The 62,925-nt window shown below is 38.8% G+C and overlaps 5 protein-coding genes across 6 annotated transcripts in view; 2 read left to right on the forward strand and 3 right to left on the reverse strand.

Annotated features, from left to right (window-relative positions):
- Nucleotides 1-3,934: 3,934 nt before the first annotated feature.
- Nucleotides 3,935-11,611, reverse strand: tnfrsf1b (tumor necrosis factor receptor superfamily, member 1B). Its single transcript, XM_030776587.1, has 8 exons — nt 11,013-11,611; nt 9,167-9,266; nt 8,664-8,789; nt 8,307-8,465; nt 8,003-8,096; nt 7,672-7,913; nt 7,274-7,357; nt 3,935-6,900 (listed from the first exon to the last, which is right to left on the reverse strand). Exons 1-8 carry the CDS (start codon nt 11,070-11,072, stop codon nt 6,452-6,454), a joined length of 1,314 nt encoding a protein of 437 aa, XP_030632447.1. The 5' UTR covers nt 11,073-11,611; the 3' UTR covers nt 3,935-6,451.
- A 5-nt stretch (nt 11,612-11,616) lies between these two features.
- si:dkeyp-61b2.1 (tumor necrosis factor receptor superfamily member 8) lies at nt 11,617-20,517 on the reverse strand. Its single transcript, XM_030776588.1, has 9 exons — nt 20,416-20,517; nt 18,385-18,424; nt 17,287-17,388; nt 15,614-15,797; nt 14,843-15,129; nt 14,436-14,564; nt 13,646-13,665; nt 13,253-13,469; nt 11,617-12,353 (listed from the first exon to the last, which is right to left on the reverse strand). The coding sequence occupies exons 1-9, from the start codon at nt 20,464-20,466 to the stop codon at nt 12,139-12,141; spliced, it is 1,245 nt and encodes a 414-aa protein (XP_030632448.1). The 5' UTR covers nt 20,467-20,517; the 3' UTR covers nt 11,617-12,138.
- Nucleotides 20,518-34,640: 14,123 nt separating this feature from the next.
- Nucleotides 34,641-47,777, forward strand: mmel1 (membrane metallo-endopeptidase-like 1). Of its 2 annotated transcripts, XM_030777784.1 has the most exons (23): nt 34,641-34,797; nt 36,476-36,505; nt 38,542-38,601; nt 38,812-38,973; nt 39,534-39,614; nt 39,783-39,878; nt 40,726-40,844; nt 41,096-41,161; nt 41,254-41,388; nt 41,584-41,673; nt 41,778-41,914; nt 43,169-43,262; nt 43,433-43,561; nt 43,733-43,831; nt 43,989-44,072; nt 44,273-44,376; nt 44,516-44,574; nt 45,392-45,511; nt 45,859-45,992; nt 46,181-46,246; nt 46,366-46,461; nt 47,487-47,563; nt 47,678-47,777. In XM_030777784.1, exons 1-23 carry the CDS (start codon nt 34,641-34,643, stop codon nt 47,775-47,777), a joined length of 2,295 nt encoding a protein of 764 aa, XP_030633644.1. The 2 variants fall into 2 exon arrangements, with proteins under 2 accessions (XP_030633644.1, XP_030633645.1); XM_030777785.1 differs by lacking the exon at nt 36,476-36,505.
- A 4,810-nt stretch (nt 47,778-52,587) lies between these two features.
- Nucleotides 52,588-60,384, reverse strand: prxl2b (peroxiredoxin like 2B). The gene is made up of 7 exons (XM_030778567.1): nt 60,299-60,384; nt 59,318-59,522; nt 58,962-59,013; nt 58,672-58,735; nt 57,372-57,447; nt 56,179-56,297; nt 52,588-52,661 (listed from the first exon to the last, which is right to left on the reverse strand). The coding sequence occupies exons 1-7, from the start codon at nt 60,359-60,361 to the stop codon at nt 52,635-52,637; spliced, it is 606 nt and encodes a 201-aa protein (XP_030634427.1). The 5' UTR covers nt 60,362-60,384; the 3' UTR covers nt 52,588-52,634.
- Nucleotides 60,385-62,052: 1,668 nt separating this feature from the next.
- The window catches only part of slc45a1 (solute carrier family 45 member 1), a 4,940-nt gene continuing 4,067 nt past the window's right edge, over nt 62,053-62,925 (forward strand). The window contains exons 1-2 of the mRNA XM_030778584.1: nt 62,053-62,470; nt 62,691-62,783. Coding sequence (XP_030634444.1) covers nt 62,053-62,470; nt 62,691-62,783 — 511 coding nt within the window. The remainder of the gene's footprint in view (nt 62,471-62,690; nt 62,784-62,925) is intronic.

Raw genomic sequence — 62,925 nt, forward strand, 5'->3', positions numbered from 1 at the left:
TTGGTGCGGACTTCCTCGTTTTTCTGCAAGGATTATCTTGTTCTGGAATATGATTGGTGAATCAGAGGAGTACTGAATTCTGTAATAAACTCTTCGCCAAAAAACACTAAATTAATATTTCACAGCTTCATGACGAGAAGCAGTCCGAGAATGCACAACGCTTAGTACCATTTTCGCGCACATTGTAACACACGTTATAATTTTGATTTGCACGTTTTAAATCCATTCGAGTTTAAATAAATTCACCCGCTAGGTTTATTCTTATTATCTCCCCTCTTCTTGTCCCAGTTTGGACTTTCACAAGTCTTTCTGATTGGGAAGGTTAATATAATCCTATTCTTCATATCACGTTGTGTTGTCCAATTCTGGAACAAAACATATATCATAATTGTGGATTAAAAGTTTAATGCTGGTTTAATAGTGTTTTTTCGTAAATGGGAATCTGTTGCTGCTCCGGGAAAACCACTCTCAGGCAGACTCACACAGATAAGCAGGTAAATGACAAAATAAATAAAACATCAATAGAAAATATCATAGGACGTTGCATCCCCAGAACAGCTTCAATACCCTTTGTCAGAATTGTAAGAACCCACCACCCGAGGGGAAAAAAGCAAATGGACCTATGTGTTTCGTTTGGCATGTGTCACACAAACAGGTTAGAGAAGACTCTTTAGGGAAGACTTTTTTTTCAAAAAGACTACATTTGCTTGTGTTCCTACCATTTTACTTGTAAATGTGTATTTTTTCAGTGCAGGGAAGGGTGTACACATTGTGACCCAAGTATAGTTTTTTTCCTTGTTAAGTTCTCAATTGACTGCTCTTGATCAAACGGCCTGTCTTTGATTAATATTTACAGCCAGCTAACTGTTGCTCATTTGCTTAGCCTTGTCTCTTGGACCAGTGCATGGACATCATAGTCAAGAAGTATGCCCTTTTGACCAATGTAGAACCTGATTGTCTCAACCTCAAATTTTCTTGCCACGATTGCCTTATTCACAATTCATTCTGAAATCAGATCATCAGCAAAGTCAGAAATCTTTGTAACTGAGGCTTCTACCAAACATGTCTCCAACAGTCACCCCCTTTTCAAAGTTTGGTAGGTTTGCTCAACTTCTTTCTACACGATCGTTAGCATGGTGGGGTGTTAACTGCTAAATTAAATTAGGGGCCATACTTATGTGGGAACAGCTGCTTTCAATATACTTTGTACTTCTCATTTACTGAAGGTTACATTTACTGAGACTCTGAGATATCCTGTTGACTGGTCCTTGAACACAACTGCCCTCTACTGAAAGGGGCAGAGCTGGCTCTTTTTTCTAAGGAGGGTTAGGTCTTTTGACTCCTGCAGTGAAATACTGCACATGTTTTACCAGTCAGTGGTGGCAGGTGTCCACTTTTATGCTGGGGTTTGCTGGGGAAGCAGCATGAAAAACAAGGACACTAGGCGACTGGACAAGCTGGTAAAAAAGGCTGGCTCAGTGCTTGGCAGGAGGCTGGAATCATTGGGGATTGTGGTGGAGAGATGCGGAGTAAGGTGCAGGCCATCATGGACAGTAACAATCATCCCCTCCACAACATCCTGGCCAGCCAGAGAAGCAGCTACAGCCAATGGCTGACCTTGCTGTGCTGCAGGATTGAATGGTTCAGGAGGTCCTTTGTCCCCACTGCCATGAGGCTGTACAACACCTTAGCCAATGGACAACAGCCAATAGCCAATGTCTCTCTCTCTCCTCTCTCTCTGTCTCCCTCTCCCTCCCTCCATATCCACCACCCTCACTCACTGGACTATGTGCAATAATGATTCAAGCATTTTTTTCAATGGTGCTTTATTTTGTTTCTTTATTATTTTTATAGTTATTTAATATTTTTATTTATTATTATTATTGAGTACCCTATTTAAACTGTACATAAACATACTGTATATATTTTGTCTATTATGTCTATTCAACCTATACATATACACTCCTCTGTCTACTCTGTCAGCTTCACCTCTGTGTATAACATTATTAATATATATACATGTACATATCTGTATATGCTGTATCACCACTGTCTATAATGCTGTATATACTGTAAGATATAACATCACTACTGCAGTACTCACTACCTGCACTTACCTGTAAATAATACTATGCTTTTCACTTCTGGTTAGATGCTACTGCATTTCATTGGCTTTGTACCTGTACTCTGCACAATGACAATAAAGTTGAATCTAATCTAATCTAATTGTATTGTGTGTTGTCTCTAATCTCTGTGCAATAACTTAACCACTGGAATCTGTGCAACATGTGAATGCTGGACTCTGGACTCCAATGCTCCAAGGACTACTGTGCTTTTAAGCAATCGCATTACTTATTTTGTTGTGTATTGTCACTGCACTACCTATTTTGTTTGTTTTCTGTGGTTGTTGTGTATTGTTGTGTACTTTCTGTTGTTTGGTGCATACTTTCCTCTAACTTAAATTTTTCGATCTACTGGACACTTGAATTTCCCCGAGGGGAAATCTATCTATCTATCTATCTATCTATCTATCTATCTATCTATCTATCTATCTATCTATCTATCTATCTATCTACCTACCTTAATCAGTCAGGTTTCAAGAATGGCCACTCCATGGGGACAGCCCTCTTGATGTTCACTGATGTCCTCCAATCTCCTAGAGGCCACAGAGGTCAGTTCTCATTTGATCTCTTTGCTACCTATGTAATGTTAAACTACTAGATCTTGCTGGTGACTCTTGAGAGCCTTGGTGTCTCAGGGTCTGTATGACTGGTTGGGGTTCTATTAAGTGTGATTGTACTGGGTTTCATGGAGGGGACAAGTATCTGAACCATGGCAAATCTCAACAGGTGTGCCACAAGGTTCAGTGCTGGGCCTCTTCCTCTTTGCACCCCGCACTACCTCTCTTGGTCCATTTATCAAATTACATGTTTTTTCATGTCACTGCTTTACTACTCAACTCTACTTATCCTTCCCTACCACAGATAATATCATTGCAGCAAAGCCTGATGTCTCCAGATGATGGCAAACAATCACCTTCAGCTCAGTCTCTCCAAGGTTCCTGGTTATTCCTGCAAGATCATCCATCCGACATGACATCTCTATCAAGATAGGTTCATCCATGACAAGACCCTAGAAAGTTAATGAACTTCAGGGTAACCATAGATGACAATCTTGTGTTCTCAGTCCACATCAATGCAGTCAAACAATCATGCAGATATGTTCTGTACAATATCAGGAACCTCAGGCCATTTTTGTCCAAGCATCCAGTGCAGCTTCTAATCCAGGCATTAGTCAGGTCTTGTCTGGAATACTACTGCAAAGCTCTCCTCGCTGGCCTTGCCGGGTGTTAATCCATGTACACCAGAAGATTCCAAATGAAGCAGCTCACGCTGTCTCTCTCCAGTGGCTGCTTCCTGCATCAGGTTTGATGCTGGCCTTCAGAGTGGCCAGTGGAACTGCACCTGTGTACATCCAATCTGTAATCAAACCATACACCCATGGGCTCCTGCTCAGGTTTGCTTCAGCAAGACACCAAGCAGTACCAACTGTGTGTGGTTTAAGATCTTAATCTCTAATCTTTTCACACCTAGTTCCAAAATGGTGCAAAGAGTTGCCTCTCTCCATCACACACTCAGCCTATTTGTTATGCTCATTTGTTACTAGTTTTGGGCAAGGGCATTTCCAAAATAAAAAAGCATAAATTAAAGAGGAATTCAGTGAGAATAGGGCGTGGTGTACATTATATAAATAACATAATTTCTAAGAAAGGTTGTAGTATTCAGCTGCAGCTGATGACTTCTGAAAGAGCCTTTGGAACAATGTAGCTCCTAATAGAAAACATGCTTTCACTGATAAAGGGAGAAACAGAACAAGGTGTGCTTGGTCATTCCACTGCTCTGAATTTTTTATTGATAAGAACTGCTTTTGAAATATGAGGTTCCCAATGCCTGGTGGTAATATTCATATGGGTTTGCTTGGACAGGACAGGTTCAAAGTGAGACCACAGTCTGGTTACATGTACTTGGTGGAAAGTGTGGAGAGTGCTAAGATTAACCTACAGTAAGTGACTTCCTGTAGATGACCTGTTGCTTCTGTTTCTTGGACTAATTTATGAGAAATCACAACAGTAAATTTCACTCTCTGGCTTTTACACAGACACAATCAAATTAGTTCCCCTTGGTAAACACATGCAGGCAAAGCTTAAAATGAAAGATCATTTGCCATAGAACGTTATAAATCATGTGTTGATGACATACTAACTTGTTAGTTTCATTCTTACACAGCATCATTGTTCAGGGGTGATGAAGTTAAAACATACAATATTATATTGTGACACAGTACAACATGATTTTGGTTTACCTTACACGTGAATGCTGTATGTGACAGAGGGTATTACTTCACAAAGCTGTACATAGGACAAAAACTCCAGAACCACTTCAGAAGGTAATGCATACCTTGCACCTAACAGTAGCGAGCATTTGAGGTTACTGGGTTGTGGTTTAGCAAGTCTGAATATGTATACCAGAAAGAAAGTCCAAAGAGCTCAGTTTCCTGTAACACAACTCCCAGTTACAAGAGAAAATAACCTATTTCCTTTCAACTGAATGCTGATGCATGGCTTTCTGATCTCTCATAATCATGACATTGTTATTATTCTACCTGAGTGCTCCTGAGAGTGGTTTTATGGCAACATAGGAGTGGTTCAGAGTGAGTGAAGCAAATTTTCAGCAGGATGACCTGAAATATGTGTTGCTGATATTGGTTTTCCTCCTACAGATCAGAATTTATTTTTTCTGTAGGCCTCAATTTTCAGATTGTACTGTGCTGTCAAGAATCTCAGACCAGGTAAAACCAAGCTATAAAACAAGGGTGTCTAAAAATAAATTTGAGATGTTTGAGAGACTATGTATGTTTTCACAGTTACAAGTTCAAACCAATGTGCGCTGCACACTTCTTGAAAAGAACTAGCACCCAAAAAGCATTATAAATTGGCAATTGAATTAAGGTATGCTTCTCTGTGGTTTTTAAAATGTCTTAACACCTGTAGGAATCCATCCCCAGTTAGCAATAAGGAGGTGTACCCCACATACTGTTAGACAGCAGGCTATGAAAATCCTCTGATTTGGACATGGTTCACTAATGGCTCCATGCAATGCAGTAATTTGACAATAATCAGTAATTTTCAGAATGATTTTTCAGTTATGTACTCCACAACCCCATGCGAACTAACATATAATGGGAAATGGTGACAACATAGCAAAAATGAAAGTGACTTTTGGCAAATATATGCGGTCTACACAAAGATGGATATTTTACAGAATTATATGACATAAACATAAAACATTCATTAAATGGGTAGGTCATGAAACATTAACTAATCTTTGACTTGATGCATACCTTTGGAGTTCTACTATTCTACAGTACTGACCTATACGGTGAACAAACTGTATATACAGATTATGAAAACTGTGTCCCATGACTTTCCTGTTTTCTTATACTATATTCTTAACATAAAACTTAAAACAAACATAAAACAAAAAACAAGTGGTATGATATGTACAAAAAACACAACAAAAACATACAAATACAGTTTGGTTTATGTCTTGTGTTTGTTGGATCACTGGCACTTTTTAGCCAATATGTTCCTTGCATCAGTGCAAATAACTCTTTAACCCGCTTTCTTAATTCCTCTTGTCCTGATCCTGCAGTATTCAGGTTTTATCTATAAAAACCTTAATGCTGCACATTTTTCTTGTATTTAATTGAAATAAGAATCAGTCAGTTACACACACAGCAGTTTTTAAACCATGCACAAACCCTCAGCCAACAAACTGTGGCAAAAACCTATTTATAAAAATACTGCCTTTGAAATCACTGCTAAGGGCTAATATAGCAAGTACATTCAATACATCCCATTCATTTTGACACTGAGCTGAGTTGACCTCATACTTGCATGTGCTACAAGTGTAGCAGGAATGTCTGCCACTGGGTGGCGTCAAATCAGCATATTAACAAATGTGTTTGTCCACTTGAGGAACTTCCAGTGAACACTGTTGCACCCTTTTAAGTAGATAATGAAATGGAAATGTAACATGTTTAGTTAGCTTAGTTATTAGTCATATAGTCATAAGCTTAGTTTCTAATTGCAATAAAATATCTAGCAATCTAACATACAACCTGTGTTATTTAAAGAGAGAGAGAGAGAGAGAGAGAGAACAAGTGCTTAAAAATGTCCCTTTTTAGAAGGAGAACAAGTTTTTTGGTTCTTGTGACAGTAAATACAAAAATGCTCAACATCTAAAGGTTACTGCTGTTTCGCAAGCAGATGTTGATGCTGTAAAACTCCCAAAGTTTAGCAGTAACATGACATACTGGCCTTAAACTGTGTGACAGAGTCACTTCCCTTACTCTGAACAGTTGATGAAATAACAATTGTGTCTTGATCTTCTCAACACACGCGCTTTCCACTTTCCTGTACTGCTTGGCGGGCATCTTTGCCACCATCCTCCTGGCAGGGAACAGAGACCTCCTCCTGAGACAGCGGCAGCTGGGGCTCAGGTTGTGTGGAGCATGTGGAGGGACTGATGGGTACAGAACAGATCCCTGTGGCTGATTTCACCTTACAGTTAATGGTGGCAGTGATGTTCAGATTGACATATGAACTGTGTTCTGGCTGTTTTTTGATCACACCATCCTGGGTGCTTGTACAGCAAGGCCAAGCCCCGTTGTGTTGCTCCGATTCAGCCTGGCTCTCAGTAGAGGACACAGAGGTGTCTTTGTGTGATTTACCTACCAGGGGATGAAGCTCAGGGGAGCTACCCAGTTTAGAGTTATGCAGATGTTGATTGGCTGTTGAGCTGAACTTATTCACCTCCTTGATAGGTGTTTTAGTTGTATCTGTACAGGAAGTGAAAAATAGCTTTGTTATTTCATTGTGGGGAGGAAATAATATGAGATATGTTCACACTAGTAATAACATCCACTGTATTTTTGCATCACCTGAAGTCTGCCAGACAACAAAATAAGTCTTGAAAGATTTTCAGAGTGATGAAATTACACTGACTGCTACATTAACCCATGAAACAACTAAAACATGGCAAGGCTGTGCACCAGTAAGAGATTACAGATGGTTGAAATTATCATAGTGCAAATGCAAGAGTAGGCGACATTGTGCAGTAGTTTTTTGTCATGTAATTAACAGGTAATCTTCAAGTCTCTGATGTGGGCAAAATGATTATGTCACACAAGTACAGAGATTTGCTGGCATTACCTTTCTTGCGACAGCATATGTATAAAGTTACCACCACAATCAGTGAGAACATCAAGAGTCCAACAAATAATCCTGAAAATAAACCTGAAAACACAGAAACGGACAGAGCAAGAAACAGAGAAAAAAGAAAGAGTGAGGCCGATGAGAAGTTCCACAGAGAAGAAGAACAAGAAAAGGCAAAAGGGAAGTGAAAATGTAAGTGTAATGCATTGGTTTAACATACTTAGCAAAATTTTATGAAGTAAACCAATTTCAATAAAATCATTTCGTCATGTAGGGCTAGACAGGCTGGTGTAATGATGGCATTAAAGTTTGTGAAGACACTCTTCAGTGTGAAAATGTTGTCGTGTTCCAGTCATATCGACAACACAGTCATTTCCATGTAGGTTCATATTTACCAATGGGATAAAACTGTGAGGTTGCACGGGATCTCAATGAGTCAGTGGTGCTTGGTGGTTCTCCAGTCGATTCCAGAGGAAACAGTGTGGTGGTACTTATAGTGCCTGATACATTTTGTGCAGTGGACTGGATGCTGCTCCATAAAGCAGACTCAGCTGTGCTGTGAAGCAGACTTGGTCCACAAATAGCATCTGATGTGGAGCTGCCAGCAAACTTAACTGTCCTTCCCAAGGATTTACAACTAAGGAGACAATACACACCAAGACACGTCAGTGTCATACGAATGACATAAATGTGTCAGTGTATGTGAACCATCTGTTACCAACTTACTCAGTGTGTGGTTTACAGGTAAGTAAATTGGATGACTGATTGGAGAAAGTTCCTTCAGGGCAGACTTCACATTTCACATTTGAGTTTGGTGTTCCTGCAACAATCATCCATAACCGTAAGCATGCACACACAAACAAATACACTGACAGACAGACAGACAGACGCACACACACAGATAAGATACAGCAAATGCTTCCCTTAGTGCACATAGGCACTCTCTAAAAGAGAAACAGAGCTTGTTTAAAGGATGTTGTTAAATTTAACTCATAATAGCAGTGGCAAAAAAATCAGCCCTTTGCTGTACCTGGTTGGCTGACTCCGTGGCCTGGGGGGCAGGATCTATATTTTCTGCACTCTTCACAGGTTGGTTTGTTGTATCCAATAACACAAAAATGTCCATTTTTGCATACACATTGGGCATTGGTATCTCCGGAACAATTCTTGGCATACTCGAGGCCTTTGTCTACCCAAACATTTAAAATGAAAGTTTGTAAAACGCTTGAAACACACATTCATTCATAAACAGAAGCACACACATACACACACCAAACAAAAGAAAGGGGAAACATTAAAGATAGTAAACACAAAACACAAGAAATGAGAATTCTTTTTAAGATGGTTAAAACAAACATACAAGAAAAAAATCATCAGGCAAACCTACGTCCAAAACATCTTTTACATTTGAAGCAGTTGCGGTAGTAATTCATTCCTTCCATATACGTTTCTTGCCCACACGGCTCACAGACTGAGTCCGTCTTAGATGTGCATTCAGTTTGTAGATGCGTTCCTGTAATGACATTAAATTACATTCACAGCTACTTTTTGACTGTGTTATACAAGACTGAAGTGAGATAAGCTGTATACTAACAGACCTCAAATTTTGTGTTCCAGTTACTACATGTAAGAATGCTTTGCAGTGTAGACTAGGAATTTGTTCTGCTTGTTTTTCAATAGATTGTCCAGGTGCTCTACACAAAAGAAGCCTAAAAAATAAACACAGTGTCTGACTAGAATATTTGACTAGTGGCTGAGAAACTCAAGCACATCTGGGTTGTCTGTTGGCTATAAGGTATACACCAAGACAGGATTTAAACCTATGTATCTTATTGCCGCGGGAAGAATTTCTAGAATTCACAGCAATTCATGCTGTGGATTGTGTCTTACCCGGTTTGCATTTACTGCAGCACCTCTGTACCGCTTCAACATAGTACTCAGTCCCATTATTCCGACAAGATCCATCTGAGAAGTATGGCACAGTGTCTAACTGCAGATCATAAAGGCAAGAATTCAGACACATTCACAGACCCTTCATCATACAAAGAGTGAGTCCTACTGCTACCATTCATATGGCAACAGCACAGAATTTATCCCACCACAGTTTTCCAGTTTATCATTTTCATAGGTCATGCTAGACCAAAATCCCTGATTCAGATAGCTGGACATGCAAATAGTGAGAACTGCTGCTAAGAACAGGCAAACACATTGCATAAATTGTAGCTTAGGATAAGCTGACAATGCAGATCAAACCAAATAGGCAATGCTGTGGCTGCCAATGAAAAGAGCAAACTGAGAAGCTGACATGCAGCTACGCAGCGTTCAGGAAAGTAAAATGTACAGGGTAAGACATATGAATTTGACTAAATTGAATGACTGTAAAGAAGTCGCAAGGAGATTTTATTGAATTTTCAGATTTAAAGTAAGGTTAAGAAAAGCACTTTGAAAAACAAGTAATGAAGATTGAACAAAAAGAACGGAGCAAAATCACTGACACAAATACAAATGAAAAATAATATTTTAGTATATCAAGATATGATCATAGATGATACAAAATACGTGCAAAATCACTTTAACAGTTGATCTCTGAACGGAGGGAAGAGGAGATTATAGCCAAAGAGTAAGGCGGGAGGCCTCAAAGGAAGCGGAGGCTGAGACGAATGTTTACTGAGAAAATGGTCTGTCTTCTACCAGCTTTACTGTTGCAAGAAATCTTCCCCTTATCTTCAGCCTAGCCCTAGCCAGCTCATTTATCAGGGTCATTTCCGACACCTGCCATCTTTACAGGAACACCACACCCCAACAGATCAATTCGTGAAAACACCACATGCACATGAGGAAGTTTCGACATGCGTCAAATGCTGTGTCATAGATTTAGGCATTACTTTCAACATTCCTCAGTTGTCGCACGTAGACGAGGTTTTGATATTGGAATGGGGGATGTTTCTGCAGCTCCAGATGAACCATACATTTTGTACTTTATCAGACAAAATATAAACGTCATGTGTTTCAGTAAAGCTTTGCCGGTAAAGTCCTGAACAAAAACAGCAACTCTATGCCGGGTATTCAGTTGACGGTATTGTTAAAGAAAGAGATGTTCTACATCAACACTGACCTTAAAACAGTGTATTGAAAATTTGTTACAGTGTAGACCCCTGAACGCCCCCCATCCCGCCCCCTTCAAATAAACACAGTTAGGACAGCGTGCATGGCGTCGTACACAAAACTGAAGTAGCCTGATTACAGCGCTCAACATAACAACTATGCTGGCGCCTACAATGTACTTAAACCCCCGTGCATGTAAGTAACTGGAATCAGGACGATATAACATGTTATTTCTGTATTTTTTTTAATCGAGGGCCATGTCGTGGCACGAAAGTATTCTGACATCTCCATGAAAAAAGTTAAGACTGATTTAAGCTTCTCAACGTTATTATGTCTAGACGCAATGGTTTGAAATGTCCTCTCAATATGAGTGAGAAGGCACTGTTCCACCTACACACACCTGTCCCGAGAAAATGTCTCACGCACAAAAAACTTCACTAGGAAAGTTAAAACAACCTATACAATGTCGAACATGAAGAATATCTCATACAATACGTATGTAATTTTAACATACATTATTCAATCTCCGTGAAGTCATGCCGCTAAAAATTGGCAGCGATAAATTATGAATCGCGGTACAACGTCACAGTAATATCGAGACAATTTGACAAACTAATTCAGTGTTTCCTACCTTGCACGCAACAAGCCACACAACAGCCGCAAATACGAAGCTCCAGATCGTCAACATCATAATGCGTTTTTGATTTGTCTCACACAACAGAGTTTTACTTGACCACCGCTCAGAAGTCTCCCGGAAATGCGACAGTATCAAATTACATCTCTGTGTGGAAACGTGTCTTTTTACAGCTGCTGTCGAATCAGCTTTACTAACTAATTTCTACATATTCCACCTCACTAGAAAACGTAACTACTTATTTCATATCAGCATGTAAATTCTAACTCGCTCCGTAATACAGTAAATATTTTTCTTTTGAGATCGAGGGACTTGCGGCGCAGAACCAAAAATGGGAGCACTTAGCATTGCAATGTACACAGCAAAACGAGGGGTAGGCTGCTTCCTTTCAGAAGGGGGACTATATTTGTCAAAAGGTTACAGCAGAAATGGACACTGAAATGAGACACTGTAATGAGGTTAATGAAAATGAAAACATATAGCGTGGTACTCATATGTTATGCAGAACTGGCGCACTATTACATTTTTTGAGTCATTTAGACTCAGATGCACTACTTGCCACATCATTTGTTGTCTGCACTATTTAAATGACTTGCCTTATTACTAAGCGAAGCTGAGGTATTTTAGATTAGCTTGCACTTGGCAAGCACTTGCATTCTTTATAAATGTTTTTTATTTCTTAGTTCTCATTTCTTGTGCTGCAAATCCTTTCAGATGTCACAGTGTGCATTGTACCAGCTTTTGAGTACGTTGAACTGGGAAGTGAGAGCGGACCGGAATTAAGGGCACTGTTCTTACTTTCTGAATGCATATTGCATATTCTGCACCAAGAAGTTCTTCAACCTTTACAATAAACATGCAACACCTGACAACTCCCGCCCAACACACAAACACCCACAACCATACCCAAACAAATGCATGCAACCACGCACCCACGTTGCATGGTTGTATCGGTGAACATCTATAAATAAATAGATCTTTGTTGCAAAAGTTCTGATTATTATAATGTCCATTACAAGAAATGGGCATACGGACGTCTTGCCTCTCTTCCCACTAAGATCAGTCCCATTGTTGGTGGTGGGGCTTTTCACCCGGATATCTTTTGCTTTATTCTCCATTCTTCTCACTTGCTGGTGGCTGGAATGGGAAAACTGAGTTCTTTGCCCTCCTCCTCCTGTGTGCCTAGCCTCACTTGTTCATCCTGCTGAGGGTTGTGGGACTCCTGTTGCGGAGTGCTGATGAGTGGACTGTCCTCACCAGGCTCTGGGGCAGCCTCCTTTCTCTCTGGTGAGTTGGCACCAAGGATCACCATCCCTGGGGAGTAGATGAATATGGATCCTGCAAGAGATCCGAGCAGCCATGATACAGGGAACATGGAATGAACATTACAAAACTAATGCTTAAAGTGCAGATCATAAAACTCAGTCACTTTCATCTATGATTGTTAATATCACAATAAAGCTTCACAAGAAAAACCAAATTAATTTCCAGAAAGATCCATTAGGTTAAAACGGGGCCAAAACGTGGTGGGTCCACCCACCATTTACTAAATACTGGCTTCCTGCATTCTTGTTCAGCTGACCTATAACCTAAAGTGTAAGGTCATATTGTGCTTGGAAGTTGTCTTTACAGGATATCCAAACCCCAGATTAAATCAGGGGGGCTTTACAGTAAACATTTAGAAAAGAAAGAGAAAAAAAAACAGAACTAGAGCCAACAGGCTTGGAAATGAAAAGAAATGGACTTCCTGACAAAAACATAACAGCCTTAACAAAGAACTGAAAACAAACACCACAGGGCATTGTTTGATACTTTGCCGCTTTTCCAAAGTCACTGTTTAGTTCAGTGACATAAACATATTTTACATTTTACATCTTAAACAAGCTAAACTGTCCTATATACCAATGCATTCAGGAAAGTTCACAAAAACTTTTGCAAATTAACCAGAATTCCCCAACTGAATGCTCTCAACACTTTCACCACACTGACATTCAACTCTCACTTGTGACGATTTCATGGTGACGCCCTTTACATAATAGTAGAGAGTAGAAAGGTCTGAAACCACAATTAGCCAACCAATCAGTAATGCACATGCAAAAACAGCATATGCAACCTTTTTTTTTTTTCTTTTTTTTTTTTTTAAAGATCATACTTTATTTGCAGAGCCACAAGTCTGTGCATCTTCACAAGTTAAACATTATGCACTGGAAATTGACAGTAGGATACGTTGGACTCACCTACTGTATTTGTGACACTTTCTCCTTTCCCACTGTGCTCCATTGTGACTTGCTGTACTTGACTGGGGTAGGACCCCGTACCCTGACTTTGAGGGCCTTCTCTATGTTCACTGCCCAGTGGAAACTGCGCCTCCACACAATGATTCCTGTCTGTTTGGGGTTGGTGCTCTGACAGACCACAGTTGCCTGATGGATTCTCTTTATGGTTATGCGCTTCCTACAGTGAAAGGAAAACACAGTAAATTCAGGCTTAAACGGAGCTATTAACATGCAACGAGTCTGACATGATATGCAGGAAATGTGTAGGATGTCAAATGCTGTTGAGGATGTGTCATTTAGCATGTAGCTAAATTAAGCAATGACCAAAATAAGGTATGCAATGCATGTACTTACATATTTCCATAGTGGTACATCTAAAGGAAGCAATAGAGAGAAACAGGACTCAGTTTCATGAAGACTAGGCTCCATTATAGTACTGTAGCTCATGAAGCTCTACTACGGACACATCAATAGAGTACTGTTTTGTGCAAAACCTCGAAAAAAAAATCTTGTAAAACTGTTTAGTTGAAATTGTTGCTCTAACACCAGGTTCTGTATTTTATTCTATCATTAAAATGTATGGTAAATATCAATAAACACTTTGCTCTTAGAGGTTTGGAAGGCCAAATGTACCAGATCCTTTTCCTCTATGTGATAACGTAAGAGCAAAGAGCTTGTTTTTTTGTTTGTTTGTTTTGTTTAATTTAAGGCAATGTTTAGCAAAGGCGGGCACTATTACATAATTCTCTTCTTATTCTTTATACTGTTGTAGTGTTACGTTCCTCTTCTGATTATTTATATATTTTTTCCAACAGATCTGAAAATGCATCACATCTGAAAGTTCAGTTGGTCCTTACTTATAACCACAGGTCATTCTGAAACAGTCTGACTATTTGACTTTGACTATGTAGTTGACAACGAGAGTTTCTGTTATATGGTTTACAAGAAAGGGTGTGATAAGGTGGATTCCCAACAGCGTGGAACTACACTTGACTCTACACTACTAATTTTGCATCAGAATGAAAGGGTTGAGTTACAATAAAAATTGTTGTCTTTAGATGCAGTTTTCAAAAATAGACTCTTCAAACTAGTTGCAGTTTTGCTTGTCTTAGCAAGTGTGTATGTGAAAGCAAGGACATATTACCTATCCACCGCAGTGTGTTCTTTAGGTTCTTGCTTTTGCAGCACTTGATGCAGACAGCCAGCCCCACTGACAGAACAAGTACTACAGGGAGTACTATCAACAGTAACTGCTGAGATGGACGCAGATCAACTACCTCGAGAGAGAGAGAGAGAGAGAGAGAGAGAGAGCGCGAGAGAGAGAGTGAGTGAGAGAGACAGATATGGTAGCTTCCCTATCTGTATTGAAATCACACAGATCTATTCTTTGCCACCATCACTAGGTCTAATGCATTAAAGTCTCTTTCAAACTAAACAAACCACTCTCCCCTGGTGGACAATGAGGATATTACATTTTTTGTCAAACTCTGCTGGAGAAATCATTTTTAAATCAACCAAATCTGAAAGGGGTGTACTCTGCTGATGACGTACCCTGTGTATCAGGGTTTGGATTTGTGCCTGTGGAGAACCTCAGGTTTGCGTCTCTGGAGATTCTCTCAGTTGTGTGGGATTTTGGATAAGAGACACCTGTAGAACTGAGGAAGGTCTTTTCAGATACATATGGACTGGTGGTCTGACTGGGAAGGGACTCTTTGCTATGACTTTTTGAGGACATAGAGGCAGACACAGAAGTAGTACTCAGAGATTCGAGATGGCCACACTCAGTATCCTGTGTTCTTGTTCCTTCCTTTATCACAACCATTCCTAATTTGGAACAACTGAGAGAGAAAAGAGAGAACAGAGAGTCAAAAGGAGATAAGACATGCATTATCATTATATTCTCACAGTGCCAAGGTAATTCAGATACACAGACTTTCCAACAATGTTCTGATGGTTACTTTTAAAATGGTGATATCTGAATGGTGAAATGTGAATTTCATTCTGCATCCAGCAGGGGGCAGTTAAGAGACAGAATTGTGGTATTTACAGGTAGACTAAACTGAGTGCTATTCGTTTACTGATAACAAAACTCAAATAAAACAGATTATTGCTTTTTATATTCTTTCATTCCCATGTCATTAAAAGGAGTATCTTTTTGTTGGCTGAAATAGACGGCAAATGACAAAAGACATAAATAAACACTTAGACTGGGTGAAGAGAGACAGAACAGGACTAAGGTGCAGGACCGACTTCACATCTGATGGGAAATGAGTCTGATGAAGACATCAGCCTGATAGGAAGAGGCAGGACCATAGTACATACTTTGTGTGTATCTTGCACGATTTGGCTAAAGAGGTTACACTGGAGTATTGGCCTGGCGGACACGGCTGACATTTCCTCCGGCATGTAGACTCCACTGAACTGGAACAAAAGTAGCCTTCCTTACAATGGCAGTGCTGATTAGTGGTCCAGGAACAGTTTGTAATCCCTACCAGGTTGTCCGTAGCTATGGTCAAACAGATGAACAGACAGACACAGAGAAAAGAACCCACACCCAAAAAAGAATTCATGAGCATTGTTATCGGAAATGAAAGTATGGATCTCCTTCTAAATGTCCAACAAAATAAGTCATCAGCATTATACATTGAATATAATTTTGAATGTCTTGTTATAACACATTTGTAACCACTGAATTAAAACAACAGGTAACATTACATAATACTGTGCTGTATATATACTGTAATAGGAATAATGGGCACAAACAAGCATTGAAATGATATCTTCCTTTATATTTTCACATACCCTATGCATTCTATGTGTTCTTGCTGTAAGCCACTCAACCTAAAAGGTATACATGCCTTCAGCAAACCGGGTATGCTTATCCAAACAACACTAAAACTGCACTCCTCAATGTAACTGAAATTCTGTGACTCAGTGGTGAGACAGTTCATGACCCTTTTTTAAAGGTGTGATTCAATATTCACTGGGCTCCCACAAATACATGTAAGTAAGTCTGATTAAAAAAGTAAACAACAAAAATACTTTTTAAATACTTTAATGGATAAACTGAATACAAATTCACTGTCTTTGTTGGACCATTCTCTTTTTGTGTGTGTAAGGTCTTTAGACCTTACCTTACATTTACTCACTATCAGGCCCGTGCCACTGTGACTTTTCCTTGAAGTGGTCATCCAACAAACATCATTCAAGAACAAAAACAAATTAGGCTGTGTGGGTCTGATCATTCATCCATCCACCATTCAGAAAAAAAACAAAACAAAACAGAGCATGAAAGGATTCAAGGGGGAAAGACTGGTCGCCATAAAGAGCATTACCATCTTTCTCAGGTTTGCCATAGGCCACCTGTGTAATTCACAAAACTGTTGGAAGACTGTTTTGTGGGTAGATGAGACGAAACTTTTCTGGCACAGATGAGTTTGGTGAAAAGAAGTACTGCATTCCACCAAAAGAACCTCAAAAGAAACTCAAGTAAACAGCAGAATGACTGAAAAACAAAAAAACAGTAGAATTTTCTATTGACCTAGTAAAGGTCCTGAACTTAATCCAAATCAAAGGTTGACTATACAGGACATGACATGATCAAAGGATATGACTATAAATGAGAATTTCATACAACACAGCTCGAAAATATAGATTCTGTGAAAAAGAATGGACCAAAAAAAACCCACTAATACAACGGGCAGGATTTATAAACATGTCTGGGAAACTTTTGTTGGAAGACACTGCTGTTATAACTTGACACTACTGAACTAAAAAGTTTACATGCTTTGCACAACAAAGACAGTGAATGTTAGACCTGTATTCGCTTCGCTTGATCTGTTCTTATATATAAATTAATATACATATAGACAATCTGTGTGTGTGTGTGTGTGTGTGTGTGTGTGTGTGTGTGTGTGTGTGTGTGTGTGTGTGCGTGTGCGTGCGTGTGTGTGTGTTTGTGTGTGTGTTTAAAAGCAACCAAGAAATGGACATACCATCACAGTGGTTGCACTTTTCACACTTGGGTCTTCCCTGTCTGACGTAACAATAATAGTTTTCATGACACCTTACACAATTGGAATCATTCTCGGGCAAACCTGCAAGGAAATAACAAAGGACATGTTAGCTATTCAGGGCTTTTGTCTCTGCATATATCTTTTCCAGGAATTTCCTATGTTTACTCATTACACATCTGCACCTTGGAAACATGACTTAGAGTGTCAAAGCTAACATATGACTAACAATCATGAACAATACTTAGTATGCATCTGTGACTCTCTGGTATTGACTAATATATGGGAATCAAAGGAGGGGCACACATAATGAAAGAACACTGTTTAGTCTGTCATACAGATGTGACTATCACACAAACATAGTCACTACATGTGACATCCTTTCCCCACCATACTTTCTATATATGTGTATGTATGTGGTCTGATCAGCAGAGGAAGGAGGCTTTAAGAGAGGGAGATGAGTACTGTGGACTGCTGAGCGCCTCATCACATCCACTCTTTCCTGATTAACTAACAATTCTATTTGATAACACGCCAAATGTCATGATGTCAGTACAGCCAAATCATGTCATACAGTTCAAATGAACTATTACAACATCTCTATCAGACAAGTAATACATGTCATAAAATAAGATCATTTGCTTGCTTTTGTGATCTTTGAAGATCTTCAGGTTTTCCGACAGCTGATTCAAACAGTTCACAGGGAGTGGCGAGACATTTGGAAAATTCAGGGAGTTACTGTCATTTTATGGATTTTCCACTACGCATACAAAGCTTTCTGTTAAGAGGCATGCAACCACATATTTTACAGAGTACATTTTTCATGTTCTGAGGAGGAGAAATGTTCCTGGGGTAGAAAAGGGGAAGTCTTTGTATTAGGTTGTGAGGTGGGCGAATTGATGAGGATGTAGATTTTCTTAACCACATCAATAGCAAAAAAGAAAAGAAAAGAAAAGAAAAAGAAAAAAAATGGTTCCTTCGCATTCAAAGATAAAAGAAAAATGGACTCCATTTTGATCTGATATGCACAACACAATCCACTATAACTGATACATGAAAAATATGCATGAGGTAACTTACCAGGTCTGCAGCAAGTGGAGGGGGTAGAAGAGCACACTGACTGTAAATGAGAGAAACACAGATATAATGAGAATGTGTGGGATTTACATGAAGGATCCGAAAATCAGATGGATTGCTGAGTAGATACTTGCTCAGCTCTCCTACAAAGAGGACACAAGTTTGTGCTGTTATGGGTCACTTAAGGACACCACTTGTGAGAACAGGATTTGTTGTCAGTGACACTAAGTCTGAACCTCAAAACTGTGATGCTGAATGATAGCAAAACATGTCACAGGTTTCTCTTATAACCATTCCTTAGGCTTTAAGCATACAGGGCAAGTGAATTAGCAGACACCCACGTGCTCTTTTGGGAGACTTTTGGAAAGTCCACTTAAATAGTGACAGAATGCGAACTAAACAGAATGAGTACTAGTCACGTTTGAAATATAAATATAGAAGGATCAGCTTGAGCATATTTGCCCTTATGAATGTTCAGCTCAAACCATGTCCCTAAAAAAGGTTACCATAAACAGTAGCTGTCAATGATTAGACATAAGTAAACTCCAGTTATGTTAAGTTGCATTGATGTATAGCAGGCTGTACTGTTCAAGCACAATGAGTGCTCACTGGGTGCTGTTTTGTTCATGGAAACCTCTCATATAACAAACATGACACTGGTCCAAAGGTACCAAAACTGTTCCTATTGCTCAACTTTTGTGTTTATCCATAGCAACTGGCTGCGTGATAGAACTGTAACCACAAACAAACAAAATTCCAAGAAAATCACTTCTCATAGGGGGGTTTGGGGGGGTGGGGGAGATGAGGGGGGGGGGCATGTTCGTGTCACAGTACACAGTTAACAGATGTTGGTGTCATTTTCTCTCAGAATGCGTCAGAGCAAACAGATAGCAGAAGATTTGGATGAAATGTCAAAGTTGATGAGATCTATACAGAGTGTTTTCATCACATCTGGGACATGGTCAGTGCAGAGAAAAAACCACCAACCACTCAGAATGTACAGCACACAAAACCTGTGACTGAGAAAAAAGTTAAGTTTACCAGTGACAATTAAAAAAAAAAGTCACAGAAATTTCAACATTGTTACTTTCGACTCAGTAATTGGTCAAGAGACACAATGGACAGTACCCAGGGGAAAAAACGTAACAAGGAACAACTACATTGTAAAATGTGTGTTGACACATGTTTCCTGTCTTTCGTCGTTAATACTCTGATCACATTCTCTCTCTCTCTTTTTTGAAAACAAAATGCAAGTGATGTAAGTGTCACCGATACCATACGCTTCCATGACAGTGAACACCTTCCAGTCTTGCCAAGTATAAAAGTTCTTTAAATAGACAGAAAAACAGCAACAACGTAAAAAAAAAAAAAAAAGAAGTCGACATGTGTGAAGTTTAAGGCTTGTGGTATATCGCAGCTCTTCTCTTCTCGGTAGCGAACGGTGTTACCGAGCACTTTGTGATTCATGTCAGTATATGATTATCATCCCACTCTGAGATGGCCAGTTCAAAAACGCACTGCATGACTAAATGCGGGAAACCGCATCTCTACATCTTTGCGGCCAATTCAAAAGCCATCTTTATGCGGTATTATCAACTGTTTAAATGCCACTTTTTCCACGTCAAAAATTCCAAGTTAAACATTTGACGACTGACTACAAAGGAAACCCTAAAACGAGGAACTGCTTTGGTTTTTCATAGTGACTTTTACGAGGATGCAAATCCCATGACAGTGAAATCCACCGCAAATTTGCAAACATATATTCATTTGAGCCAGGTCAGCTGTCCGTCCAAAGCACATCTAGTGCCCTTTACTTTCGTCATTTCGTAAAGGTTACAATGCCAATTATACACGGTAATTGGCTTAAACGTGAGAAACTTCATGATTACAGATGGAAAACGATCAGTTACACGGTATCGGTACTTCTTAAACAAGAAATGCTGTTCAGTTTCAACTAATACATAAAATAAATAATCTTTCGGATGAATATTCAATTTCAAATGTCAGCGAAATAAAAAGGTAGCTTTTACTTACCTGGTATAAAAAAAGAAACGTCATCAAAGCCCGATAAGGAATATTATCCATAGTGACGAAAATCGCACCATAAAGTATGAATTACTACTCGGACCCAAAAAAAAGTCGCCAAATAACTTTAACTCAGCAGCGATACGTCGATCGCTCCTACTCGACGTGAGATGATCTCAAATAAGCCGAGCCGCTGAAATGATAGTATTCGTGTTTGGCGCGTCATTGCGTCAACGAGAGGGCGTATTCATGCAAGGATGCAGGGTAATGCACAAGTACAGTAGAATGAAAAAAGCAGCAGCAACAACAACAACAATTGCTTTCAGTAAGTGGACATTAATTCCATTCACACTTACATGTAGGCGAGTGTTTATTTTGTAAAAATCAACATAGATCAACAGCTTATTACGTCTTAAAATATGAATCAACCAATAAGTAGAAAATGAAAAAGGTATTAGACATCAAAATACATACATGTTGGCGTCCAAAGTTACAATCAGGGGTTGTTTGGCATCAGTTGTTCCAATTTAACCATTCACAACATTTTTATATGGATTAGTCATTAGATCATAAAAGCATGCAACGCAATCTTGGATTAAAGTGACGTATGTATACTCACCAGACCTATAAAAACACCATAACACCATTCATTCCAGTGCTATATAAAACTTTCAAATACCACACTGATATGAGACAGGCACCCATACCTCAGAGATAATATTACACACAAACAAAAGAAAGCCTCTATGATGAACCAAACTGGTAAATTATTAGGTCATTATTCATGCAAGCTGTTATGTACAAAGGTTTCCTAACAGTCTATGGCAAAATCAGATGGAGATGAACGTATGTCGTCTTTCAGTATACTGGATGAGTGCCTAGGCGAGGTTTATCTCTGTTTGGACTGAGATTTTGGAAACAGAATGGGACACGTTGAGCAGTTAATCAAACAGCTGGCCTCCAAACATCCAGGTTGTAAGAGGTAGCCTGAGACATAAAACCAGTCCAGTCACATACATAGTCACAAAACAGTAACTTAAGGCTTCACTAGTCTTCAAATACTTTGTTTAGTTGTAAACATGAGTTATGAAGCATGGATGTGCCACTTTGTGGAAAAAAACAATGTGACAGAAAACATGTATGAGGAAATACTTGTCTTCAAATGTTTCCAGAAACCAGCATTTTCATAAATGTCTTTTTTTAGTTTCCTCCTACACTACACTTTAGTATATGCTATCTTCACCAAAGGACAATCCCCAGTAAATGTCACAGCCACAAAGGATCATCTGCTAAGCAGAACAATACACTATAAATAGTGCAAATGTAAGACCAATAGTGCAAATGTAAGACTGGAAACACTTAAATTCTTTATGACATTGTTCAGTCGTTAGACTAAGACATATTACAGTTATTCTTTAAAGAATGAATATTTCTCAAAGTATTCTAAAATTGTACTGAGATGTTTTCATAACTGACCAATATAATGCAATTTCTGAGACATCACAGAGCAAGTGATAGCCATCTGATTCACAGTAAAACAAATCACAAGACTAACCATGTCAGACATTGCAACTGGAACTCCCTGTTATTCATCTAAGGGGAAAGATGTGCCTCACCAAGTGATCATCAGGCTGTGAGTGTACTCCTCCGGATGATGCTGGAGTCATGGAGCTCCGCAGATCTAGGCTACTCATTCGATAGCCTGAGATCAGGGCCGAGTTAGACCATCCAGACAAACAGTGCTGTAGAAGAGACCAGAGCCAAGCTAAAACGGAGTGCTACCAGTGAAATGGTATTTTTGAGAGGTTTTTCCCTCTTCTTCCTCATAACTATCAGGCTTGGATACTCAAGAATGGCAAATCTCAGTGTACATTCAAAGAACAAACTCACCGATGGCAAACCAAGGCTATCAGAGGGATCAAAACTACATCGTCTATGGGCTTTGTAACGATATACTGGCAAAATTGTTGAATGTGGAATGCTCACCCTATGGTAAACAGAAGTTCAAAAGTTAGTTGTCATGGTAACATGTTGTCAAACAGTAGAAAATACAAACCATTTTCCCAGATTAGAGTACAGTCATATATTAGATTAGAGTATTGACTGGGAATTGCATAGCAAATTTGGAACTCTTTTATTTAAGCAACAATGAAAGAAACCACACCTAAATAAACAAAATGGTTAAAAAGGGATCATAGCTCAGTTAGGAATTTCTGTGTTATGACCTGATGAAAGCAGGCTCTTTTTCAGTGTGAGGGTGTTCTGATTTTGGTATCTTGCACACTGAACACACAGTCTCAGGATCCAAAGGAGTGGCAAACAGACGACTATTTATTCGGTAGGAGAATGTACCTAAAGAAAGCAGATGATATTTGTAATGCGCACTTGCACAGCTCCACCTGAGGACCAAAAATATCTATATCATAGTGGCCCAATATAACAGAATTAGCCATGTACAAACAGCTCATACACTTGTGAGTGTCTCCAGTGTCCTCTGACTCCTTGTCCCCTCTAGGCAGTGATGAGGTTAAAAGATCCATAGCATTGGGTAGGCTATTTTAAACAAACAAACAAACAAACAAAAAAGCGTACTCGTACATGGTATGTCATGAAAGGGGTGGCCTGGCTCCACTCACGTAATGCATGGTCTGTTATAAAAAGGTGCGACAATAATTGCCTGACCCTAATGACTGGCTGTGGACACATTCATCCCTGTTGACTTGACGGAAGCTGTGTAGTTCACTGAAAAACTGATCTGAGCGTTCAGTTAGAGAGCTCTCTGCATCAAGGAGGCCTGAGGAGGATGAGAATCAATTCAGGTTTTTAACATCTCACCAAAGTCTACAGACTGAGACATAAATCTAAAATAGATTTAGCAACAATCAATAAATTAATCTCTGTACCAGCTATCCAGTCATAGCCAAGTAATGGTTGCATGTGACATGTTTCTGGTGACGCATCCTTTTCCTGCACAGCAGACTGAAACTTCACTCTCCCCAAATCCCTCTGCAGGAACGAACAGAAGATAAAACTGAGGGACACATACAGTGTTAATGCAGAACTGATCACTTTTGGAGACTTGGTTGGAAATGTGTAAAAATATAAAGCTCACCAGGTAACACAGAAATCAGAAACAAATTGAGCTAACCTGAAATACATCATAGAAATGGGAAATTTACTCCAATTTGGCTGGATGTAGTGCTCCTGCAATCTCACCACTCATTGTCATGATTCAATAGTTGGACCACAAGGTTCAAGTGCTATATAAAATGTGCACTCGAGTAAATTGTCAATGTTCTTCTGAAATTATTACACAAGAACATGGGGAGTCAGACTGTGAGGACCCATAAGCAATCAGCATTATAAGCATAACCCTTGGGGCTCAATACACTAGTAAAGTAGCGCCATCTAGCTATGAAATTTTAAGTACAGTCTGCCTCAAAAAGCATAGTGGTCAGACCACATATCACTTACGTGCAGTCTAAAAAAAATAGCCTAATCTGTAAAGATGAACACTGGAAAATCAGAAGAAGATTTTTCCAGCATAATCTTTTACTGTGATAAAGACCTTTGTAATAACCCATTTGCTATAACTGAGACAGATTTATTCTCCATTGCACTTACTAAAGATACTAGGCTTATGTTTGCTTCAGGGGAAAATGCTTCTATGGTCATAGCCATATGACATGTAGAGCTTAGGCTTATCAATAGATTTTACTGCTTATCTAAGGACAATGGCATTCATATCTGTGTATACTGCTTGGTAGCAGAGTATAAAATACGCCAGGGCTTTTCAATTTCAAATGCAAACGGGCCAGAATTCAAAACCAGACCTTGTTCATGGGTCAGAAATTTATATTTACAAAAACACAGAAACATATTTACAATTATTTATAACCATTTTACTTTACACATATTTACATTTACACATATTTAGCATTTAGAGCTGGTAAAATTAACATGTACTTTTTTAGTCCATCAGTTTTTTTCTTTTCACTGTTTGCAAAGCCATATTTTCTTACCTTGACAACAACTCATAGCTTGCTGTCAGGCAGGTAACAACTTTGTGTGGCAAGCATCATGCTATATATGGCAAAATGTCCCAGTACTGTTATACCAGCATTCACGGAATGCTTCTTGTCCAATAACACTACTCAACCAGAGCTAACTGATTTTCAGTGAGACTGCCCCTGGGCCATTGGAAGTCACTCTTGGGCCAGAACAGGCCTGTGGCCCACCACTTGAACAGGTCTGAAATAACCCTAAGAGACATCTTACTCTGATGTTGAAAAAAAAGAAAGAATGCAATTTAGTTTGATTCCTCACCTTCTTTTCTTCCGCTGACTGAAGGATAGATTTGGGCCTTGTTCTGGACTGTCCAGATGGCCTATCATTTCCTTCGTCCCGCAAAAGACTGCAATACGGTGCATCATCTGCTGTTTGAATTTGTTTGGAAGATGTTTGGGAAATACCGTTAGAAACTCTGGCTCCCTCTGCTGTCTCATATGAGAGAACAAAGAGAATACACAAAAGTGGTCAAATATTGCAAGGGTTTACTGATCGATCCTTTGTTTACTCTCAAACCTTAAGTGCATTTTGAAATGACAGGAACATGCATGACACAGATGAAAATAAACTCCATTTTTCAATTGACGAAGCATTAATGCTGGTAGCTATGCAGACTGTTCTCAACTATCATATGCCATTGCTTTTTAAGGACCTGTTTTAGACATAAGGGTAAACATACAGTTATGTAATGCCGAAGTCTCACCAGGAATGCTTTCCGAGTTCACTGGTACCGAAGGTTTACAAAGTGCAGCTCGGGCAAGACTGGGATGACCTCCAGTCACTGTTACGACAGAATCATCGATGAGTTCTTCATATCTTTTGTTTAGACCCATTCGACATTGTACTTGGTCATTCGTCTCAGTCAACAGTTGGTCATTCGTCTCAGTCAACAGTTCACTCGAGTCCTGATGCTCAACATGAGCGTCATAGGTGGGGTGTATTAAAATCTGTAGTTTTTCACTCTGATACTTCAACTGCAACAAAAGCTCTTTATTTTGCCTCCGCAGCAACTCGAGGCGTTCGAACATTTTAGCTAACTATGTTACCAAACGTGTTATCTCACAAGCTAACGGGTGTTTAATAATAGTGGCTGGTCTTCATATCATACTGGACTACATTAATCAAATTGGGCCACTTATCCATCAGTTACAACAAAACCATGTACTAACACAGTCACACCTTTAGTTCGTTGCTATGCATATGAATATCCAAACAATGCTAGCCAGCCACATAGAGACTGCTAAGTCAACTTGCTATTACTTCCCCAACCCCACTCACTCTACTTGAGTAGACTTGCGCAATACACAATTCTTGACCCAAGTATTTTGCACCCGTATCCTACTGCTAGTGATCCGCTCGTACTGTTATTCGTACTTCAATTTGCGTTCTTCATTGACAGTGTTGTTACTGTAGGGGACTACAGCACTTTGACTTTACCACTCAAGAACCTAGATGCTTTGCAAACCTCTGCGATTGGACAGATATGTGAAACACAGTTTCCCGAAATGCAGCTGTGTGACAATCACCTTAAAGCTACAGACCTATTAAAGAATAATAACAGCAAAACCGGGCAGAAAACGTTTATAATAGAACTTATGTGTTCTCCTATTAATTCTAAGGAAATTGCTCGTCTAAAGCCATGAAGTTTACTTACTGTCAGAGTCTGTGATAAAGGGTATTCAGAGATCATTTGACGACATGGTTAAAAACACACACTAATCTTCATAACCACAATAAAAACAGGCAAATCCTCATATTGATCTACTTTGATAGGAGAGAAGAGAGAAAACTACGCACATACAATGCATTGCATACATAACAATTCAGTATTTCATTTGATTACATCTCCTCTCAAATGTCACACGCTTCAAAAAGAAAGAAAGAAAGACAGAAAGACAGAAAGAAAGAAAGAAAGAAAGAAAGAAAGAAAGAAAGAAAGAAAGAAAGAAAGAAAGAAAGAAGTTGATAAGAAAACATGTAGGAAGGGAAATTATTGCTGACATAATAATCCATGTGGACAGAATGTAGCACAGCACAATCTGAAAATGTTGCACCATTAAACACAAAGCAGTAAGACTATTTGACTTTCTTTCAGTATCATACAGTTTATCAATATTCACATCTTTTGATCACTATCTGTCTTTCAGATGCTCGAATGAATGCAAACACACACACACACACACACACACACTCACACACTCACACACACAAAAGAATATTATGATGCCGCACAGGTCAGTGTTTATTTCTCAGTCTATAAACAAACAGAACTGCATAGATAAATAGATTTCATAGATAAATCTAGATTATGCATGTACATGCACATTTTTTGATTCTGCTCCAAGCTCGTTTTCTGTTTTGAAGAGAAGAAGACAGCTTCACCCAAAGTTAAATGCAGTCCATCCGTAGTGACACTAATCATGGCACTGCAGGTGGTGAAGGGTCATGGCTCTAATGATATGCATGCTCCCCCACTGTGCAGTGCAGAGCTGTGTGAGCACTCTATTACTCTATATTCTGAGCACGTCTCGTTTGCATCTATAGAAGCCAGTCCAATATGATTAGGCTGACCACACCACTGCTGTCCCATTATCATAAACCGGTGCCAGTCATGGAGTCATATCTTCTTGTCCTAATAATTACCCCCCCTCCCACTGTTATGCTCCACAAAATTAGTTCCTGCTGCTAGACTGCTTCATCACACATTAATGTGAGATCATCTACTAAGACCACAGTCCAGGGGTATAAAAACAAACATAAAAAGTACAGGACTTTCTCTCCATACTGTGGTAAATACCTGGGTTTATTTTTATGGACAATAATACTGTGTACAATCCAATGTGATGGTGTTTTGATCTCTTTGTGAAAAAAAAACACATGTTGCAATGGATATTTGCTAATATTACTCTTACTGATTAATTCTGTAATGATTAACACGATCAGCTGTAATAATTTGTGGCACTAAATGGTTAAATGTGCAAATTTTGTTTCTGATTCTGAGTCATAACAATAATGAATCCTTTACTTATCACTGCTCATTCAGTTTTCCAGGGAGCTAAATTACACATGCTGTAAAGGACTGATGGCTGTGTTTATGCAGGTGACACTCAGGACTTGAGGCTTTTCTAGTTGAAACTTTGGACTCAAGATAGACGGGATATGATGAGCATATCTGTGGAGGGAGGGGACAAGTTTTATTGTCTTTTAATATGCCTTATAATGCAAGATTGGTTACGTGTAATTTAAATTTCCTACCTCATTATACACGTCATGATGCAATCCATAGACACCAAATGTGATGTTTTGGAGTAGTCTAGTGATTTCAGTGCTTGAACAAATATAAATGATGCTACAGAAATGTAAACTTCTGAAATTTTTTTGCTAATAAAGTCGATATCACAGTTTGATATGAAGTCATTTATCAGCACAAGGTAAACCCTTTTTGTTTGCTACAAAATGTAATAAATTGTCTTCATCATATCCTTTAGTTGGCTAAAAAACAGTTTCATACAGGTTTCAAGAAACAGTGTTCTCTATAAATAATTTTTCTGACAGTTGAACTCTGTTTATTTTGGATGAGAAACAAGTCTCAATTGGGTGGTGCTCTGGCTCTGCCATTTTTTCAAGGAAGCATTTCCTAAAATAAGGCCACTTAGATAATATTTTTAAAGAATAACATTCAAAATTTAGGGTAAACTATTTACAAGTGCCTCTCGCTGGCTTATTAGTTTGCATGGTCTGAAAGGAAACTGACCAGCTTTCTACCACAGACCGCGAGTGTGTCCAGACTTTGTACAGCAGAGGGCAGTGTTTGGAGGACTCAGGCGGAAATGCAAAATATTACCAACATTACCAAGCCTAACAAAACACACATACACACACACACACACACACACACGCAGAGAGAGAGAGAGAGAGAGAGAGAGAGAAATTCTACAATTAATTATTTATTACCTTGTGAGAAAATGAAAAAAAAAAAGATGTAAAATTCTGCTTTTATAAGATATAACTGACATTTTCAGTTATACAGATGGAAAGGTGATTACACATTAGCGATGTGATTGGTCAAATGGCGGTACCTGTCGGATGAGGAGACTGTCTGGTATTGAAGAGTTAGCAGTCATTCTGATAGTAGGACACTGTTGGGTCGATTGTTCCTGTTAAGCAGCTGATGAAGTAGGGATGCCATTAAGATAAGGAGGATTAGTCCAACACATGACCGGTGCATGAAAGATCCTCATCCTAGCAGTCTAACATGAGGCCACACTGGGCAACAGGACCAAGAGACCTGCAGCCTTCTTGACACTTACTTTTGTGAATTCAGTGAAAGGATAAAGGAGGTGTGTAATGATTGACATCTACAACAGGAGGAGGCTCACTTTTTCACTTACTTATGTAAGTAATCAAAACATGGCTAACCCACCTGAGGAATGATGCTGATGTCGCAATCCAGCTCATGTGTCCTCGTCCCCTGTATGCCTCTGCTTGAACAAGGTTAGAATACAACCTGGGGAACTCACTCAGTTTTCCATATTGCCTTGGTAACAAAGACAATAATAACAGGGTAGTGAGAAACACTCCAGTATAATTATTTCTCTGTGTATCATAATGCATTTCCCAGTAGCACTGTAATATCTGCCTCGCAGAAAGAACATAGCAGGGAGGTACTACCCCATAACCTCTTTTTAAAGTTTGACCTTTTGGAGTCATTTTCATGGCTCTATTAGCTGTTTCTTTATAGGTTTTACTGGTGCTCATACAGACAGCACAACTCTCTGTGTGTTCAGTGTGATGTGAAATTGAGTAAGAATAATCTATATGGAAGTGTGTTAATGATTTTAAAAATATAAGTGTTATTGGTTAGGATAATTTAATGTTTGATCATTCATTCTGCCCTAGGGTGTGTCTTGCTTCCACTATTTCTGTAGGCATGTAGTAGTAGAGTAGATGAGGAAAAAACATTTTTGTGCATTTAGTCAGGACAAAGAAAAATAAGAGGATAAAGTCACATCCAGCAAAATTTCATGTTTTCACATTTTAACTTAGATCTGAGGTTTTAAAAAAGGCATGTGAACAATTACCTTCACCGTACTGCATTCACGTAACTGACCGATCATTATGTTGTTAATCAGATTTAATGAGAAAAATTTGTGAAAAAGAGATTGTAAAAAGAGAAAACTAAAGCATAAACACTGAAAAACACAATGTGAGAGATAAGGCAAATGCATGCGTAGACAAAGGAAATCTTTTGGAAAATGAAGAGAAAAAGACCAAAGTGCATAGAGACAGAAAGAGTAGCATTAGAAAGGTTGGAGGTGAATTACTTCTGAGTGTTGCAATAAAAAAAATGGTCTGTGAGCGAGTGGACTGGGAAAAGATAAAAAATGAGGCCTGAGGCCTCCTCTTGCCTTCATATGTGCCCATGTGAGGCTGAGTTTAAGGTAAAAGTAGGCTGTAAATCTGCAGAGTGGAACACAACATTTAATCACGTCTGGACAGAGTGTCTCAATAAGGCAAGGTCACAACATTACATCCATGAATCTGCCAAGTGTCTGCGGTGTGACTGGTCGCCTGCAGAGGCGACTAGCAGTTTCACACAAGACAGATGGCCTCAACGTGCGTTTCCTCCGAATCCCAGTCAATTCCTCTGGTTTACCTCAGGCCATTACATAACACTGTATATTTATTTAAATTGCATTAGTTCTTTACCCTTATAGTGATAAGTATTTCTTTACAAGGCCTCTACTTCTCAACAGGTCATCTGAATTTCTGGCGATTAGAGATTTTTGTGATATCTCAATTCGAGACATCTAGCGCCATATTGAGGAAGTGAAATGAAAATGTGATTTAAATCTGATGGACGATAAAACTCCTGTTCAATATTTGACCATGTATTAATTTTAAATTCTGTTGTGGGTCATTCCCTGCCAGTGTGCTTCAGTGAATGTCTCAGAATTTATTTAATTTTAAAACACACATTTGTCATCCACATAAATGACAGAATAAGCACTATGAAGGTTCAGTTTGGGTCACTACTTGACTCAAACAATCAGAGTAACATTTCAAGATGTTGATATTCTGGGAACATCGGCAAATCTAAATCGAATAATAATAGACACTATTTTAAATACATGCATTTTAGTGCTCTAGATTGTTTATATGTGAAGAAATTCATCCCATGAAATTCCTTCATGGTAAAATACTTTGCTCACAAAGTTATGAGGCCGCAAAAACTATGACTTCATATAAAATTGAAGATCAAAAATTTGAACTAATGAACCATACTTAAACCACCACAATGGACAGCGGGAAAACAGTAAATACACCTGGACCACTAAATAATCCAGCAGATTGGTATTAGATAAGCAGAGCTGTTAGCTGTTCTTAGAAAAAAATCATCCAGAGTAAGAATTATAGCACAGGCTTTTAGAAACATGTCCTTTAAGGGATGAGTTCCCCCTTAATAGCTTAATTAAAAAGCTTTCAAAGCTTGTTTTTCGAAGCTACTAATCACTGAGACAGTGAAGTATTTACTTGCGGTTTTGAGCAAACACAAACATAAGCAGTCTCACGGAGCACAGCAAATAAATCTCTAATGATTGAACCTGCTCTCTCCAAGCTTGTACACAATTAGATACGTTCTTACCAAGAAGAGCACGGTGCTTTGTCTGAGGCCAGGTGGAGGAGCATCCAAATGACACACCATGAAGGAAATAATCAGCGCCAACTGATACACACACGGCAATCTTATTTCTGCTATGTCGCCTTAGTAACCACGAGAACAACTTAAGGGAGAGAAAAAACTAGAGCAGGGGCATTAGAGACCACAGAATTCATAAGCCAGAGGGTCAGAGAGCATGTAAGGTTTTTTTTCTTTTTTTAACGATTTAAAATGTTACTTGTGCAGACCTGAATTGTGTGAAGATTATGCTCAGTTGTAGTTGGTTAACTTAGTTTCACAAATTAACATAATGAAAAATACTAGACGCATTACACACGAGTCACTAGTGACAATGAAGTCTGTATTTTGTTGAAAGCTGTGTCTAAAATTGCCGTGAATTACAATTCCATTAGCACAATCCTCTGGTCAGTTTACTCTACAAAAATCTGCTTTTGTAAGTGGTCTTTCAGATTGATTCTGCATACAAAACCATATCCTAAATGTTTACAAACAAATAGCAGTTTCATAACTGCAATTATTGTATGTGTGACAATTCATTTTCAGAATGTTTCATATGCTGGCTCCACTGTTATTTTTAGCTTCTGTGGAGACTTGCCAGACATTAATGGACCTTAACCATATGAAATCATCAAAGTGTGTCCCGTACTGTGGGTTAAAGGTTGTTTCCCCTCTATTTTTGTCCTTAGCATTTATCCACTGGAAGTTATCATCAGATAAGTAATGTAGACAGCTGGGCTGAGAGTGGGTCAGCGTCACTGCTGATCACCGGTCATAGTCGGCACCAGTGCCTCCTCCTTGCTCTAATATCGGCTAATTACAGTGGTTAATCAGGCCATTAATGAGTCTGGGCGGCATGCCATTTCAGTTTGACACTGGGAGCAGGGTTTATATTCTCACCAGCCAAGGAGGTGCCTGCCAGCTCCCCAGCAGCATTACTCCACCTGGATGCTGTGTGAACTTTACTGGAGGACCGTAGAAATTAACCTGCTCTCTCTGTTAAGCTTGAACTCATACTGATACAGAGTGAGGTGCAAATGTACTGATGGTACATCTTTATGCTTCATCTTATCTTGCCGTTGACCACCCTAATGTCACATTCTCAAGATATTTAAGAAATGTGAATCCTACATGAGAGTAACATAGAAAAGGGGATGTGGAAAGAAAAAAAAAACAATATATATATTAGAATATCTGAATATTGTTTGGACATTCAACAGATTTTTTCAATATTCTCTCTCTCTCTCTCTCTCTCTCTGTGTGTGTGTTCTGTTCCTGTCTCACATGCCCCTCTTCATTACTTATTACCACTATCACTATCTCACTGGAGCGCATTCTTTCTTTGGCTCCTCCCTCTCTCCATCTTTTCATCTTTTCCTCACTCACTCCCTCATTCTGAGGCACACTGGAACAGACAGTCCCTCTGGCATCCAGTCGCACGCTGCTTCATTTCTCAACACACCAGCTCTGAGTGAGATCTCAGGAGGGGTGTTTGGGAAATTGAAAAGCATCCAGAGAGGACCAGTAAGGATCCACCAGCCATTAAATAAAGGTAAGAAGCCTTAAATTCCTGCATCTCAAACCACATTTCACACATTGCGACAAAAAGAGATACATTTTGAAATCTTGGCAACTGAGAGTCCAGTTTTCGGATGAAGACACCTGTTGCTCATGTGGTCTGTTCGGTCCCCAGGAATTTGTTTCCTTTGCATGTATATGTAAGGGTTAGTAACCTTCTATCATGTGTTTTTCATAAGAAAAAATATCTGTGTATGCGCTGGTCTGAGACTATATCTGCTGTTTGTACTTTACATAGGGTGTTTAAGGAAGTACCAGTCACGGCATAAAGGATTTGCATGTAATCCAAGTGTGGGAATGGGGATCATGGCAAAATTCAAACAGACACAGATTTAACTTAAAAATGAATTGTACTCTCACATGCAAATCCAGGATTTAAACACTGTCTTACTCTGCAGAACTGTTTTCCCAAGAGAGCTGAGAAAATACAGGTTTAACTAGAGATCTTTAGCATGCTTTGGTAATGTCCCTAGATCCTGGCAATTCAGTGAGAGGGTGTATTAATGTTGCCAACAATACTTTTGAAACTGGATTTACAGAAAAGAAGTTTTTAATAGTAGGTAGGAATCAAAAGTAGGTAGGAATCAAAAAATTATTATGAATATCTTTATATTTCAGACTTGTGTGAAAGATGACAGGCTGTATAAAATGAATTTTCATTGCCAGTCTCTCAGTATTAGTGTTTAATCTCTGAAATTTAATACACATTTATTGTACTGAAACCATATTACTTAAAAGTGTGCTACACAAACAAACTGCTAAATTTGCTACACCAAATAAGAAACGAGACATAAACTGTCATTAAATATTTGACAAGTTTTGCATGAGGTTATTCGAGGTCTTCTAAATCTCAACCCAAGATGAAAATCTGTGTGAGATAATCACTGAAAACTTAGCCTTTCATCAACCAAGATAAGCTGTCAACTGTTAAATTTACCCTCAAACTCCCTTTACCTTTACCAGCACACACACACACACACACACACACACACACACACACACGCATGCACACCACACTAATCCATAGCTCCACTGACAGACATGTGCCTATGAGTATTCATCAGTGCAAGTTAATGAACAGAATGCAGGCTAGATTTAGCACCTGCTCCTGACCTAGCCTCAGAGCAACAGGCTGTCCGTCTGAGAAGAGCCATTGTATAAAGCTTAACTTTTGACAGCCGTAAACACATATGTTGATACGACATATCTTAAACAAAAACAATCAATGTGGAGATCAAGTGAGACAGTGGGAGAGAGAGAAAAAAACTGACAAATTTCTGGAACAATGTATTGGTAGAATGCCTTTAGACTAAGCTTCTTACTTAATATTTCAAATTTTGATATTAATCCTTGTTGCCTGAGGGGGGCAGGAGATACCTCCAAAATGACAAACGATATTGACCTTACATCCTTTGGAGCACACAGGTAGTGACACCGATTCCTACAACATTAAACAATGATATAAATTCACTCTTAATCTGTATCCTGGGTCAAAGAGGCTCTTATTGAATCAATTTAACGGCTTGTGAATTCACTGAGCTCCCATACGGGCATACATAAGACATACATCTCTCAGTAAAAATTCTTTGTATCAGGTTAATGGGAGAGGTTTGTGGGGGGAATTTTCGCGACTAAGTCACACCGCTGCCAGTTTCTCTCTCCCCCTCATAAACCAATAACATCTGTTGAACAAAAGCTACCAATTAAGGCTGTATCATATCATTGTGATATGTTCTTAAAGTTTGGCATCACACGCTCTACCAGGACGACACGCACTCAAGGACTAGTCTACACCTGTTTTGCGGCTCCGCTGTACTGCGTTCTCGTGTATTGACGTATATGCACGTTTGGCGGTTGTTATTCCTCTGTGCCCTCCTCTGCTGCTTCACTACTTTTCAGACTCCCAAGAATGGGAAAATCCGAGAGCCAAATGGACATAATGGAGAAATCACCCAAACAAAGAAAATATCGTTGGACATTCACAGAGATCGGTTTGTCCATCCTTCTGTTGCTGATGAGCTGTGCTTTGGGTGGACTAATAGTGCTCTATACAACGGCGCTGAAAGGTAGGACAAGTAATTTTAAGCACTTCTTATAGGTTTTACGACTGTGGCAATTTTTTTTTATTCGTATTGTTATTGAAATTATTGGATATCCATTAAATCACGTTTAAAAATGAAATATTTTTCCTGCATGTGGTTGAAACACTGTTCGTCTCGCCCGGTCTTTAAAACAATATTTATATAAAATAAGTAATATAGGTTGTGCGAAAACATAAACTCAAACATATACCAAGAGTCAGTATCCCCCTAGTAATGCTTTTTTAAGATTTTTTTTTACACCCTTTCGACTTCTGGAGTATTCTGGTGTAGAATTTATTTATAACTTTCTTGCTTGCTAATGTACAGTGGCATGCGGCCAAGGACAGAATTTTCTCTACTATAGTTATAACTAGGTAGTATTGCGTAATAACGAAAAATATGTCGTGATTTCAAGAAAGCGTGTCACACATATTTCGAGTATTTTTCTTTAACGACACTGCATATTATTATTGGGCTATAAGACCGCAAATGATCTTTTAGTTTGAAAATGAACACGTTGCATTTGGTTTCAGTGCATTGTAAAGTAAGTCTTATCTCATTGGTATGTCTCTCAGTCTACAGTTTATGTCCTTCTGCGTCCAAGGATTCTAATACAAAATATATAGAAAAGAATATATAAGACACTAGAATATATATATATATATACATATATATATATATATATATATATATATATATATATATATATATATATATATATATATATATATATATATATTCTATATATATTCACACACACACATACACACACACACACAGTATACACACACACACACACACACACACACACACATATATATATATATATATATATATATATATATATGTGTGTGTGTGTGTGTGTGTGTGTGTGTGTGTTTGTGTGTGTGAATATATATGTATGTATGTATGTATGTATATATATATGTATATATACTAGGAATGACTCACATGGTGTGCTTGGGAATGCTCTTTCAAACAAAGGCTACATTTATGTGGGAGCACTTTAAGGGCAAAAGCAAGGGTATGGTGCACTGTTGACAGGCTAGTCAGTCTAGTCAAATTATCACCAACTTGACATTGCAATTTTTAATGACATAAGGAATCAATAAGGGAAAATAGGGAATGCGTGTAGGTTTTGTTTGGGCTGTTAGCAAACCTTAATTGTAATTAGCAAATTAACAAACCTTTACTAACTAATAAACAAATAAAGCAACACACTGTTTCCAAAGAACGACATACTCAGGGGGAAAAATATGTTCTGAACTTGGCTACATTAAGATACTGTACTAATCAATGTGAGAATAACACAAAATAAATTAAAACTGCCACAATTTTCTTATCCTCATCTGAGATTTTTATAGAAAACCATTGAAATGCAAGAATTTGCTCAGTTGAGCATTTGCTCAGTTATTCAAAGAGTAGGTCATGCGAATACTTCATTGCATGATAGCAATCACTAGCTTACTAAGTTAACGTGTTTTACTGTCCGAAGTATAAGTGTTTGTTGATTGTGAATCTTTAACAGTGATGGAAGAATGTTGGATTTATATGTCAGCTCATCTGTGTTTTTGAACCTGGTACTGCATAAAACAGGCTTATAAACTTATTACATTTTCACAAATCTATTTTTCTAAAGCCTTATTTTCACACTGTTTTGCAGAGCGGTCCAACAGAATTGGAGCATCCAAAGGTACATTTCCAGAAATTGCATATTGATATTTTAAAACCATAATTATAGTGGTATGCTGAAAGACTGTATGTGGGGGGCTTAGAACATAAAGTACTTTTAGACTTAAATATCAGATGGTCTCAACCACTTTTCTTGAGTGAGGGACACTGGGTACTCCGAAAACTTGGTCAAGTATGAATCACACACTGAAACCTTTCCTCTTTGCCAGCTTCATCTGCCTTGTGCTTTGCCATTACAGCTAACTGTAATGTCACAGCTGACAAAGCCAATTCCAGTTCAACAAAATGTAACAGGAGAGGAGTGTGGAGAAACAGACCACCTAGCCAGACTACACCAACTTGGGAATTGGACCCAAGGAAATAGTTTTACTGAAACCACTTGTTCTTTCAGTAAGGAAGTCAAATGTGAAAAAACAGTAAGGAAATGAAAAGAAAGAGAAAAAGAAATAAAGAAATAAAGAGAGGACTCAGTTTTTTAACTGCTGAAGGCATCTGTGAAGGAAACAGTGATTAAACTAGATAGTTGATGGGAGCTCAAGAAACAGTTAAAATAATTTTATTACAATGAATAACAGACGTGTTGAAATAGCAGACTTGAATATTTAAATAAAATATATAATAGTTTTATTCAGTATACCAAATTATAGTGCCGAAGCTTCTACATTAGATTATTTGTACCACTAAGGGGAAAAATGGGCTGAGGACTGTCATGGGGGAGGTGTACTCACCACCAGGGGGATATCCACTTACCTCCATGTGTACTCCTGCCCTGTAACAGCATGTTGGCGCAAAGCAGGTGTGTATGTGCAATTGACATTGGCACACATACAAACAGTGAGGGGATATGCCTCCTCCCTCCAATTAGTATAGTTGGTTTGCCTTTTAAAAACCATGACAAAAAACACAGGTATACAAAGCAGCCTGAACACACCTGAACTTGCTGAGATTAGCCCAACCAATGTAAACTTTCAATGAATAATGGAAGAATAGCTTGTGTGTTAGAGAAATAAAAGGAAATGTACATCAGTGACATGAAATTAATACAGCAGGGACAAAATAGCAAGCAATAAAGACAGGCAACACAGCAGCTAGCAGCTAGCAGACCTAACAATGAAAAACATGAACATTTGTAAGATTTCACCACATTAAAAGTGCTGTCAAATGATGTTAGGTGCCCCAGTGGCAGCCACACCCTACCACAGTAATTTACCTGAGCTAGATATTAATCTCACAGTCCACACCAATAGCCCATGGAAAGAATCTACATGGAATCGGTGCATTAGCAAGTACACAAACCCACTGTGCTAGCCTAAAGTGTTCGCTAATATATTTTAAAATGAGATTACTCTTGTGATAGCTTTGGTGACAAACACCGTGTAACATATGTAACAACAGGCTGCAGTAACAAAGGATTACCTGGGTAAGGAAATACATTTCAGAGGGCATAATATGGTGTCCCACAAATGTCAATAAAATTGCAAACATTACACCTAAAATGGGAAACGCTACTATGTGTGCATGAATGAGAAGGTTGGACACAAAAAAGTAGGATCACTGAGGTAGGAGAGCAGATGACAAGCAAAAAGGATTGAGATAATGGAATACAGAGTTTATGTAGAACTTTGCTTTATTGGTCAAATATTCACAGTGGAGCGAAAACCACAAGAGATGTATTTACCAAAAAACTGTGGGCCTCACTCATAGGTCACAAATAAAAATATTTGTGCATACCTCGTCAGTCAACAAGGTATGCAATACAACTCTGTTACAATTCCCATATATAGTAAAACAACCCTTTCACGATAAAAGTTTTCCAGCTGTGTGTTGTTTTTTCGGGTTGGATTGCCACATAGTATTTAACTGTTGTGCCACAATATTTTTGTTTATGTGGTTTTTCTGCATTGATAGTGCTTCAATATGAAACAGCAGGAAAAAAACACTGCTATTTTAACAAAAAGACACTAAGAATTTTCTTCTAAATTATGAAATTGCTAAGACTTGAAAGGTTGAATCACGCTGTCTTCCACTGCTTTGTAGGGCCACAGCATCGGACTAGCACCAATAATGTGTGCACTACCCCCGAATGTGTCACAGCAGGTGAGTTAGTTTTCACATATCATGCATATATATCTTGTAAGAAATTTAGTGACAAAGTTCATCCAAACACCAGACCACTGTATTTTCAGTGAAGCACTGTCAGCGATGACACGATACGCCGAGGCTGAAATTCTTCTCGTGCTAAATTTCCTGCTGTGGACCTCTGTAGCTTGGCCTTTGTACTAATTTTCTCTGACTTCTGTAATGCAGCTGCCCGACTGCTCCAGAACATGGACACCAGTGTGGAGCCTTGTCAGAACTTCTATCAGTATGCATGTGGAGGGTGGCTGGAACGGCACGTCATACCGGAGACCAGCTCTTTCCACAGCGTGTTTAACATCCTGAGGGACGAGCTAGAGATTGTGCTCAAAGGTTACTAAGATTGTTGACAGAAAGTCTACATCTTATTTCAACATAATTGAATGTTTTCGTGTCAGTGTGTCATAATATGCAGAAATTATACCTTTTGTTTTAGGGAGAATTTGTAGATTAAAATATATTCTCAGAATTAAAAAAAACTGGCATCTAGCAGCAACTTTTTAATTCTCCAATCTCTTGATCTTATATTTGGTGGAAATTCATACTGCAGCATTTACAGTGATAGCTCTTAAGTAGTTCTCTAGCAAATTTAACAGTTAAATTTGTGAATATGTCATTATTTTCTCTGACATGTTTTCCTATTTGTGTTAATGAACAACCTTCATCTTATATCATAATGGATTTCACACGGCTTAGATTATGTCTTTCAAGAATTTTTACCTTTTGCTTTGATAGCTGAGTTGGATGTATAGATAAATGAAAATAAATACCATATTAACTCTATAGAACAAAAGGTGAAACTCTGGAGAGTCCAGTACAGATCATTTTCACAGATATATATTGCAATACATTGCCGAACAAAGTGTTTTTATTGGTGTTTTACTGTCATGCAGGGGTCCTGGAGACTGACAACAAACAGGATCGGGAGGCTTTTAAAAAGGCCAAAACCTTGTATAGGTCCTGCATGAACGAAAGTATGTGGAGCCCACACACATAGTGACGAATCAGTACATTAACACAGAGTTACATTGGATTACCTTGAAACACAAAACCTATTAACTGAGCAAAACCTTTCGTCATTTTCTCAGTCTTGACGTTCATTAAATAGTAATCTCTGCTGATGGCTCTGGTACCGGTTGCAGGTATAATTGAGCAACGTGATTCCCAGCCTCTACTGAAACTCATTGACAGTATTGGAGACTGGCCTGTAGCTTCTGAGGATTGGAACAGCACAGCAGGTACTAGAAACTCCTTCATTTTTTCTCAGAAAGGTAAAAGCATCTTTGGCCAAGCCAGATAGGATAGCCACAAAAAAGCAGTGTCTGTGGAAATGGATAAGGACTAGATTAATATGAGGTTTGTATCAGGTCTGTGGTCGAACAGTAGAGCTGTCAGGTGTTTGGAAGGAGGAGAGCTCTGTGTAGGAGGAGAGCTTAGAGAGAGAAACCTATCAGGATGATTGGCATTGACTTTCATAATAGACCTCTCTGGTCCTGAATGACACCAGCATAATTAAACTTAATGGAGGAGGATAGCTCAAATTAGCCTCCCAGACACACTCATAAACAGGCACAGTCCCCCATGCAAGCACACACACACACACACACACACACACACACACATACACACACGCCCTTTGCTGACTGATTTATCATGTGTACAGTCAATTCCTGAAAGGTAAATGTTGTCATGGTGTGACCACAGCTTCTGTACGGATAAGCAGAGCATCTGATTTATCATAACAGTATTGTCCGTCCCATAAGATAAACAGCAGATAGCAAAGCAATTTAGTCATGGTGTGACCACAGCTTCTGTACGGATAAGCAGAGCATCTGATTTATCATAACAGTATTGTCCGTCCCATAAGATAAACAGCAGATAGCAAAGCAGTTTAGTTGCTTATGGTAATATCGACTAAGTGAAGGGGAAAAATATTTCATTGTAAAAACACCTAAGACTTTAATATAAAATTTACATAAAAATTATTCATCAAGACATAACTTAGTATGTAGAGTACTGTATATCAATCACAGACATCACAGCAGAACTGGTAACAGTGCTGTTTCCTTTCATTCTTCCCTACAGAAGAGGCCTGGAGCCTTGAGGACACTCTAGCTGTTCTCACAGCCCACTACCACAAGAAAGTTCTGCTTGACATGTTTGTGTGGACAGACGACCAGGACTCCAGTCGTCATATCATTTATGTAAAGAAATATAATTTCAGTGTTGAATTGTACCACATTAGTCCTAACAGGAATATTCAACAGTCTCTCTCTTATATCACTTGTGTCCTTTGAAATCTATTTGACATTAAGGATTGCACATAAACCTCATATTCATAATATGGTGTGCAGGATAAATAAACAAATAAATAAATAAATATATTTGAACCATGTCTGCTGTAATCTATTTAGAATTCATTTTAAGAAAGGTAATCCGCTCTGTATTTTCACAGATTGATCAACCAAGCCTTGGAATGCCATCAAGGGATTACTATTTCAATGATGGAAACTACAAAAAGGTAAAAATGGTCCTTTTTGTGACATATGCTCTTCTTTAGTTTAACCATAATTTCATATATCAAAAATGTGCCTCCATCATTCTGCTGCACAGGTGCGAGAAGCTTACCTGCAGTTTATGGTCTCCATGGCGAAGATAGCCCGGGAGGATAGGAACCTGACCCAAGATGATGACCGTGTGTGGGAAGAAATGATGCAAGTGATGGAACTGGAGACAGACATTGCTAACGTGAGTTTCCCTCATGACAGCATGCAGGAACTGTTGAAATGAATACAAAAACCTGTAACAGGATCATGGGAAATTAGTTCATTTCAATAAACTTGGGGATACCAAAGCATGACTAAATGACTGTATGGTGATTACAAGTTCTCTGTGAGGATGATTCTCATATGATGACGTCATCTCTTGGATTTGTGCACTTAGGCTACATCACCTGCAGAAGAGCGGCATGACATCACTGTGCTATATAATAAGATGACTCTGAGAGAAGTACAGGAGAACTTTGGCCTTAACGTGAGTGTACTGCTGAGGAAGTCAAGTGAAAAAAAGGGTTGTAGGGGTTGTGGGTAGCAGATGTTTTTTATTGATAGATGTTTGTATCTGTGAATGGGGGCCAGGGATTTAACTGGACCAGGTTCATGCAAGGTGTCATGTCCACCGTGTCCATTGATGTGCAGCCAGAGGAGCAGGTGGTGATCTATGGCTCTCCTTACTTGGAGAGGCTGGGCGATGTTATTTCCAAACACCAGCGGAGGTGAGTTTCCAAGTCTTGTGGGTGGGAGCGTTGAAAGGAGGTTTTAGTTTCACATGGGTAGTTCACGTTAATTAACAAAATTTTAACACCCTAGTGGTGAGACCCACTGTACAAGACATTTAGTTAAAGATTGTGAATTACAAACGCTTAACAAGCTCTTGTAATTACTATTAAGAATATACTCTCAGTGGCAGACTCTGACAATTGGACGGTGGACAATTCTTGCCACAAACAACCTGTTCTACTAGACAGGCGTCTGGGAGTGGTGCAGGGAAATAAAACATTTGCTCTGTCATGATCCTCAGACAGTATGTGGTTTGTGTTGTGATGCATTATCCCACTATAAGTATGAATGTGATAAAAGGTGAACTGTGGCTATGAAGTGATGCATTTGGTCAGGAACATTGTTTAGATATGCTGTGGTGTTCAAATGCTCCTCAGTTTTCTGTCAAATGACCCAACATTTGCAAGGAAATCACTTACCACCCCATTACACCACCATAAGCTCTTACCATTCTCATTGGACATTATGAGTCTATGGACTCATGTTACTTTTCATGATTTATGATTGTCACATTCTGCTGTTTTCAGCATGGTACAACAGGAACTGGGATTTGTGCAGAGCAAGCAATGTTTTTCCACTTTTCCGTTGTCTAATTTTGGCGAGTATGTTCCCATTGGTGTCGATCCTCTTGTTTGTGGCTGAAAGAAGTAGAGACTGTTGCAGTCATCTGCTGCTCTGTCCCATCCTTGATAAGGATCATTGACTTTTTACACACCACTTTTGTACTATGCAGTTATTTGGCAGTTTGTTGCCAGCCTGCTGAGCACACAAGTCTTGTCATTCTCCTTAGATCTCATTCACCAACAAGCTATTTTTGCCCACAGAGCTGAAATTACAACGATGTTTTTTTGGTTTGAGTAGACATTTCTGTAATACCTTGCACAAAGCTCCAACCATACCCAAAGTTGCCTGGGCCCACTCATTTCCCTAATCTAACATACAGATGCCCTGTAACTGGATGCCTTGATGCCAAAATGCCTCATTTATACAGCAACCGATTGCCATGTGACTCGCTGTCTGTAATAGCCGTCTATTTTCATGAAGGAGGTGGTCTACCTGTTGAAGTGCTCGCTGAGTGTTTGTAAGGAGTTTAGCCAATTGTTGTTCTGGTAAGGATGAATTGTTGATTTGGTGATATATAATAATGTGATATCTGAGTGTGTGATGTGTCTCTATGTTGGCTCTTCAAGGACATTACAGAACTACTTGGCCTGGCTGCTCATCATGGAGAGGGTCAGCGGCCTTAGCCGTCGCTTCAAAGAAGTTCGTGCCCACTACAGAAAGGTCAGTTGTGCAAAGTATGGTTCAGCATGACAGAGACACATGGGAGTTCACACAGCTGCATACTGACTTTTGGGGAAAAAGGAAGAGCGGAGGGGCTTAAGTAACTGATGTCTCAGATATAGAGTTTCCTTATTGCACAAGCAGTACAGATGTACAATGTTTATGCTCAGGCCCTTTACGGCACCACAGTAGAGGAGGCACGCTGGCGGGATTGTGTGCGTTATGTCCAGGGCAACATGGAGAACGCAGTGGGTGCCCTGTATGTGAGAGAGACCTTCGCTGGTGAGAGCAAGCGTATGGTGAGTCCTAATCTTATGTCTGGCATTATGACATATTACTGAGGGGTCGTCCTTTTCCATGTCTCATCATCAGAGTCAGCATCAGCATCACTGAGACACTTAAGCCTGTTCAACTGAGTTTGAACAAGTTTCTGAGCCTGTAGTTAATGTTACTGTCTCTCTATTACTCAGGTCAGTGACCTTATTAGAAAGATTCAGGAGGCATATGTGGAGACCCTGGAGGAGCTGAGCTGGATGGATTCTCAGTCTAAGGAGAAAGCAAGAGAAAAGGTCAGCCATCAGCAAACAAACTCTCTATTATTTGTGAAGAACAGTAAATGAGGTAAATGAGAGTGAACTATGTGGATGTATGTCATCAGAGAGGATGTTTGATTTCTCAGCTTTAGAGGTTCTACTGTGCCGAGTGAATGTTTGTTGGGTGTTGCAGGCAATGGCTATTACAGAGCAGATTGGCTATCCTGACCATATCCTGGAAGATGACAACAATAAGCTGGATCAGGAGTATGCTCATGTATGTAACAACCAGAGAGTGTGATCGCAAAGAGAATATCCATTACAAATCATTACTCCATCATATAAAAATGCCTCAGATATTTGACAACAGGCCAGAGATTATTTGAACATTGAGGGAGATTTTTTTTGTGTTTATGTCTTTGAAAATATGAAAACATTACTGATTATAGCCTATTTACTTGTTTTGTCCTTTCATAGCTAAATTTCAGTCAGGAAAATTACTTTGAAAACATCCTAGAGAACTTGCAGGCCGGTGCTCAGAAAAGTCTGAAGAAGCTTAGGGAACCTGTAGACCCTGACTTGTAAGTCATGAAAAATAAACACGATAAACATGGTCAAAATAGACAAATTTACACACACACACACAAACACACACACACACACACACACACACATTCTTTCTCCCAGTGTGTGTTATAATGTAAATTTTTGTTTTATAAGGTGGATAATCGGTGCAGCTGTGGTAAATGCATTCTATTCACACAACAGGAACCAGATAGGTAAGTATTTCTACAAGAAAATCTGGTGTATGATTATAATTTATTGTACATTGCAAATGTGAGAGCCATATATGCCATACTGAACATGGTGACACTATCATGTTTTAGAAAGTAGGCCCATGGGAGTCAGAGGCGTGAGGTGAACATAGTGTCCATGAGATTATGAATACAGTATCAATTTTCAGCTCAGCTATATCAAGTCTATTATGGATCTATCCTTAATGTAACCCAAGTTTACATAAGAAACCAGGTAGAGAAACCCTTTAAATCAGCTTTGATTTTGGCATGATTTATGAAATGCTGAGTACAGTCCAAACAAAGAAGTCATGCACAGAGTGCTGCTTGGGGTGTTCATTGTCTGAATGCCTTTTTCAGCTCATTGGAAATAATGACTGTAATGCTTGTAATGCTTTTATTGTAGATAATATAAAGCTAGTTTCAGGCTCCACTGCACATAAGCTCAGGCTAAAAGAGATGGGCTTGAGGCACAGAATGCATGCTATTCAGACAGTTAATACATAGATTGCAAAGCTGGGTGATTATGCAGATTTTTCAGCTGGAGTAATTTCCACATAATTACTCTTAGATAGCACATTTTAGTTACCCTGGACATTCTGGGAAACACTTCAGGCTGAATTGCTATGTTAGAGAAAAGGCAGCTGCAAGTGTGATTTTGATGCAGTATTGAGACCTTTTTATCTTAAGTGGCAATACAGTCTTTTGCCCTGAAGCACAGGGGACACCACTCAAGTCTTTACATGTTGGTCACATCCTGCACTACAACACGTACAACATTTCTGCCTGTTTTTGCCCTCAGTGTTTCCTGCTGGAATCCTGCAGCCTCCTTTCTTTAGCGAGAAGCAACTCCAAGCTTTGAACTTCGGGGGCATAGGAATGGTTATTGGACACGAAATTACACATGGCTTTGATGATCATGGTAAGACACTCGCAAGTGTGGGATGTAGTTAAACTATTTTATCAATTTTTTGACGAATAAAGCATTTTCACAAGGTAATGATGTATGATGAAGACAATTTACGAACTGATCACTAGCGAGAAATTTAAATATCACAAGATAATAGTTTTTTGTTCATCAGAAGCATATTGGGATTCAGATGATTCAAAACCAGTTGCTATGCAATAAATATTTGTTTGTTTGTTAACCTGTGTTACAAAAACATAAGAATAACGGCGGTTTGTGAAGTAGGCAAGAAACTGAAGTAGGCAGGTTTGCATTTTTGAAGAATATATTCAACCAAATATGTCCAATGTTTATTGTCCCAGGACGTAATTTTGATAAGGATGGAAACATGCATAACTGGTGGAGCAACTACTCTGCCGAACATTTCAAGGACCAGTCACAGTGTATGGTGCAACAGTATGGCAAATACAACTGGAAGTTAGCAGGAGGGCAAAATGTAAGTCAAGCTGTAATCTGATAAGAATGACAAATAGTAATCCAGAGTAAAATGGGTCAAAGCAGTAACACTGGTTACTCTTATACTCGTTGTTATTTGTCATCTGTGTTCATGTAGAATCATTATATAACTGGGTAACGGGATTGTGTAAGGGTGGATTCTGATGAAACTCTTCCTGTGATTCATAGGTCAGTGGAATTAGTACTTTAGGGGAGAATATTGCTGACAACGGAGGAGTGCGGCAGGCCTATAAGGTGTGTCAGCTTTCCAAAAGCAGATGGATTAATGATTCTGTTTCTCTGTTTATTTTGAACTTTAACAGATGTCTTTTATGTGTGTGTGTGTGTGTATTGATTTGTGTGTATGTCAATAGGCGTATATGAAGTGGGTGGAAAGGGAAGGTGAAGAGCCTCGTCTACCTGGTCTTGACATGGATCACACACAACTCTTCTTTCTAAACTTTGCCCAGGTCAGTGTCAGGAAAAAAATAGATTATCTACTACCCACTAACCAATTGTAGCTTTTTGTTCATTGGGGTTAGAGCGTAATAGTAGCTGAATTACTAATTATTCAATTACTTACACATGTACAAACAAACGGACTAAGTAGAAAATCCTTAGATAAACAAACTGGCAAACAATAGAACAGCTGCTTTCTGTCAAATCCTCTTTGGGACTGCGTCTGTTGTGAAGTGCTGTATTAATCACATGGAAATTAAATACGCCATCTCATCTCATGAAAAATTAGTTGTTTAAACCCCTTGTGATACAATGACAGGAGATAAAATGTGGATCAGGCAAGGTTCATTCGGTGTTCTAATATTTTTAGGGGGAAAAAAATGTAAGTGCCAAGATATTGATGGTTGTGGCTACAAGGCAAATTGCAAAAAAAATTGAGACAGAGATTAAAAACAACTATATTTACAAAATAATTACAAAATAGCCCCACATCAGGACTTTGCTACTCGTTGTCTGCCCAGGGGTCCTGAATAGCAGTCAAAACAGAGCACAGCAAATAGAGATCCAGTGAATTGGGCCTAGATCAAAAGCAGAACAAAACACAATGTCAGATAAGCACAAAGGGCATGCACATTTCCCACTAGATTTGTTATCCCACGTTGCTAGAAATCACATTCATGTCTATGTCAGTCAAAAATGCAACATTCAAATACTTGAAAGGCTGACTGACAAATAATACTTGCCACATGGTTTTCAGAGCGATATCGCAACTATCTTGACTGTATGCCTCCATTTTTCATACTAAATATAAATGTGTGTATGGTACTGTTGAAAGACTGATTCATTAGTCTTTTTGGTTCATTATCTCAAATATATCTGTATATGTATACATGTAAATATATATATATATATGTGTGTGTGTGTGTGTGTTTATTCACTTCTTGTTAAACTTGTAAGCTTGTTACATTTAACTATAATTCTCTGATTATGCTAAATCACTAAGCTTGTGATAATTTGACTTTTTTGCCACCTCCAGGTATGGTGTGGTGCCTGTCGACCTGAATACGCTATTCAGTCCATCAAGACAGACACACACAGTCCACTGGAATACAGGTAGGGCTTTAAGGTGTCTTTACCTGTAATGTAGGCCTCACAACCTGTAGCCCATGTTTTCCACATGATGACGCACTAAGATTGATTTCCTGCTCTGTCTACCACTTTTGGTAGGGTGTTGGGCTCTCTGCAGAATTTTGAAGCATTTTCTGAAGCATTCCAGTGTGAACCAGGGACTCCCATGAATCCAGAAGTGAAGTGTCGGGTTTGGTAGTCCGCATATGCCTGTTCATTGTTTGGTATTTCCTTTTTTCTGACAAAGGCAGCAGTTGGGAGGCATTAATCGCAACCATCATAATGTATTTTACTAATGTCACAGTGCACAGTTGCCTTGGTGTTTTCCTGACAGAGGTTACTTTACATAGTAGAAGTGTGAATCCATATGGACAGGTGTGTGTTGCTGACCATCATGGAGCCCTGTATCATCTCAAAAGTGCAGACTCACTAAACACGCCATGCCCAGTGAGAGTATGGGCATGAAAAAGACACATGCTTCAAGTGTGTTTGTCCACTTAGAGGTATTTGTCTGTGGGTAAATCTTTTGCTTGTTTGCGGGTGATTCAAAATGCTGTTTCAGTGCGTACATCTGAAGCACATAAAGTATAAGAACTTAATCACTGGAAAAATCTGATTCTCCTAAACAAAAAAAAAGAGAAAAAGAAAACAAAACAACAACAACAAAAAACAAAACAAAACAAAAAACTGGAAGAATGTATGCCTGCTGCTTGATTTAAGTCCAAGGTTCTGATTTTGAGAGATTCCACTCTTAGGAGCTCATTCTTTGAAGCCTACATTATTTTAGGATTCACATGAAACATAAAAATATTATTGTACTTTCAGTGCAATAGTATAAAGCATCCTTTAATCATTTTATTACTGAGAGAAAAGATATATACGGATTTGTTGAGATGTTGATATATTATGTTTAGAGACACAGAGAACAAGACATTGCATCACTAAAAAAAAAGAAGAAAAAAAAAGAAATATATATATGTATATGTATTTGTATATGCATACATGCTCAGATATGGAGATGTAAGTCAGCGGTTTGAGGGCTCTATTTTCTTTATGGCAGGCTTCTTGAGCTTGGTCTCTATCAACAGGAACAATTTATCCGAAGACTTCAAGACTGTTAAACTCCTACAGCTTTTATATTCTTATTTTCTGTACAATAAGAAAATTGAGATTATATTACCCTTTATGTTCAGTGATATAAAAAAAGTAATGGCATCTACAGTGCTGTGTATTTTAAAAAAAATGTCTTTGTTGTTATATTAGCATCATATGCTTGATTGTGATAATTCTGTGAAAAAAATGACAATTAGCTGACTGTTTGAATTCAGAAGATTTATGGTATTGTCAAAAATCACAGAATTAATTGTTTTGTGAGTGTTTTTTTTTTTATATGCTTTATAACAACATATCTATGTGGCAGTGAACAGGAAAGACAGACACCAGTGTTCTCTTTATCTGGCTCTGATCCATCCACTCAGCAGTGTCTGAGACTGTAAGAGGGCTGAAATTTACATAGGGAAACAGGGCTTTGCTATCATAGCTACAGCAAAATGTTCGTACTCATGCATGAGCAATGTGAGCTTTAAATATAATATATTACAGGACCGCTAAAAATTCCTGCCGATGTTTTCTTACCTGTCGTGGTGTTATTGATGTTGGGGCACGTGGATTTAGAGGAAGTATTTTCAAATATTAAAATGGTATTCATAATTAGACCGGTTTCCTAGAATTGTGTTTTGCTGGTTAGGCATCAAGGAGCCTATGCTGAATACAGTTGGCTGTTACTGGTGCCTTTTTCTAGAAGATTCTATCAGACTGGATTGTGTAACACACACAGGAATGCGTTGTCGTTCCTCTGCTATCACCCCACCTGCAAAACAAGACAATCTTTGTTCACATGGGAAGGAAGGCTTCTATACACAGAGTGGGGATCTGAATCTGGAGCTCTGTCTCTCCCATTCCAAGCTCCCTTCTCTCTTAGGATATTCTTAGTCCGGCTAAAATGTCTCCACAGCTGAAGAAAACCACAAATGTCCTGGTGAATGTCCTTACATAGCAACTTTTTGCTATACAGCCTTTCATCGCTTATTCGGATAGTGATTAATGCGATGCCATATGAATGTTGATACAAAACAGTTTAATGCTGAAATGCAGTCAAAATGTGAACAATTAGATCTGTCTTCTTAATTGAGATCCTGTGTGAAACTGCTCAGCTGGCATTCAATTATGTGTAATTGTCTTCTGAAGCAGTGACTTACAATGTGACCGTTCTATATATGGGAACCTAAGGAGGCTATAAAAAGAAGAACATTTGTCTTTTGGTCACATAACCATGCAGAAGTAGAGTGGGAAGGGGATGAGGTAAAGTGGGGGGGGGGGGAAAGAAAGGCAGAAGCTCTTATATGAGTGAGGGGTGCAGCTGAAGTAGCGACTCCTGACTTCTCAAATTGATCAGCTGCAGAGAAATGAGGGTCTGTGAGCTGGAGCGTGGCGGCCATGGCGACAGCCACTCTTGTCCCTGGGACAGGCTCTCAAGGGAACAGGCTCCTCATTACTGCAATGGTCAGGGCCACGACTGTTATTTTCCACCTTGATTAACCAGTAATGACAGCAGAACTAAAGAGCCAAACAGGAGAGAGGACAAACAGAGCACCACAAAAAGATCAAACAAGCTTCAGCCCTATGAAAGAGAGATGGGGTCTTGAGGAGACTGACATTTTCTAGAAGCTTAGTGCAGCCAATAAAAATAAATAAAGAAATAAACATGTTGCCTCGGGCCATTGATTATGACTGTTATCTATCATCAACAGACACTCTGATTAATTGAATGTTCATCACTGCCTTTGAAGCTTTATTTATATCTAGTCAAAACCTTCATATTTCTGTACTGGCCAAGACTTGCAAACAAGCTTACCTGTCTTAAGACATGCTACAGAAAAGTTGTTGATCTTTTCTTGTAACCCAAGCAGTAAGAGATCTACTCCCCTGGTCGCAAGGTCTGTGAGACATAAGCTCTGATTACTGGAGTCTGGCGCCTTAAAGTCAGAGCCTCACAGTCAGCTCTGTTTTAGATGTAGAACAGGCTAGGACCTGACCTGATTCAAAAGAGGAAATGAACAGAAATTTGTTTGAATGTTTATGTTGAGAAAAACAGGTGCCAAACAGTGCTAGGAGCAAAAGTTCAAAGTACTGTAAACTATTACTGGAAATGCTCAAATGACCTATGTGCTCGCCTGACGGCTTCAGTTTGCTTTTAAATAAAGCCCAGCAGGGGTTAAAATGTTGGCCGCGGAACTGCATGGTATTTGTCATGGTTTCCAGTACCCTAAGTTAGTTAGTCTGTTGGTTGCTTACATAAACGTTGTAGATTGCATTGTAGCATTGACCTGCATTCCATATATGCTTGAAGTGCTTGTTATGGTGATTAGGATCTAAGAAAAGAAGGATTATGAAGGAAGTGAACTAAGCATTTCTTACACAGTACATTCATGTGTATGGAATATTTCTGTGGGGAGATTAGGGGTCACTGAAATTGTATTAACCGCATATCCATCATGGTTTGGAAGACCTGAATTAAAATAGCTCTATTTTCTAACTAGACAACAAACATGTATACATTGACTTGTTATAGTACTGCTAGAAACTATTTTAGCTGTGTATTTTAATTTCAAATCCTTGATGTATGCTTAATGGAACTACATACTTGTATGCTGTATCCATGTGAATTTGCAGTATCTTTGACTTGATAGTAGAGGGAATGTAACTGAAACAATACACCTGTGTTAAAATGTCATACGAGTTAAAGATAAGAATATGACGGCACACTGTGGAATTATTTTATTCCTGGTATTAAATCATACGTTCTTTTCCTTGGCGCGATGAATTTGTATTGAAATGACATGTTTCAAACGTATCAAATGTATAAAAAAAATTTCACGTGTAAACATATCTGTTATCTGTCTTATTGTGTAAAAACATATAGCAGGATGGCTACTGTTACTGATCATAGACCACTTCTAAAATTTTGGTCAATACACATGTTAAATCAACATAGAAGCCAAAGCTATCTACAAACTGCACTGCTTTTTGACTGACGGGAATCACAAAATTTAAGAAATTCGTTATGGATAGAAGTTCATAGTTTTAAAAGGTATTTGAGTGAAATTGAAACCTAATTTTAAGTAGCATCTCAGACCTCAGGAAAAGTACCCTAATTTACTTAATGAATGTTTATTTTACCCCACACTACTAAATGTGACCATGTTATGAAATTCTGAAGACCTGAAAATGTAGCAGCACAGGGAGCATGGATTATTTGTGGCATTTCATGTAATTTCATTACAGTCACAAGGTTGAATAAGTTGAAAAGAAAAATCACATCACTGGACAAACAATCAGTTATTTTACGGATAATTATTAAAAGGACAAAACACTTTTAATCTTAAATAATGTCTTTTTTTCTAGAAACATCCATCAAAATATTAGATTACAGTGCAAATTCTCTTTGGCTTTCAGTTTTACTCAAATGTAAGTAGAAGCTTCACCATTCATATGAATTATTAGATACCCCTGAGAATTTTAAAATGGGAATTAATATTGAAACCCAACTCTCCATAATATGAGTATGTGCAGGAAGATGACGCAAAATACTCAGTTTTGGCTGTAGTGTAGCAAGGCGTTTGCTTTCAAGCTTCTACTTTTTGGTCCATTTATTAAGCTGAACTTAAGTTTTTTTTTCAAAGAAAGTATTAAGATGGATGATTTAAGAGCATGATTCTTATTCAGATAATCTTCATTTCAATAAAACAATTATTTTTAAGAATATTAATGGCAAAAGATGCTACTGACAAGGAGTGTTTCAATAACCAGTAAAAGAAAAACAATATACAGTATCACATTTTTTCCAGAAATTTCTTAAAATGAGAAAATAAACACAAATAGTGCTATTTTTAAGGCAAATACCAAAATATTGACAAGAAACAAACAGACTATCTACGGTGGAGGAGGATGTGATTTTTTTCATCTGTCCTGAAGTCCCCGGCATGGCACCAGTCCTTTATCTTGTACACACATCGTCGTTGCACTGAAAGAAATAGCAAATGCATTTTAAACAGGATCTCAAACAACGTCTTCACCTGTGGAGAATGCTTTCATTGGACACAGCTTCATGTCTGAGACAAGAGAATGGTAACACCAATGATGTGGAAAGTAAAATAAAAAAAAAAAGTAATAAAAAAAAAACAGTATACAATCAATTATCACTTCTTTACTCATCAGAAAACATGTCTTATTGTTTAGAAGTGAGTCCTTCAGACAAACACAATACCAGATTTCTGTGAAGAGGAGGATTGTATTCACAAAAACAATGGGTCATTATGGGTGGGGAGATGATGTGGGGGGGCTTTTTACAGTGGAGCTCATAATTGCTCACATTCATCAGCATGTGAGGCTAACTGCCGCACATCCCCTCCATTCTAAATCCAGCCAACAGGAAACGGCAAAGGTAACATGGAGATGGCAGATGAAGAAAAAACAGCAGGAGGTATTCTTTTACGAGTAAATAAGAACGAAGACACGTCCTGTTATTCAGTCACCGCCTGGTCCTCTACTGTAAGCACTATTTGTTTAACCTGCTGAAATGTGCGTATTGTTATTCTGTTTTTAGAACTGCCCTGTGAATGAAACACTCATGTTAATGTGGACTCTCATCAGTGCTGACATCTCCACTAAAAATTCAGGAACTGTGTTTCTACTGGAACCCAAACTACATTCCTATTTTGACGCCTATTACTAGGCTGAAAAGGTAAAATGAGTTTGGGAAAGACATTTCAGGGATCATTCTGGGTGAGGATCATTATAGACATAGTGTATGCAGCTTATGTTAACCAGCTAAATAGATGCTAATTGTAAGCTGCCGTGCAACGCAAATGCTATTTCTGAAAGGGATAAAATGTTCTTCATTCCTGGTAAGGAAGAAAATTAAACCCCTTTTTAGATTACATAAAAATGCATGACAACAAGACCAACCAAGAGCAGTGAAGTGTTGGCTTGCTATTTTGCTTGTCAGAGTGAACACCACTCAGCAAAGGCAACAAATGTGACCATTGTCAGCACCACAGAACTGATGACAGATCCCGTAATAGAGAAAATGTAATTAAGCTAAACGTAAATTTCTATTGAGAGCTGTTGAGACCTTGCTTAAAACCACCTGTGCGCACTGCTGGCCCAATGAAGAGATCACATCACGGTGCTGTGTGTACCAAAAACTGTCCACTGAGCATGGCCCTTCCTGAGGGACAGGGTGGGGTAGCTCTCCACCACCCACGGGCCCCAGTCAAGGCTGCACTGCCGGAGCAGGGTCAGAACGCAGCCGTGGGTCCAGATCCAGGCAGAGATATGAGACTTTGAATGACACCTTATTTACAGAAGGATAAAGAGCAGCCCCATCAATGAGGAATATGGTATCCTGTTAGTAGACCTGCATCCTACTCTACCGCACTGGGTAATGTATGATGTCTAGACTTCAATCCCGCTGACTGTCCGAAAAAAGAAAAACCTCAGGAAACGTGAGCTCAGGCTGTCCACAAAATAATTCATCTTAGCCTAGAACATCACAGAGCAGAACACATTTCATTCACGAGCAGACACACGGTCTTCATGGGAACTCAGTGTCTGAAATCAGAGGAAGGCCCATTTGCATTGTTTGCGAGATGTCACAGACGACCATACATGATCAAAGGACTGGTCTAAGTCCAACAAGCCTCTTGACTTTTAATGCCCTGTAAAAAAAAAACCCTTTAGGTATCTAGAAAGTAAAGCATGTCACTCCTCTTATTTTATCGAGCAACTGACTGAATGAAAACAGCACTGTATCGCTATGAAAAAGTATGGGGCCAAGAGTAAGACCGCCCGCGCCTCTGGCTCCCTTACTTTTCATTTTTCTTCACTGAAGTTTTGACATGATTCCAGGTTGTTTGTGATGAAACGAAACACTGAAAAAAAAGAACTCGCGATTATGTAGTGACTATGCGGTGAACCGAAAACAGAGCCTTCTGGAGAACAACTCCTTTTTCGAGATAAACTTGTATTTACTACTGAAGAAATATCGGCACGACACAACATGGGTTATGAGAGTGAACTGATTTCACATAAGATAATGAATTTCTCCCTCTTCCATTCATTCTTCACTCAAACTGTTGTTTTAAAGGGAAGGGATAAAAACTAGCGTGACTGTTCTCCAAGAAGCAATCCTTTCACCTCAGACAGAATGTGAGTTGTTTCCCATTAGCTCTTGTACAAATACCCTACGGTGTCTGTTTCCTCGGCTGGCCAGAGACACAAGCTGGGAAGGCTGACAAACAGGTAACCTTAGCCGTACTTGGTCTACCCAACCAGGTTCTCTGAAGGACTTCAACATCCCCCGGGAAGTCGATTTCATTCCTAAGTATTAGATTCTATCACAAGGTACCTATCTGACAACTCTTCGTATAACACTAAAAACATTCTCCCTTTCAAATTACTTTTTCTTTTTCAAGCCTAATTAAATGACCTAATGTAATGGCTTTCAACAGTCAAGCATATCCACCTGTTCTTTCTCTGACACACAGCGTATTCGCTGAGGCAAAGAGAGATGTGTAATATCTAAACAGATTGTGTTAGAAGCAGAGTCCACAGCACATTTCCCCAAAACTGCTATTGTCTATTTCCCTCCTTTGACAAATACAGGTCTGTGCTTCACACTGGTTATAGAATGACTGTAAAATATCCGCTCAGTGTGTGTGTTACCAGTAAAAGTACTTCTTCCTCTTCTTTCTGCATCTTCTTTCTTCTCTTTTCAGCACTATTAATCTCAGCTGGGATAAATAAGGTAGTGTTCCAGTGTGGGTAAAAATTGTATTACGACATGGAAAGCTTCTCACTGGTCTGGGTTTCCTTTTGGACATGTTCTGACATGTTTGTTTACTAATAGGGATCGGCAGAACGAAAACCTACCCTCATAAAAAAAAAACCAAAAAAAAAAAACCAACCTTTATCAGAGTTAAAACTCAAGCGAAAGGCACATTCTAAAGCAGACAATGTCCACACAGTCTGTCATAACAATACAATGTTTATACTGGTGTGATGCTTCACTGAGTGATGGGTTGATTCCAATAAAATCTTTCCAATTAATTTTTTCCGTACAAGCTAAACAGTTACTTGATACTGCCAAATAGTTTAGCTTCTGCCCTACAGGTGAGTATGACTCAATGATTTTAGATTTTCCTGGATAGTCACAGTTTATTTTACTGCTCATAAACACCCAAATGTTCACCACCTAGCTTTATGTTGGTGACATCATTAGTAGTATCTTTGATGAACATTACTCTTTATTTATTTTCAGTATGTACATACTACACATTGCTCCTTCTTTTATGGAGCTAAACAATAACCGTTCAAAATAAATTGCACTATTTCCACCAGCTATACTTAAAGTGTCATTTAATCATAACCCTTTGGTAACTCAACTTGTCAATCTCTGATGAGAAACAGACAAGAATAACACTCTTGTATAATACTGCCAACCTCTGCACCCTATCATTGATTTCTATATGGTGTCTCACCTGTGGTCTCTCTCCTGCTTCTACACTGGCAGAGATGCCCAGAGCCTTAGTGATGTCCTCTAGTGGCACATAGTCCCCTGGCGTCTCCTGTTTAAAGTACAACAGGACCTTCTCACCACCTGAGATGAGGGTGAACAGGGAAAAATGTTGCAGATTGTGAAATCAAAATGGATCTTCGATCTCCTTTAGTGAACGTGCATCAAGTCTTTCCAATCAAAAGTGAGCATCGTCTTTTATGTAAGTTCTACATATTCACTCAAACCATGAGTAAGCAGGGAGAGGAGCAACAACAAATTATTGATGAGTGACCTTTAAGCATTAGTATCTACTGTGGAGATCCCCGCTCCTGCCATTTAGGATAGAAAACCAAATGTTCCGCTCGGGATGGGAAAAGTGCAGCATCATTAATCCAAAGAAGCTAACGGGCAGAAATAATGAAAAAAACAGACGGGGCAGAACAAGCTTAACGTATATACGGGACTAAAATATATTCATGGCCATTTCAGTGCAGGGGAGCAGAAGCAATTTTGCTCAGTGTGTGCGAAACAACGTTGACTTCATTCAGGCAACTTAAGAGGACAGAACTTCATTCACTGTAAATCATTCATCATCCTGTAAGGATATCTTTACGATTAAGAGAAGAAATATAGTTCAATTCCACTTTTCAAATGAAAAGCGTTTAACCTAAATTCAACCTACTTCTACCAGTGAGCAAAGCGGTAAAATAGCGACTTATTCATTTGGGCAATAAAGGGAAAAGGCACGTTCAACCAAAATAGAATTTCTTTTCCTTTCGCATCACTGTTAGCAAAGTAAGTTCATTCAACACAAAACGGTTTTCCAGAGAATTCTGACAGGACCTCACAAGCTGGTTTTGCTAAGACTGCTAAATTCTCCTGTAATGCTATACTGCCCTCTGTTGACGGTCCATATACATTGTCAGCACACGCACCACTTACAGTTCAAATTTTTCAAACCGATGTTACAATCCTGCATAACTAATTAAAAGTGAAAAAAAAATGCTTTCATGATACTAGAACTCTTTACAGAAGTTATAAATGAAAAAAAAAATTAAAGTTTTAAAAAATGTGAGTGTGAGCAAAAAATAACTTTAAATTCCTTTTCAAAAGTATATCCCTTTATTAGTTGCACTGTGTGGATATGATGTTTCATGGTGTTTCATGTGTCCTCACCTTTGGCAACAATGAGCATGCCTCCACTCTGTAAAAGGTCTCCAGAAAAGTTCCCTTGAATCCCTTGAGCACTTGCCTGTAGCGAACGAGGGAGAGATAGAGAGTGAGAGAGAGAGAGACTCAAATATCACTATGAGGATATGAAAACGCTTCCATTATTATTCTCATTTTAGTGACAGTCACAGTGACTTTGCAAAAAAAGAAAGCTTCCATCAAAGTCACTGCATAAATGGAAATGGCTGCAGTTATTTACCACAAGTCTTGATCTATTGCACAAATTACGTATTTTCTCATGGTTCATTTCTTATGACATCACAGAATAGTTGACATTACTCCTTTCTGATTACAACATTTTAATTTTTTATGAACACTGAGGTGTATTAAAGTATCAAGGTCAGCTTGGAGAAGGATGTGCTTAAAAGGAGCGATTATTGGTATCAGTTAAAAGAAAAGGGTAGAAAATACGACACATTTCCATTTCTGAAAACTATAATATACATAACATGCTAATAAATGAATCTGGAATAGGCTATGACCTTGCTTTTAGTGACTGTATTTCAGACAATACAGCAAACTAATGACTTATGTGATGGAAGCTGTTATGCTTTTCAAAAAGCATAAAAGTAAAAACATCTTATAAAGTGTCTTCCTGGTATAAAGTCGTCTACTTTTGTGGTCTGGTTTTCCCACTTCTCACTTCCGCATTATCCTGATTGTTTCAGCAAATTTTCTAAGTCTGCTCATCTTTCTTGGACCCTGCTGGACATAATGTGAAGATCTCACTAGGTACAAGAAGTTCATGTCAACTTCATGTAACCCTTACAAGACAGACAGCAGTTGGCCAGTTTCTAATACTGATTTGAGACATGTCTGTTAATTTAATGGACAAGACGAGCTTCTATGACTGCTTTCTTTGTCCGCAATGCTAATGACAGGCACTTGTGTCCTAGGACTATAATGGTTAGGAATCTGTTTCCCACTGCTCTTACATGAACAATTCTCGTTCAGACCTTTATAACTGCAATTAAATGTGAGCCTTTGGAGTAGATGTAAAACATTAGACAAGAGGTAAAATTATCCTGATCAGGGGCCAATTTGGGGATCTCACCTTAAATGACTTATTTGACAGCCTTATTTGAAACCTTATTTGACAGCCCTTTATGTTAACAGGGACAGATTGAAACTGGTGCAATTTCACAGTAATTTCCCTAGCTGAGGGTGTGAAGGACCACAAACTGAGGCTAAACTCAATACTCTGAAGGCTGTTATACCTAAATACTGAGATGCATTATGCATTTACCTTAGAGGCAATATCTCGCACTTTCTTTCCCAAAGCAGCAGGCATCACATTCAGAGCATTGTACCTATGTGGGAAAATTATTTCTTCATTTTAATTATATCTTAAGATTATTTCATACATTTCATATGATAACCCAAACACAGTGATAAGCAATAACAAGTCAGTTACAGATGGTATCTGAGAGCTGACAGTATGAGGCATTATACTGTGTTCATTAGCAGAGAATTCATTAAAAGCTTTCTGAAATGCCAGAACATACATAACATGATATAATATAACAGCTTACACACCTTTTGAAGCCTAAATCCTTGTAGCATTTCTTCTTCTCATCAATATAAATATCTGCAACAAAAGGCATGTTACTAAACACTCATACAAAACAAGACAAAAATGTTGAGTGATTACTATGTATGAGAGGGGTGGGCCAAAATTGTGTAAGCATGACAAACAGTCACATAACACAAATGACTAATAGCACATCACACAATTCGAGGAACACAGGATTTCCAGTATTGCAATAAATAATTCATATCTGAACAGAATTCGAGAGTCAGTGTACTGATTCAACTAATCTTATTTCCCATGGACAACTCTGAAAACACAAGTTCTTTTTGTAATAGTAGTCTTAAAACTTTAAAGCACTGACCTCCTTTCAAGAAGCCTCCTTCCTTAAACTCTTTCAGTCCGGTCTCCTCAGGCCCGATGCCTATCAGGGCAATGTCTTTCGCTTTCAAGTCTGCCTCCAGTTTACTGACCTCAGCTGCAGTCCAGCGGCAAATTTGACATCCAAACCTTCGTAGGAAGAAGAGCACCACTGCCCGCTCACGCCACAGAGATTCAATCGTCACACTCTGAAAGACGAACAAAGAGACGTTCACAACCTTTACAACATTCCTCTTCAGCAAGTGACTAACTTATTTGTTAGCTTTTTAAAAGAGGCTTGTCTGGGAACCCAGCTGAGCCAACATGGCCATTATGGTCATTAAACACATATGATATATATCGTGCTTCAATATATATATATATATATATAGGCAAGAGCCTACATCACACCCTACATTGCATGAATAAGACAGGCAGTGCGACCAAAGACATAAACTGTTCCCGAGTTTTGAGAAACAAAGCGATTACCTATCTGAAATAAACACATGGGAACAGCTATCACTGTTTTCAGCACCCTAGGTGTCTCACTAAGATTTGTCTAATTGTCTTCGATAATAGCTCGGCTCACAGCATGTATGCTAATATGCAGTTTAGCTTAGCTAAACATGAATCCCACGTAATAGGCCAATTCAGTAGAAAACTAACGTTTAAAAACGTACACCATGCACTACATTACACGTTAGGTATAAAAAAAATCATGAAATACTACTTCCGAGTGACTGAGTTACGCATAAGACTTTCTGACGGGGGAGATCAGACTGGATGATGTTGTTTGCATGCAGGGTAAGCCTGTTTCGGCTACTGATGCAATTCCTAAATCCATTCCAATTTTTTCAATGAAATACAGTGACACGCGATAAATGAGATTATACAACCTTAACCCAAACGTAGTGAAACCTTTGCTAGCGCTTCTCAGAACTTCTAAAGCAACTTCCCAGCGTCTCAATATTTCAACATAACCTACCTCCTCATCAACGGTACTTTTCAGCACGTTGGAGCCCAGTTTAGTCAAGTTTACTTCAGACATAATTTCTCAAAGTTGACCTTCAGCAAAGCAATCTAAAACGCACATCGAATGCTTAAAATTAAACGTAAAGTCTTATATCATTACTGTCACGTTAACTACGCCTACAACTATGTAAGCATGGAATACTTCATGAATGACGTATAAAACCACCAATCACAATGCAGTATTCGTAAACGGACAGCCCAGGGGTGGGTTTAGTTACATAAATTTACACCGGTTGTCAGTTTAGATGTCAAGAAATTGTGCAAAATGAATAGAACTATGACATTTATTTATGCTGTTTGTATTTTAACATAAATTTCTGACATTGGTTTAAAATTGAGACAATCTATGTTAATATGTGACCTGCTTGAAACCTGATTTTGTCTTATAAACATCTTATATCACTGATTTTACGATGTGTAACAAAGGTGAGGCATTATGAGCTCAAAGATCAGGACTGCCCCCCTAATCAACTCAACAACATACATCTGTCCATATATGTTCAAATCGTAAGTAGTGCACTATTTTGTAACGAAAGCAGAAGTTAATATTTAATAAAATCTGACATGTAATATAAATTTCGAAATTTCTATTGTTGTAAAATGGATAAAGAAAATTTGCCGACCTCTTGAATGTACCATAACTTTTCAGAGGCCCATATTGTTCAAAACCGTAACAACATTGTTAATCGCATATAGTTCAGCACAGACAATTTGGTATAATTTCAGAGTATGGTCCTGATGCTGATGCCGCAGGTCTGAGATGCGGGAGGGGTCGTGACGTCACACCTGAGCCCGGGTGATAGGAGGAAGGGAGGGCAAAGAAGTAAGCAGGGAAAACCGGAGACGGAGGATAAAAGCTAAGAAATGACTGCACCAAAAATAGAAGAAGGACAAAAGATGAAACCTTTAAATTGAACGCTGTTTTGACAGGCCATTCAATATGCCATATCAATTTGCTTTGAGAGTGGCCTATAGTAAAAGACCAGAAACCCCGATAAGGTAATATTTTCATGTTTCCATTTGCACGCCTTGTCCTGTTAAAGAATGGATCCGTTCATGCGAATGTATGATTTTCACCTTGCAAACATAACGTCAGGTTGGTCCACAACTTGGACCCTTTGCTACTTAGGGCGATAGCTTGACATGCCAACCCACAACTGTTCGGGCAGTCCTTAAAAACATTTTGCTACCATTTTTATTTAAATATTTAACAGTAGCATGAGAATTAATTTACTGTTACGACTAGAAGATAGACATTCATGTGTATGTTTTTCAGATACCATTTTAGCCTTTAAAAATAGAAGAAACACATTTGAGAGGTAAATTTAAGACAAGGTACAAGAGGCTGGTGCAGTCTCTTTTGCTAATCTCAGCTAGAGAGAACACGTGTGCAATGCGCATCCCTCTGTGATCCTGCGCATTGGTTGCAATTTTTTCCTGTTCACGAGCTGAAGTCACGCTACTTACAGTCATTTAGCAATGGCGGTTCTTGTTAGTCCACCCCTCCTGATATGTCATTTTTTGAGTAAGTTGATTTTATTTTCACGTAGGAAAGCACGTTTTATAAGATGTATTTTCTAGTTGATTCTCAGTATTAAGGTGTGTTGGTTGTAAATGCATACAATTAATGACGTTAATAAGATAAAACTTTAAAACACTTAATATTTGATACTGTCAGTGTGTGCAGAAACTAGTTGGAAGAGTGTGATGTCATCTCCTGGAATGGGCACACCTAGTGATCCCCTATTGGCCAGCCCAGCAGGAAGGTTTGGTGGCCAAGATAGCACATGGAGAGCCTCCTTGCCCAAAACCTCCAGTTTCCCATCATCCACAACACGCCACCTCAGTCATCGAGCTAACAACTTTCAGAGGCATCCAAAGCGTCGGAAACTGATTCGACCATCACCTCCTCCACCCCCGAACACACCCTGTCCCCTGGAGCAGTTGGACCTTAGTGAACTGCCCCCTCGTCGTACCTTCCAGGAGCTCCTTTTCAATGGATGCATCTTGTTTGGCATTGAGTTCAGCTATGCCATGGAAACAGCTTACGTCACCCCTGTACTCCTTCAAATGGGTCTCCCTGATCAGTTCTACAGTCTAGTGTGGTTTATTAGTCCAATACTAGGTGAAGCACTGTGACCTTCCCCTTCTCTGATATAGTGTGCAACAAAGTGTGTACTAGAGAAAACAGAACTTGCCATGTTTTTATAAACAGAGAGCGCACACTTACCATTTGATATACCTGCATCTAAACTTCAGTTCTCATCACTCTCAAAACCCTTTACCCTTGTTTCATTTATTCCTCTGATTCCTGTATTTTCCCTGCTTTTTTACATGATCCTCAGGATTTCTACTGCAACCAATCCTCGGGGCTTGGAGTGATCGGTGTACATCACGCTTTGGCCGACGGAGACCTTTTATCCTGGCTTTGGCAATAGGTAGACATGGCATGATCAGTTTAAACTGCCATTAAGCAAAATCATTGATTTTCTCTTTTCCTCACTGTCCTTTTGCCTACATATACCTTGTCTGACCACAGAACAATAGAATATGTGTAAATGTGCATATACTATATACACA

Source organism: Chanos chanos, chromosome 6, assembly GCF_902362185.1.
Source record: "Chanos chanos chromosome 6, fChaCha1.1, whole genome shotgun sequence".
In the NCBI taxonomy this organism is placed as follows: domain Eukaryota; kingdom Metazoa; phylum Chordata; class Actinopteri; order Gonorynchiformes; family Chanidae; genus Chanos; species Chanos chanos.

Bases quoted from the DNA above. Each gene is read 5' to 3' on its own strand.
- tnfrsf1b (XM_030776587.1), bottom strand. From the start codon at position 11,072: ATGATGTTGACGATCTGGAGCTTCGTATTTGCGGCTGTTGTGTGGCTT. The intron at 9,267-11,012 runs GTAGGAAACACT...TATGATCTGCAG, and splicing joins TGTGGCTTGTTGCGTGCAAG to TTAGACACTGTGCCATACTT. The intron at 7,358-7,671 runs GTAAATATGAAC...CTGTGTTTTCAG, and splicing joins CTCACAGTTTTATCCCATTG to GTTTATTTTCAGGATTATTT.
- mmel1 (XM_030777784.1), top strand. From the start codon at position 34,641: ATGGGAAAATCCGAGAGCCAAATGGACATAATGGAGAAATCACCCAAA. The intron at 43,263-43,432 runs GTCAGTTGTGCA...GTTTATGCTCAG, and splicing joins TTCGTGCCCACTACAGAAAG to GCCCTTTACGGCACCACAGT. The intron at 43,832-43,988 runs GTCAGCCATCAG...TGGGTGTTGCAG, and splicing joins AGGAGAAAGCAAGAGAAAAG to GCAATGGCTATTACAGAGCA.
- si:dkeyp-61b2.1 (XM_030776588.1), bottom strand. From the start codon at position 20,466: ATGGATAATATTCCTTATCGGGCTTTGATGACGTTTCTTTTTTTATAC. The intron at 14,565-14,842 runs GTACGTCATCAG...CTCTCGAGGTAG, and splicing joins TCCAAACCCTGATACACAGG to TTGATCTGCGTCCATCTCAG. The intron at 13,470-13,645 runs GTAAGTACATGC...CTTTCACTGTAG, and splicing joins ATGTACCACTATGGAAATAT to GAAGCGCATAACCATAAAGA.
- prxl2b (XM_030778567.1), bottom strand. From the start codon at position 60,361: ATGTCTGAAGTAAACTTGACTAAACTGGGCTCCAACGTGCTGAAAAGT. The intron at 59,523-60,298 runs GTAGGTTATGTT...TTCGTCTTTCAG, and splicing joins AAAGTACCGTTGATGAGGAG to AGTGTGACGATTGAATCTCT. The intron at 59,014-59,317 runs GTCAGTGCTTTA...CTTTTGTTGCAG, and splicing joins AGGAGGCTTCTTGAAAGGAG to ATATTTATATTGATGAGAAG.